Source organism: Triticum aestivum, chromosome 3B (assembly GCF_018294505.1).
Source record: "Triticum aestivum cultivar Chinese Spring chromosome 3B, IWGSC CS RefSeq v2.1, whole genome shotgun sequence".
Lineage (NCBI taxonomy): Eukaryota > Viridiplantae > Streptophyta > Magnoliopsida > Poales > Poaceae > Triticum > Triticum aestivum.
The window spans coordinates 703,747,892-703,819,980 of NC_057801.1; positions in this window are offsets into that span (position 1 = coordinate 703,747,892).

Here is a 72,089-nt window from a genome sequence, read left to right on the forward strand (position 1 = left end):
GGGGCCGCTGCCCATTTAGGGTCACGCGGCTCGGTGATGTAGAACCACCCCGATTGCCACCCCTTTATGGTCTCCACGAAGGAGCCCTCGAGCCATAGGACGTTGGCCATCTTGCCCACCATGGCACCTCCGCACTCCGCCTGGCGGCCGCCCACTACCTTCGGCTTGACATTGAAGGTCTTCAGCCATAAGCCGAAGTGGGGCTGGATGCAGAGGAAGGCCTCGCACACGACGATGAACGCCGAGATGTTGAGGATGAAATTCGGGGCCAGATCGTGGAAATCCAGGCCGTAGTAGAACATGAGCCCCCGGACAAATGGATGAAGTGGAAAACCTAGTCCGCGGAGGAAGTGGGTGAGGAACACCACCCTCTCATGGGGCCTGGGGGTGGGGATAAGCTGCCCCTTGTCGGGGAGCCGATGCGCGATGTCGCTGGACAAGTATCCGGCCTTCCGCAGCCTTTTGATGTGCCCCTCCGTGACGGAGGAGACCATCCACTTGCCTCCCGCTCCGGACATGGCTGGGGAAGGTTGAGGCGAGATGTGCGGACTTGGGCGCTGGAGCTCGAGTGCGCGGAAATGGATGAGCAAAGGAGGAAGAAGGCGTAGGTAAAAAGGTGGATCCTTATCCCCTTATATGGACGGACGAAGCTATGCGTCCCACCAGCCTGGTAAAACTCGCTTATCTCCCAAGCGCCGTAATCAATGGCGCGGTTGGGTTACCCACGCCCGTATTGATGAGAATCCCGAAATAAGGGGACACGATCTCTGCTTTGACAAGACGTGCCAAGGAAACCACCTCGCTAAACGCGCTGAGGTGGGACAGTAAAAATGATTCGAATAAAGGCTTGGGCGTGGTGTGATGTCACGCCACGGAATACGTCAGCAGATTGAATTTGTGTAAATATTATTCTCTCTACGGTGGTATGTGGAACTTATTTTGCAGAGCCGGACACTATCCTTGTGTTCAAAATCTTCTATGAAGTATTCGGAGGAGGAACCCGCCTTGCAATGCCGAAGACAATATGCGCGCCGGACTCGTCGTCATTGAAGCCTGGTTCAGGGGCTACTGAGGGAGTCCTGGATTAGGGGGTGTCTGGATGGCCGGACTATAGACCTTTGGCCGGACTCCTGGACTATGAAGATACAAGATTGAAGACTTCGTCCCGTGTCCGGATGGGACTTTCCTTGGCGTGGAAGGCAAGCTTGGCGATACGGATATGTTGATCTCCTACCATTGTAACTGACTCTGTGTAACCCTAACCCTCTTCGGTGCCTATATAAACCGGAGGGTTTTAGTCCGTGGGACGAACAACAATCATACCATAGGCTAGCTTCTAGGGTTTAGCCTCTCTGATCTCGTGGTAGATCTACTCTTGTACTACCCATATCATCAATATTAATCAAGCAAGAGTAGGGTTTTACCTCCATCGAGAGGGCCCGAACCTGGGTAAAAATATCGTGTCCCTTGTCTCCTGTTACCATCCGCCTAGACGCATAGTTCGGGACCCCCTACCCGAGATCCGCCGGTTTTGACACCGACAATCTAGTTTGCATAAACATAGTTATCTGCATGTGTTACCTGACTTGGTATTTGTTATATCCTGTTGGTTGAATGGATGGTGGTGCCACTACAGTGGTAACAATGGTAGTTTATTCAGGTTGCTGTGAGGTTAATCCCTTTGGCAACATTCATTGAGAACTTTGTAATGCCTCCTTTGGGGTGTTGATACACTATTACACAAGTTCTATGGTATGTGAGTTGCTGTTGTTGCTGCAAGCATTGATACAATATGTCATGTGCAGGAAGTTCGGCATCTGAGTCTCGGCCATCCTCCACAGCAAGGAGCTGGCCCAAGGGAGCTAGCAAAGCTATTGGTTTCTTGAGGCCGGATCGTGTAAGATGGTGCACCACGGCGTGCGGCGGCCTATTCTGTCGTAGTGGTTTTGTGTATAGTCTCATCCAGCACTGAGTCTCAATATGTTGTTTTAATCCCGATGATGTTGTAGCATAAAGTGGTTACTTGTCTGATGCACATTGTTCTTTGCAGGGTTATGATGATATTTCCAAGGAAATATACTGAGCCTGATGTAGCTAAGGTGCCCATTTGCCCTTTCTGAAACAATTTTACTTTGTTTTGTGTTCTTCCTGTATGTCCAGTTTCACATTGCTGGTGTTTCATGCCATATTCATCAATCCTGCTCACATTCCTATTGTTTTTTTAGTAGCAAATAAATAAATAAAGTAAATGTACTATATCTTGGTATTCTAGAACTTCAGTGCCTCAGAGAAGTTGCTTTATGTCCTGCTTAAGCTTGCAAACCTGATTATTTGTTGTATGTTCTCATTTCTTAAGTTTGAAATGTTTCAAACTCTCATGTGCCCCCATCCTCAACTAGACCCGTATGCACCTTAGTAGTAATAAATACATTGGTCATGTAAATATCATTGGGAACTATATCTGCGTGCTACCTCTCGAGCAAAGTAAAAACAAAGCAAGTAAATAAAGTGATAGAGATTGATATGATGAGAATAGACCCGGGGGCCATAGGTTTCACTAGTGGCTTCTCTCAAGAGCATAAGTATTCTACGGTGGGTGAACAAATTACTGTTGAGCAATTGACAGAATTGAGCATAGTTATGAGTATATCTAGGCAATGATCATGTATATAGGCATCACATCCAAAACAAGTAGATCGAAACGATTCTGCATCTACTACTATTACTCCACTCATCGACCGCTATCCAGCATGCATCTAGAGTATTAAGTTAAAAATAGAGTAACGCTTTAAGCAAGATGACATGATGTAGAGGGATAAATTCATGCAATATGATAAAAAACCCATCTTGTTATCCTCGATGGCAACAATACAATATGTGCCTTGCAACCCTTTCTGTCACTGGGTAAGGACACCGCAAGATCGAACCCAAAGCTAAGCACTTCTCCCATTGAAAGAACTACCAATCTAGTTGGCCAAACCAAACGGACAATTCGTAGAGACTTGCAAAGATAACTCAATCATACATAAAAGAATTCAGAGAAGAATCAAATATTTTCCATAGATAATCTGAATCATAAACCCACAATTCATCGGTCTCAACAAACACACCGCAAAAAGAAGATTACATCGAGTAGTTCTCCACAAGAGAGGGGGAGAACATTGTATTGAGATCCAAAAAGAGAGAAGAAGCCATCTAGCTACTAGCTATGGACCCGAAGGTCTGAAGTAAACTACTCACACTTCATCGGAGGGGCTATGGTGATGATGTAGAAGCCCTCCGTGGTGGATTACCCCTCCGGCGGAGCTCCAGAACAGGCCCCAAGATGGGATCTCGTGGATACTGAAAGTTGCGGCGGTGGAATTAGGTTTTTGGCTCATGTTTTGATCGTTCGGGGATACATAGGTATATATAGGAGGAAGGAGTACGTCGGTGGAGCAACGACGGGTCCACGAGGTAGGGGGCGCGCCCTCCACCCTCGTGACCGCCTCTGGCACTGCTTGGAGTAGGGTCCAAGTCTCCTGGATCACGTTCGGTTGGAAAATCACGATCCCGAAGGTTTCATTCCGTTTGGACTCCGTTTGATATTATGTTTCTTCGAAATACTGAAAAAGGCAAAAAATAGCAATTCTGGGCTGGGCCTCCGGTTAATAGGTTAGTCCCAAAAGTAATATAAAAGTGTAAAATAAAGCCCAATATAGTCCAAAATAGTAGATAAAGTAGCATGGAGCAATCAAAAATTATAGATACGTTGGAGACGTATCAGGCATCCCCAAACTTAATTCCTGCTCGTCCTCGAGTAGGTAAATGATAAAAAAGAATTTTTGATGCGGAGTGATACTTTGGCATAATTTCAATGTAAAACTTCTTAATTGTGATATGAATATTCAGATCCAAAAGATTCAAGACAAAAGTTCATATTGAGACAAAAATAATAATACTTCAAGCGTACTAATCAAAGCAATCATGTCTTCTCAAAATAACATGGCAAAAGAAAGTTCATCCCTACAAAATCATATAGTTAGGCTATGCTTCATTTTCGTCACACAAAGATGTTCCCAACTTCTATACCCCCGATGACAAGCCAAGCAATTGTTTCATACTTAAATAATCTCAAACTTTTTCAACCTTCACGCAATACATGAGCGTGAGCCATGGATATAGCACTATGGGTGGAATAGAATATGATGATGGGGATTGTGTGGAGAAGACAAAAAAGGAGAAAGTCTCACGTTAACGAGGCTAATCAACGGGCTATGGAGATGCCCATCAATTGGTGTCAACATGAGGAGTAGGGATTGTCATGCAATGGATGCACTAGAGCTATGAATGCTCAACAAAAGAAAACTAGTGGGTGTGCATCCAACTTGCTTGCTCATGAAGACCTAGGGCATTTGAGTAAGTCCATCGTAGGAATATACAAGCCAAGTTCTATAATGAAAATTTCCCACTAGTATAAAAAAGACAACTTATGAGACTCACTACATGAAGAACAAGGTGCTACATTGAAGCACAATATATGAGACTCAATACATGAAGAACAAGGTGCTACTTTGAAGAACAAGTGTGGAAAAAGAGATAGTAGCATTGCCCTTTTCTTTTTTTGGGGGGCCTTTCTCTTTTTTTTATTTGGGCAATGCTCTAATAATGATGATCATCACACTTCTATTGATTACAACATAATGATTACAACTCGAAACTTAGAACAAGATATGACTCTATATGAATGCCTCTGGCGGTGTACCGGGATGGTGCAATGAATCAAGAGTGACATGTACGAAAAATAATGCATGGTGGCTTTGCCACAAATACGATGTCAACTACATGATCATTCAATGGCAATATGACAAAAGTAATGTATGTCATGATGATGATGATGATGATGATGGAAGTTGCATGGCAATATATCTCAGAATGGCTATGGAAATGCCATAATAGGTAGGTATGGTGGCTGTTTTGAGGAAGATATATGGAGGTTTATGTGTGATAGAGCGTATCGTATCACGGGGTTTGGATGCACCGGCGAAGTTTGCACCAACTCTCAAGGTGAGAAAGGGCAATGCACGGTACCGAAGAGGCTAGCAAAGGCGGAAAGGTAAAAGTGCGTATAATCCATGGACTCAACATTAGTCAAAAGAACTCATATACTTATTGCAAAAATTTAGAAGTCATCAAAAATCAAGTACTACGCGCATGCTCCTAGGGGGATAGATTGGTAGGAAAAGACCATCGCTCGTCCCCGACCGCCACTCATAAGGATGCACAAGCCAGGTACACTTCATGTTTCAAATTTGTTACATAACTTTAACCATACGTGCATGCTACGGGACTTGCAAACTTCAACACAAGTATTTCTCAAATTCGTAATCACCCAACTAGCACGACTTTGATATTATCACCTCCATATCTCAAAACAATTATCAAGCATCAAACTTATCTTAGTATTCAATTCACTCAAAAGAAAGGTTCACATATCTTGAACACCAAGTATATTAACATTAAGCAAATTACCATGCTATTAATGATTCTCAAAATAATCTAAGTGAAGCATGAGAGATCAATAGTTTCTTTAAAACAAATCCACCACCGTGCTCTAAAAGATATAAGTGAAGCACTAGAGCAAAAATTATCACGCTCAAAGATATAAGTGAAGTACTATGAGCAAAACTATCAAGCTCAAAAGATATAAGTGAAGCACATAGAGTATTCTAACAAATTCCAAATCATGTATGGCTCTTTCAAAAGGTGTGTACAGCAAGGATGATTGTGGTAAACTAACAAGCAAATACACAAATAATACAAGACGCTCCAAGCAAAACACATAACATGTGGTGAATAAAAATATAGCTCCAAGTAAATTACCAATGGAAGTGGACGAAAGAGGGGATGCCTTCCGGGGCATCCCCAAGCTTTGAATTTTTGGTGTCCTTGGATTATCTTGGGGGTGCCATGGGTATCCCCAATCTTAGGCTCTTGCCACTCCTTGTTCCATAATCCATCAAAAGAATTGACCCAAAACTTGAAAACTTCACAACACAAAACTCAACAGAAATCTCGTGAGCTCCGTTAGAGAAAGAAAACAAAAGACTACTTCAAGGTACTGTAATTAACTCATTCTTTATTTATATTGGTGCTAAATCTACTGTATTCCAACTTCTCTATGGTTTATAAACTATTTTACTAGCCATAGATTCATCAAAATAAGCAAACAACACACGTAAAACAGAATCTGTCAAAAACAGAACAGCCTGTAGCAATCTGTAACTAACGCAAACTTCTGGAACTCTAAAAATTCTACCAAAATAGGAAGTCCAGGAAAATTTGTTTATTGAACAGCAGCAAAAAGAATCAACGCAAAAGCACGTTCCTGTGATTTAAGAAAATTATATTCGTGTGTGCAAAGTTTCTGTTTTTCAGCAGAATCAAATCAACTATCATCGTAGGTTATCCTATAGGTTCTACTTGGCACAAAGACTAATTAAAAGGCAAAACCACATCTAAACAGAGTCTAGATGGATTATTTATTCCTAAACAGAAGCAAAAACAAAAAACACAAAATAAAATTGGGTTGCCTCCCAACAAGCGCTATCGTTTAACGTCCCTAGCTAGGCATAAAAGCAAGGATAGATCTAGGTATTGCCATCTTTGGTAGGCAATTCTTCAATGAGGCATCTACCTCCTTTATAATTTTCTTTCTTCCTAGTAATTTTCAAATTTTCATGCAAAAGATCGAAAAATTCATCTATAGCAAATGGTTCCTTAATGATGGTAAAAAGATTGGGATGAACACTTATAGATTTAAGATCCGCGGTTTCCATACTAGATGATTCACCCCTATTCTTAGGAACATACATAAGCTTATTATTTTTAGTAGAAGAACTTGGAGTTTTTTGAACGGAAGAAAAAGCGGTTCCCAAGTTGGTGATGATACCCTCAAGTTTATCGATTCTTGTAGAGTCTAGATTTATTTTTTTATTAACTATGGGTTCTTTTTCTTTAATATTTTTCAAAGTCATTCCTACCTTAGATCCATATTGGGTAATTTAATTGTGGATCCTTTTATCAAGATTTTCAATTGATTCAATGGTAGCAACTTTATTTTCAATAGCTTCAAGCCTTTGCATAACATGCTCCAAAGTTAACATAGTTCCATTAATCAAAAGGGGTGGTGAGCCAAATATATCTATTAAAGCATTATAAGAATCAAAAGTATGGCTACCCAAAAAATTCCCTCCGGTAATGGTATCAAGAATATATGTATACCAAGGATTAGCACCTACGTAAAAATTGCGAAGAAGAATTGAAGTAGATTGCTTCCTGGTAGATCTATTTTGAGCATTGCAAATTCTATACCAAGCATCTTTTAGATTTTCTCCCTCCCTTTGCTTAAAATTTAGAACTTCATTCTCGGGAGATAACGGAGAAGATAAGAGACTAGTCATGATGACAAGCAAGCAAACTAGCACACGAGCAAACAGAAAGGCAACGGAAAAAAGGCAAACGGAAAAAAGGCAAACGGAAAAGAGAGGAGGAGATTGGGAAAGAGAGGGTGAATAAAACGGCAAGGGTGAAGTGGGGGAGAGGAAAACGAGAGGCAAATAATGTAATGCGAGAGATAGGGATTGCGATGGGTACTTGGTATTGTTGACTTGCTTGCGTGAGCCTCCCTCGCAACGGCGCTAGAAATTCTTCTTGCTACCTCTTGAGCACTGCGTTGGATTTCCCCGAAGAGGAGAGGATGATGCTATAAAGTAGCATAAGTATTTCCCTCAGTTTTTGAGAACCAAGGTATCAATCCAGTAGGAGACCACGCACAAGTCCCTCGTACCTACACAAAACGATAGCAACTCGCAACCAACGCTTAGGGGTTGTCAATCCCTTCACGATCACTTACGAGAGTGAGATCTGATAGATAATATTTTTGGTATTTTTGATAGATAGATGCAAAGTAAAAAGGTAAAAGGCAAAGTAAAAACAAAGCAAGTAAATAAAGTGATAGAGATTGATATGATGAGAATAGACCCGGGGGCCATAGGTTTCACTAGTGGCTTCTCTCAAGAGCATAAGTATTCTACGGTGGCTGAACAAATTACTGTTGAGCAATTGACAGAATTGAGCATAGTTATGAGTATATCTAGCCAATGATCATGTATATAGGCGTCACGTCCAAAACAAGTAGATCAAAACGATTCTGCATCTACTACTATTACTCCACTCATCGACCGCTATCCAGCATGCATCTAGTGTATTAAGTTAAAAATAGAGTAACACTTTAAGCAAGATGACATGATGTAGAGGGATAAATTCATGCAATATGATAAAAAAACCATCTTGTTATCCTCGATGGCAACAATACAATACGTGCCTTGCAACCCTTTCTATCACTGGGTAAGGACACCGCAAGATCGAACCCAAAGCTAAGCACTTCTCCCATTGCAAGAACTACCAATCTAGTTGACCAAACCAAACGGATAATTCGAAGAGACTTGCAAAGATAACTCAATCATACATAAAAGAATTCAGAGAAGAATCAAATATTTTCCATAGATAATCTGAATCATAAACCCACAATTCATCGATCTCAACAAACACACCGCAAAAAGAAGATTACATCGAATAGTTCTCCACAAGAGAGGGGGAGAACATTGTATTGAGATCCAAAAAGAGAGAAGAAGCCATCTAGCTACTAGCTATGGACCCGAAGGTCTGAAGTAAAGTACTCACACTTCATCGGAGGGGCTATGGTGATGATGTAGAAGCCCTCCGTGGTGGATGCCCCCTCCGGCGGAGCTCCGGAACAGGCCCCAAGATGGGATCTCGTGGATACTGAAAGTTGCGGCGCTGGAATTAGGTTTTTGGCTCCTGTTTTGATCGTTCGGGGATACATAGGTATATATAGGAGGAAGGAGTACGTCGATGGAGCGTCGAGGGGCCCACAAGGTAGGGGCGCGCCCTCCACCCTCGTGACCGCCTCTGGCACTGCTTGGAGTAGGGTCCAAGTCTCCTGGATCACGTTCGGTTGGAAAATCACGATCCCGAAGGTTTCATTCCATTTGGACTCCGTTTGATATTTTGTTTCTTCGGAATACTGAAAAAGGCAAAAAACAACAATTCTGGGCTGGGCCTCCGGTTAATAGGTTAGTCCCAAAAGTAATATAAAAGTGGAAAATAAAGCCCAATATAGTCCAAAACAGTAGATAAAGTAGCATGGAGCAATCAAAAATTATAGATACGTTGGAGACGTATCACTGCGTCCATATGTTTTTTCCATCATTAAATGTTGTAAGTAGAGGTTAGAAATGCAGAACTATGATGTTGTGCTGGGAGCACCCTTGCTACAATCATGGGTTAGGTTTCAGCTTCACATCTTCTCAGGTTTAACTGTTGGTTTACATTGAAACTGTAGCAAGTGTCAAATGAGTGCATAGTGTGCAATTTGTCTAGTAATCTAGGCGCGCATAAGTATCAGGCCGTATGTTTTCTTATAAGCAAACTATAGTGATGGTTGTAAGATGAGTTAAACTATACTAGTGCTATCATGATTTTCATACTAAATGCCATTCATTTATTAGTTTGATGTTCTATATGCTTCTAATGAGTGATCCTTTCAATGCTAGGTGATTTGATTTTCATAAGTTGGAAGAGGAAGACGATGAAGCATGGTGTTTTTTTATCAATCTGCCTCTTGTTCTGGTTGTACTCTGTAGCTAGTTATATTCTAATCGGTAGTGGTCAGCACATCTATTTCTATGAATACCATGTAAAGACTGTAATAGGCTGATTTTGCATATCATTTCAAGAATTTAGTTTTGTTCCATTTGAAATATTTGTCGTTGTACTGTGAAAACGTGAGAAATAGAAAGTTGGCAAGTTGGACCAACTTAATGAAAAAGGCGAAGTCCCCAAAAGTAAATGGACTGTAAAATGGCCGAGGCCCAAATAAGAATTGGGCGAATTGGGCTAGAATTGGACACTAAAAGCTTGAGGCCACAAATGGATTGCAAAAAAACCCGACTTTTAAAGGCTATATCCTGGAAAATAAAAGGCTGAATTGTTGGACTAGGCCCATGTAGCTAATCAGAACATAGAAAAAAATTACAATAAATGCGCTGATTTAATGGGCTCGGCCCATATAGACACTGAATCGTACCAGGCTGAATCTTGTCAATGACCTTTTGAATTGGTCGTAATTTTTCCACGTCAGATTACCACGTCGGATCCGACGTGGCCTGGACAGATAACCGGTGACCAAAACAAAAGGTCATGGGTTCAACGACTTTCTGTTTTGGTTGTAAACGTCTACGACCTTCTCACAGAGAAGGCCGTTAATTTTAGTTTATGACCGCCAGCTTTTGACCTTCTGTTTTTGGTCACAAAAAGGTCGCAAATGAAAAACAATGACCTTTCAGTGACCAATAGTCAAGGTCACAAGTAGACATATTTCTTGTAGTGGGTTGCTAAAGTGTACGGGTTCAGTGACCGCCCCCAAGGGTTGCCATTTGTATGGGTTTGGTGACCGCCCTCAAGGGTCCCTTAGTGGAATCACGACATCTTGCATTGTGCAAGAGCGTGAGGAGATTACGGTGGCCCTAGTGGCTTATTGGGGAGCATTGTGCCTCCACACCGCTCCAAATAGAGATTAGCATCTGCAAGGGTGTGAACTTCGGGATACATCATCGTCTCCGCGTGCCTCGATTATCTCTTACCCGAGCCCTTTACTTATGCACTTTACTTTGTGATAGCCATATTGTTTCTTGTCATATAGCTTGCTATCGCTTAGTTGTTTATCTTGCTTAGCATATTTTGTTGGTGCACATAGGTGAGCCTAGTTGTTGTAGGTTTTGTGCTTGACAAATTAACCATTAGGTTTATTCCGCATTGGTTCAAGCCTAAACCGTAATTATTTTAAAGCGCCTATTCACCCCCCCCCCTCTAGGCGACATCCACGATCTTTCAATTGGTACCAAAGCCTCGTCTCTCTTTATAGAGCTTAACGGCCTAGAGAGTAAGGATGTCGACTAGGGTTTAGGATTGTCTAACAGTCTTAGTTTTGATGACACAAATTTTGATGTTTGGGTAATTAGCATGCTTAATCTCTTTAGGGTCATGGACCCAAATTTAGAGCGAGTTGTAGATATGGGTTTTTCTCCTCCAAAGGATCCTCAAAGATTATCTTTAGAGGATGAGAAAAACTCTTATCTCAATACTCAAGCTTCTAATGTGCTTTTTTGATGCTTTGAGCAATGTAGTTATATTTCAACTCATGCCGTTCCGGGATGCTCATGAGTTGTGGACAAAGCTTCAAGATAAATGGTGCGTCCAAGATTTTGGGGATGATTGTTCTCCCTCCACCTCCGGCCGTGTTGCCTTCTCAAGTTCCTCTACTTCACCTACATGTGTATTGCCACAAGGCAATGCTAGCGTGAGTAATATTGGTCATTGCAATGATGATAGTGTTCTTGTTCTTGGTGATCCTTCATTACTATCACTACAAAAAATACACTTCTGTGATGACACGTGTTTGTCACAGTAGGTCACATTTTTTGTCATGCATGTACATCCATGACGATTTTATGACAGAATCAAGATAGTCATACATGTGATGTCGTAGAAGTGTTCCATGACATTACCAAAATTATCATCACGGAAGTGTCCACTTCCATGACGATAAATCGCGCGTCACAGAAGTACTTTCGTCAAGGGTGATCGACACGTGGCATCCACCATAACGGAACGTCGTTAAGCTATCGGGCCCGGTTTTGGATCCGATAACCCGTTAACAACCTGGACCAATGGGGATTTTCCACATGTAAAATCATCATTGGCCGGAGGAAACACGTGTTGCCTCACCGTTGGGACAGATGTCATCCACTCATTGGACAAGAGGTGCCTATGATAGGTCAACACATGGCTCCGCCCAACAGTGGCCCATTCCGGTGAAAAAGGTCGGCCCAGTAAATATTAGCAGGCCGACCCATATAAGGCCTACTTGTGTCAGGTGCATTTAAGCCCACAGCCCATACGAGATGTGCCAATTCGGCCCGTTAACGGCTCGTTAAATATTTGAAACCATTGCTGCCCATTGTCAGTTCGAGCCCGTTAACAGCCCGCTATATATTTGGGCTCAATATCGGCCCGATGAGATTTCGGCCTGTTAATGGGCCATTCAATGGATGGGCCAATTTTCAGGATGTACATATTTCGTCCTTTTAGCGACCCATTTAAATGTTGGGCTAATTTCCGGCCCGGTGTGTCTTTCAGCCTGTTGACGGCCCATAAATCAGTTGGGCTATTTGTAGTCGGACCTGAGTTTCGGGCTTTTAGCGACCCATTTAAGTGTTGGGCCAATTTCTGGCCCGGTGTCTCTTTCAGCCTATTGACGACCCGTAAATCAGTTGGGCCATTTGTAGTCGGACCTCAGTTTTGGCCTTTTAGCAACCCATTTAAGTGTTAGGCCAATTCTCGGCCCTGTGTGCCTTTCGGCATGTTAACGGACCACAAATGAGTTGGGCCATTTGTAGTCAGACCTGAGTTTTGGCCTTTTAACGGCCAATGCCCTTCATGGTCCAATACCAGCCCGGTTTCTCTTTCGGCCTGCTAAAGGCCCACAACACAGTTGGGCCATTTACAATACGACCTGACTTTCGGCCTCTTAGCGGGCCATGCTCTTCATGGTCCTGTACAAGCCCGCTGTCTCTTTCGGCCTGCTAAAGACCCACACTATAGTTGGGCCATATGTAGCCCGAACTTAGTAACGGCCTGTTAACGGCCCATGAAATCAATTGGGCCCACCTGTTGCCCACTTCGATGTCGGCCTGTTAACGACCCGGGAGGTAAGAGGGCCGACCATTAACCTTCGGCCTAGTAACGGCCCATTAACTTAATGGTCCCACTAAAGTTCGTACATGTATTTAGGCCAAATTAGATAATTTGAGCCCATTATGACGAGCAATTATGCACAAGACCAAAACCGATCAAGCAAAGGTACGGCATACAGGGAAAAATGTTGCACATCCCGCATATATTACAGGAAATTACATCCACTGGGCAATCAAAGATTGATGCCAGTGAAAATAAATGAACAGAACCTAACGATCTACAACATCACAATCTGCTACCTCAGCACGGATGACGCCCATAAGCATGTGGGCAAGTTCTTGCTGCTTTGCTACACTTTCTCTGAAAAAATTGATCAGTTGTTGTGTCGCATGACTCTGCACCTCTGATTCCTCCACTATTTCTATCATTGCTTCACCCATTAATTGGTTCACAAACATACATTTTTTCCGTTGCATTCGAGATAGAGGATACTCAACAGATTCAGATAGCGATTTGGCAGTCTTGTATTATTGATAGTGGAGATTGTCTCGACCACTACATCATAACATAAATTAGGAGGGGAACTAAATAGATTAATCATGAGTTATTGGCATATTACCTGGCCTAGATTAATTGGAAAGAAACAATGGGGTTGCCTTGCTGTTTTCAGAGTTTGTCTTCTTATCTTCAGCAGCCTGCACCAAATTAACACACTAGCATTGCTATCATTGGCCAAGTCAGATAATAGGAAAGCAACATTGACACAACGAACGTTTGGGCAACTATCCTACACCAAATTAACACAATATGTCAAAACTATCATCAGCCAGGTAAGGTAATACGAAAGCAACATTGACACAATAAATGAATGGGCAACTAGAGCAGCACTACAATTTAGTAATGTGCATGATCTGAGATAGTACACTCATGTAGCTCAGTATGCAAAACTACCAGGCAGTTTTCTTTACAAAATCAACATTGGCGCCTTTAACATTTTGCTACAACTAATTTTAGATCAGATAAAGGTTGGATTCACGCCGATCAACAAATACATGCTGATGCAAAAATATAGTGATATACAACAGGTACTTACGTCAGCATTGCATTACAGAGAATTCCCGCAAGATATTTTCTCGAATAGAATCCCAATGAAGGAAGTCTTCTATCATTTAACCTTATTTCCTAAAAGAGAGATGGGTAAGAAACCTGTAGAAAATATGATCAGAATGCTATAAAATTTCATGATGCGAGGATACACACACGCTTCTTAGAATGGAGTTGACATTCTTTTGCTGGACTGGAGCGGACTAGTTCTTTAGCCACTGGAATCTGCTTATTATCAGTGGGAGTTGGGTTTCTCTGTGCTGGAGCAGTATCTATGAAAAATGGAGTTGGTTTATTATCTCCTGGCGTTTGGATCTTTTGCAAAGACCTGGTTTGTAACCCTTCAGATTCTAACACTTCCATATTCCCCTTGCATGCCTTATATAGAAGAATGGTGCTTTAGTTATAAAACATGCTACAACAGAGATGTAATAGGTACTGAAGAATAGAAAGGCATGACATATTGACATGTATTCCCTCCATCCGGGAATAAATGGATGGGTCTAGGCGTATTTCAGTTCTAGATACATCCAGTTTTATCCATTTCTGCGACATGTTATCCGGACGGAGGGAGTATGATGTAAGAGCTAGGGATACGACAGGAAAACACAGTAAAAAAACACTAAAAACCCACTGCAGAACCAAAGTATTCAAACCCACTGATATGAGATAGTACACTCATGCAGCTCAGGAAGCAAAACTACTAGGAAGTTTTCCTTACAAAAATCAAGATTGTGGCCTTTAATAATACATTTTGCTACCACTAAATTTAGATCAGATAAAGGTTGGAATCACGCCGATTAACAAAATACATGCTGATGTAAAAATATAGTGATATACAATAGGTACTTACATCTGCATTGGAGCACAGAGAATTCCTGCAAGAATCTTTCCTCACAAACAATACCAGTGCAGAAAATCTTCTATCTGTTAAGCTTATTTTCTAAAAGAGAGATGGGTAAGAAACATGTAGAAAATATGATCAGCATGCTATAAAATTTCATGATGCAAGGATACGCACACGCTTCTTAGAATGGAGTTGACATATTTTTGGTGGACTGGAGCGGACTACTTCTTTGGCCACCGGAATCTGCTTATTATCAGTAGGAGTTGGGTTTCTCTGTGCTGGAGCAGTATCTATAAAAACTAGAGTTGGTTTATTATCTCCTGGTGTTTGGATCTTTTGCAAAGGCCTTGTTTGTAACCCTTCATATTCTAACATAGTCGTCTTCCCCTTGCATGCCTTGTATAGAAGGATGGTGCTTTAATTATAAAACATGCTACAACAGAGAGATTGAATAGGTACTGAAGAATAGAAAGGCATGACATATTGACATGTATTCTCTCCATCCAAAAAAATGGATGGGTCTAGGCGTATTTCAGTTCTAGATACATCCTTTTTTATCCATTTCGGCAACATGTAATCCGGACGGAGGGAGTATGGTGTAAGAGCTTGGGATACGACAGGAGAACATAGTAAAAAACACTAGTTGAATGTAAAAATGTATGCTAGCGGAATACGTACAGAAAAAACTAAGGCAACATACACGTGTATGATTGGGAAACTAAGATGGCATTGCAACAGAGCACTAGAACAACACTTCAATGTAAAAAAACATGGTATGGTAGATAGATGAAGTACATATTGATGAATAAGAATGCATAAGATATTCAGAAGCATGATGTCCAAATTAAGCAGATGGCATGGCGATAGAGTAGAATGATAGTACTTGAATTTGAAAACATGTTATCATGAATGGAATAGGTACTGAAAAACAGGAAGACATGACATATTTACATACATGATCAGCATGCTAAGCACATGGCATTGCAACAGAGTAGATACACTCCAGGACATTATATGCATGTTGTACCCATATCACAGGCCAAGTTAGAGCAAGGACCTTGTGGGGTGAAGAGGATTCATCATCTTTCTGCAAGTCTTCTGAAGAACTGCCTTTACATGTTCCATCATATTGGGTATCACTGAAATCAAGTTTATTGGCCTTTACATTGCTCCGTGAGGTCCTTGTGGATATATCAGTGTGTGCAATTATATCTGACATGCATGGAAGACAACTAGTAGTTAGATTTATGTAATGAGTGCCTGTAGGAGACAACATAAATAGTAGGACTGGGGTTAACTAGCAGCAACAGGTCTCAAAAACTAAAGGGGGAACACATATGAAAGCTACAGAATATGTATCGTTTGTACTCGAGATTAACTAGATGGCACACAAAAGTATTAAAGAACAACATAGGAAATACTAGAAGTGGTATAATACTATAATCACCAGCCTGTGGGATAGCATTGGCTGATGGATGATAACTATGGAACAACGTTACCTAAAGAACAAGTATCTTAGCTGAACTATGGAACAACGTTAACTCCTGAACAAGACCCGTAAGAGATCAGCATGAATATACGGTGAAATGTGATAATATATTTTCCATGCCTAGATGAATAACAAAGCCATAAATGTTGCACCCAAGTAAGATGAGGGTACAACCTATCTGGCCGCCATCCATAGGAGTGAGCATCATGTGCTGACTTGTCGATGGCCCTGCAGTTGTTGTGGATGTCCATGTCGGGCACGCGCATTCGATGCGGGGAACTATTGAGTGGGGACTATAGCTCCCTTCTGGTGTATGCTTCCCTTGTTGGAGCAGCTGCGGTGAGTCGGAAGGCGGTGTGGCTGAAGATGCAGATAAAGAATAATGTTAAGAACGACATATCTCTTTGATCTGAAGAAATACACTAAGAGATCAACAGCAAGGTACGAGAATGGTCACACGTCTGTTGATTGAAGACTAAATTGGGGTCACACGATTTTATTTTATTTTGGTACTGTCCGATCTACGCTGGATGGCTTGATTGCCATCTTGTGCCTCCTGGCTGACACTATTCGGAATCTTCCCTGAAGAGCCAGTGACCAACAGCAGAGCAGCCTGCCTCCGCCGTTCGTGGCCCCGGCCAAAACCCCACTCCCTGCCCCACCGCACTGCCGTGGTTGCGCCACCCCCGGCCAATCCACAAAGACTCCCCGTCATCCAGATCCGGCGGCGGCAGTACCTTCAACCCACGCAACTCTAAGATAGCCATCTAAGCGCTGCTTCCGCGGCGAACTTGTGGCCCCGCAACATTATGTTAAACACCAGCCAACCGGCAGCCTAGGAGCTCCGCCACCTCAAAGGGTGCTGCTTCCCATTGGGAATCGATTGGCCCAGAATAAAAATTCAGACAACTGATGCCTAAATAAAGTGATTTGAGATGAGGGTGCGACCTATCTGGCGGCATGGTGAAGTAGGTAGTTCCGGATGCTGAGTCGGTGAGGCCGGCGTGGTTGCGGTGGCGACCGGTGGCAGGGAAACAACGATGTCGCAACGGTCGACGGCTATGGGGAAGCATCGCCGAGACTCTGGACGGATCCGAAGTTGGAGCCGCTCCGGCGCCGTGAACAATGGCAGGGCTGAATCGGCTCTGGTACGGTTTACGCGGCCGTCGTCGAGGCAACTCCAGCAGCACGGAGTAAGAGGCACACGGCGTAGTGCACGACGGCAAATGGACAACGTCTCTGGCATTAGGGAGGAGGGTGGCTGTGAAATTGGTGCGGTGGGGGCGCCATGCATGGAGGAGGGGCTGAGGTTTCGCGGCTCGGGAGAAGGGAGCTTTTGGAGAGAAGGTGATTTGGTGCCCACGAGGTATGAATGGGTGGGGAATTGGGAGAGGAGTGGAACCATGTCTTACGGACGCATTTGTCTGAAATGTGAGGGGGAGTTACAGTTCTACCCCTGCCTTTAGGCTTCTTGGCTTGGGTCTATGTACTGAGGGTCGAGGATAGTAGAGTAACTTTGCTTCTCCCCAAATAGTGGGCGGGAGCGATTTCGGGCGAGGAGGGCGTGTTTTGAAATATAGTGGGCGCGAGCGATTTCGGGCGAGGAGAGCGTGTTTTGAAATAGTGGGCGCGAGCTATTTCGGGCGAGGAGAGCGTGTTTTGCCGACCATGGTTTATGAATTATTTGGCACATGTCATTTCGGCCGAGGAGAAGGCACGCTTGGATGAAGCTATGAACCTACCCTCGATGTATAATGGGCCAATTGATGTGTGTCCCACATAGGATGGTAATTTCGCGTCTCCCATTTATTTGCTCGGGCGAATTCCACCGAGCAGAGGATATTTAACAGTTCATTCAAATTTTGGGAGAACGAGCATCCACATCTACCTTACCAAGTCGATTAGAATCAAATTTGAAATATTAGCTTGCCACTTCTTTTTTAGATGGAGAGATGATGCTCGGCAGTAATGTGTTTTTACATGCTCGTTGCTAGCGATTTACTATGTGACAAATAGTTGACCCACTCAAAAACGCGAATCAAACCCAAAATGAAATATCTCGATTCAATGAAATAGCTCGTTCACTAGGTCAAAATAGTGAACTAAATCCAAGATTGAACACCTCAATCGAGTAGCATGTTTTACAGTATTATAGTACTCCATGAACATGTTGAAAGTCAAATTAATGAACTTGTTTGATATACGCATATATCCGTTCATGTGTGGATTGCAGACAACATGTTCTCCAATTTAAATATTTGAATGCAAGTTTATATTGGAACATGGTTTATATCAGTCTTTGATGCATAAAACACGAACTCCCCCTCTCCCGGACTCCTGCTCTCTCTCTCTCTCTCTCTCTCTCTCTCTCTCTCTCCCTCTCTCTCTCTGACGATCTTCAATTCGGTCGCACGCATCCGACACACAAACCTTGTTGGTCCCTCTTGTCGGTGTCAAAACCGGCGGATCTCGGGTAGGGGGTCCCAAACTGTGCGTCTAAGGCTAATGGTAACAGGAGGCAGGCGACACGATGTTTTACCCATGTTTGGACCCTCTCGATGGAGGTAATACCCTACTTCCTGCTTGATTGATCTTGATGATATGAGTATTACAAGAGTTGATCTACCACAAGATCGTAGAGGCTAAACCCTAGAAGCTAGCCTATGATTATGGTTGTTCTTGTCCTACGGACTAAACCCTCCGGTTTATATAGACACCGGAGGGGGCTAGGGTTACACAGAGTCGGTTACAGAAAAGGAAATCTACATATCCGAATTTCCAAGCTTGCCTTCCATGCAAAGGAAAGTCCCATCCAGACATGGGACGAAGTCTTCAATCTTGTATCTTCATAGTCCAACAGTCCGGCCAAAATATATAGTCCGGCTGTCCGAGGACCCCTTAATCCAGGACTCCCTCAGTAGCCCCTGAACTAGGCTTCAATGATGATGAGTCCCGCACGCAAATTGTCTTCGGCATTGCAAGGCGGGTTCTTCTCTGAATACTCCATAGAAGATTACAAACACAAGGATCGTGTCCGGCTCTGCAAAAAAAATTCCACATACCACCGTAGAGAGTATAATTTTCCAAAAATCTAATCCGCTGGCAGCTTTTCATAGCGTGACGTCCCACCATGGCCCAGTCTTTATTCGAACCGTTTTTCATAACCAGCTACTGCACGTAATGCGAGGCGGTTTCCTTGACACGTCTTGTCGAAACAGAGATCGTGTCCCCTTATCACGGGATTCTCATCAATACGGGTATGGGTAACCCAACCACGCCATCAATCGTGGCGCTTGGGAGATAAGCGATTTTAATGGGCAAGTGGGGAGGCGCATAGTTTCTACCGCCTTTATAAAGAGATAAGGATTCTCCTCTTTCACCCATGCTTTCTTCCTTCTTCGCTCATCCATTCTCGCACGCTCGAGCCCCAGCGCCCCAGTTCTCACCTTCTCTGTATAGCCAAACATGTTTGGAGCGGGAGGCAAGTGGATGGCCTCCTCCGTCACAGAGGAGGACATTATGAAGCTCTGGGCGGCCGGATACTTGGCCGCAGACATCGCGCACCGGCTCCCGAACGCGGGGCAGATTATTCCAACTCCGGGACCCCATGAGAGGGTTGTGTTCTTCGCCCACTTCGTCCACGGACTGGGATTCCCCCTCCACCCATTTGTCCGCGGGCTCATGTTCTATTACAGGCTAGATTTTCATGATCTGGCCCCTAATTTCATCCTCAACATCTTGGCGTTTATCGTCGTGTGCGAGGCCTTTCTCCGCATCAGGCCCCACTTCGGCCTGTGGCTTAAGATCTTCAACGTGAAGCCGAAGATAGTGGTCGGCCAGTAGGAGGAGTACGGAGGCGCCATGGTGGGCAAGATGCCCAGAGTCACCTAGCTCGAAGGCTCCTTTGTGGAGACAGTGAAGGGGTGGCAATCGGGGTGGTTCTACATCACCGAGTCGCGCGACGCCAACTGGGTGGCGGCCCCCGAATTTCGATCCGGCATCCCCATGCGGCTCACCTCCTAGAAGAAGAAGGGCCTAGCCTGGGGCGCGTCCGCAGAGCTGACCGGACTCCAAAACTGCATCAAAAATATGATAAGCAAGAAGATCAAGCTGGTGAACATGGTCCAGGTCATGCTATTTCGCCGGATTCTCCTGTGTCAAAGACGAGCATTCAACCTGTGGGAGTTCGACACGGCCCAACACAAAACACTGTAAGAGCTCTTCGACACGACGCACAAAGACGTCTGGAAGGTGTTGTTCAAGGCCGGCGAAGTTCCTCCTCCCACCACCGAGGACCGCAGACTCAGCGCCAAGCGCCACGCCAACTCGGTAAGCATTCTACATTTCGCAAGATGTGCCTTTCCTCAGTATATTCATGGGAGGAACTTAAGCCACCATACTGATTTAACAGGATTATGTGGCAACGGCGAAGCAGATCAATTTTCCGGCTCCGTTGCCAGAAGATCTAGCAACGACTCTCCTGACGGAGATGTTGGTTCCGGCGCCCTATGAGGGGCCAGAGAAGAAGGCCAAGAAGAAGGCCACTGGGACCAGGAAAAGTATCCGGCGCAAGGTGGTGTCGGACTCATCGTCCGAAGACACCGAGGCGCACTCCTCCAACGACAATGAGGAGGAGGAGGAAAACCCTCTCCCCCAAACCGAGGGAGAGAAGAAAAGGAAGGCCGCCCCTTCCATGGAGGCATAAGGGTCCAATAAGGGAAGGACCCTCCCTCCGGACCACTCCACGACCGCCGCCTACAGCGAGGAGGAGTGGCTACCCAGGGCCAAGCCCCTGGCGAAGTCGTAAGTATTCGTATGCCAGAATACTTCTTGCATGTTTTAGCTTTATGGCTTCTTATTATGTCAAGATTTTCTTGTGCAGTCCGTCCAAAGCCCACATCGACTTATCCTCCTTGGATGGGTCCTTAAGCTCGTTGGAGATGAACAGCTATTCACACCCGACGGCTTCCACTCACCGACCCGCGGATGACACCGAGGTGTTATCTCAAAGGATACTGGGCCAGGAGGACATAGTCCTGGAGACGCCTCAAGGTGAGACACCCAATGCCGGGCTCATGGGGGGGAAGATCCCGATGGATTCGGATGAGGGGGGCCGCAACAGGCTTGGCCCCCAGCCGGATACTGCACCGGAACCTCCAGTGGTTCCGGATACAGGCAGGTAGCCCCCCGCAAAGGGGGGCGAACCGCCTGTGCCGATGACCTCTGTCCATCCAGAGGCATCGGATAACTTGGTGGAAGCGTTTCAGGGCGCTTCCCTTGATGAAGGACACCATACTCTTATGTGTACAGTGATTGCGAAGGTTCAGTCTGCCAAAAGCAGATTGACCGAAGCCTGCGCCAGCCTCCTGACAGGCTTTGAGGTAAGTAATTTAAATTATGAGAAAGTATCACTGTATAGACAGTAGCCCCTGATGCTCTGTTTGGTGTTCAGGAAGAAAAGTCGAACAGAGGATCAATTATTATTCCCAGGAGTCTAATCATATTATGTCTATGTGAATAAGCAGGCGTCGCTACTGGCCGCCGCCGCTGCCACTGCGGAGGTTTCCGGACTGAGGCAGAACCTAGGATGGGCCGAAGAAGAGCTCGTCCTTGTGAAGAGGCAGCTCGAGGAGAACAAAGGTAAGTAATACCCCGTCTGAATGTTACATAAAGGAAAAAATCGTTGATGCTAATAGAAGCACGATGAATTTTACTAGGGGCCATGACCGAAGTGGCATCCCTTAAGAAGGCGATGTCCTAGGCCAAAAACAAGGTGGCCAAGGAGTGCACCGAGTGCGAAAAACAAGAGGCGTGAGTTGATGAGGTCCATCAAGAGCTTCAGGACTTCGTCAAAAAATTCGAGTCCTTGGAGCGTGACTCCAAGACGCAAGAGTCGGAGATTGCGAAGGCCCGTCAGAGCGCACTAGACGCCAAGGCCGAAGCCAGAAGGCCCTCCAGGAAATTGAGGCGGCCAAGAAGATAGCTGCGGGTAAGGCTTTCATTATGCAAAGCAAGCATGCGAAGGAGACTTTCCTTTAACTTACCCGAGTTCGGAGCTCTCCAGGAGCATTCGCAGATCTTCCATGCAGCATCTTTGATGCCGCAGATTTCTACCGGGCTGAGGAGCCGAACTCGACGGATAAGCTGTTTTGGTCCCAGTATATTGGGGCCGAACATCCGATGCTCTTCAGCGACCAGCTAAAGCAACTGGTCGAACTTCACAAGGCAGCCGAACTGGCCATGAAGGACTTCATAGTCCGGCTGTGGCCTGGTGAGCCCCTGCCCAGCAGCTACTTCGGCCTTGTCAAGCGGATGGTGAATGCATGTCCATGGCTTGAAGCCGTTAAGCGGTCCGTCTGCATTGAGGGTGCACGCCGGGCCTTGGCCCGTGCGAAGGTGCACTGGGGGGAAGATGGACACCGAGAAGCTGTTGACAAAGGGGCCGCCGAAGGGCAAGGAGCATCGACACCCCGAATAGTATTATGAAAATGTCATTAAGGGTTCCCGCCTTGTAGCGGATGAATGTACTAAGGATGTGATGTTCAAATGAATGTACTCATGTCATCCTGTAATATGAAAACCAGTACATGTGCTCTATATGGCGCTTGTTAATTTAAAATATTACCTTCTTTGAGGCCGTTTATAAAATCTTGAGAGTTGGCCGGTCGTCGGCTTCTGCCCCCATGCAACTAGTACTGGGGTGTTTGGGATAAGTATAAACACTCTTTATCCAAATTTTTGGTCCTTTTAAGGAGGTGTTTAGCGCCGTGAACGAGGCAATCGGACTATACGGCTTTATCGCTCTCACTTAGCCATAGAAGTCTATAATTTTAAATTTTGGCGAAGCCCCTAGTATCTGGAAGGCCGGACTCGGGGCGCTATACACGCCTAAATCGGACAAGGCCGATTCCTCGCCTGAAGCGGTAAAAATCTTTAAGGATTTGAGACCTCTCGAACAGCGATCGGCTCTCGCCTTATCATGACAGCCAGTTTTTGGCTTTCTCTACTGAGGTGTTCGTCCGGAAGAACTGGGACACAATCGCAGTAGTTGTCCCTACGCTACCTTAGCTGATATAGCGGAACGTAAGGTACCAAAACATAGGAGCCGGGCAAACCCAACTATTGACCCATGACATGATTCGGAGCCAATGCATATAGTGTTATAAGTTCGGGGTGCCGCACTGTCGAAAGTTTTCGGACTTGTCTTGCCAGGTTATGGGGTGCTAAAGCCCCTGGCAAACTGGTCGTGCCAAAATGCACGGGTATAATAAATAAGCAGTAAAGGAAAGGGGTAAATAAACATAATAGCAAGCTGACGCTGTATACTATTTTCCCTTGTTATTCAAATGATACGTCAAAGCATACATATACAAGTAGTGCGATAAGCAGAATAGGGCTGTTTGACACATCCTGACCAGGAGCGGGCGGTATGCGGGTATGTAAAACAGGTATAACGATCGTTATCAGAGACCACATGAGGATTCCCTTGTACGCCAAAGCTTCATGTCTTCCTGGTGTGTCCGTCCCGCTATGTGTCTGATAGCCGGTCTTTCGGAATAGCCTCCTGAAGATAGGCACCTGAAAGAAAAAAAGGGGTGCAAAGATGCATCTGTCCCGGGGTGGTTGAACCTCATTGTGGACCGTGTCATGGCCGTGCCTCCGCCTATGCCCAGGGTATTTTAAGTGCATAGTTGTGTACACGCGGCACAAATTTCGCGGCCTGACTGGGACTAGGGCGGAGGCCGGATTGCTAGTCGAGCTCTGGACGTGCCGGATGATCCTGTTGCGGAGTACTCCGGACCCGCTTGACGGTATCAGGGTTCTTTATCGCCGATTTGTCTGTTTGCCTAAGAAGGCTGTTTTGTACTTCCGCCGCGAGGGCTGCAGTGTGCTCCTCCATGCGGAGCGGGCGCTCTGTGTTTCCATTAATTGTAATAACCCCACGAGGTCCTGGCATTTTGATCTTGAGGTATGCATAATGCAGTACCGCATTGAATTTGGCGAATGCGGTTCATCCGAGCAGTGCATGATAGCCACTACGGAAGGGGACGATGTTGAAGATTAACTCCTCGCTTCAAAAATTGTCCAGAGATCCGAAGACCACTTCAAGTGTGATTGAGCCCATATAACAGGCCTCCACACCGGGTATGACACCCTTGATGGTGGTTTTTGTGGGCTTGATCCTTGAGGGGTCGATGCCCATTTTGCGCACTGTATCCTGATACAGCAGGTTCAGGCTACTGCCACCATCCATGAAGACTCGTATGAGATGGAATCCGTCGATGATGGGGTCAAGGACCAATGCGGCCGAACCGCCATGACGGATACTGGTAGGACGGTCCCTGCGATCGAAGGTGATCGGACAAGAGGACCATGGGTTGAACTTTGGTGTGACTGGCTCCATCGCATAGACGTCCCTTAGTGCGCGCTTCCGTTCCCGCTTGGGAATATGGGTTGCGTATATCATATTTACTGTTTTCACCTGGGGAGGGAATTTCTTCTGTCCTCCTGTGTTCGGAGGTCAGGGCTCCTTGTCGTTGTTGCTATGCAGCCCCTTTTCCTTGTTTTCGGCATTCAACTTGCCGGCTTGTTTAAACACCCAGCATTCCCTGTGGGTGTGGTTCGCTGGTTTATCGGGGGTGCCGTGAATTTGACATGAGCGATCGAGTATAAGTTCCAAACTGGACGAGCCCGGACTGTTTCTTTTGAATGGCTTTTTTTGCTGTCCAGATTTAAAGCCTCTGAATCCGGCATTGACTGTCGTGTCTTCGGTGTTGTTGCCATTGTTGCGACGTTTGTGTCTATTTCATCGTGGCTTGCCGTTGCTGTCCCTGACATCTGAATCGCCTGAGTTTTTGGGTGTGGTGTTGCTACGAGCCAGCCAGCTGTCCTCGCCCGCGCAAAAGCGGGTCATGAGTGTCATGAGGTCTGCCATGGATTTTGGCTTCTCTTGGCCGAGGTGTCGGGCGAGCCATTTGTCATGGATGTTATGCTTAAAGCTGCTAAGGCTTTGGCATCCGGATAGTCGACAATTTGGTTCTTTTTGGTTAGGAACCGAGTCCAGAATTTCATGGCTGACTCTCCGGGCTGTTGGGTTATGTGAGTTAAGTCATTAGCATCCGGTGGTCGCACGTAAGTGCCCTGGAAGTTATCAAGGAACGCGTCTTCCAGGTCCTCCCAACTGCCAATGGAGCTTGCTGGCAGGCTATTCAGCCAATGCCGAGCCGGTCCTTTGAGCTTAAGTGGTAGGTACTTTATGGCATGTAAGTCATCACCGCGGGCCATGTGAATGTGGAGAAGAAAATCTTCGATCCATACCGCGGGGTCTGTTGTGCCATCATATGATTCAATGTTTACGGGTTTAAACCCTTCTGGGAATTCGTGATCCATAACTTCATCAGTGAAGCATAGGGGGTGTGCGGCGCCTCTATGCCGGGCTACATCCCGGCGTAGTTCAAATGAATCCGGTCTATTGTATTCGACCCGGCCGGACTTTGGTTTATTGTATCCGGTGTGATGGTCATCGTCACGTCTTGTGGCACGCCCCCGTGATCCGTAGATTGATCTTGACTGTCCTGCTTTGATTTCCAATACATCTCGTAGGTCCTTCATGTAACCTCGGGCCTTAGTATTATCGTTTGATTGGCGACGGGGTGCGGTTTGGACTTTGGGCTGGTACGCCGCTTTGTCACGGCCATGAGGTGGTCGGTCAGCCACATCATGCGTAGCTAGCGTGGGCTTTAAAGCCTCCTCCTCAAGTTGAGGTAGTAGCCTGCGCTTTGGGTAGCTTTTGCTAGGGAGCTCGTGTCCGTATTCCTCGGCAGCCTGGACCTCAGTCCATCTGTCAGTTAGCAGATCTTGATCAGCTTGAAGCTGTTGCTGCTTTTTCTTCAGGCTTTTTGCGGTTGCTATAAGCCAGCGTTTGAAGCGCTCCTGCTCCATGGGATCCTCAGGCATGATGAATTCTTCATCGCCAAGGCTCACTTCGTCTTCGGAGAGAGGCATGTAATTATCGTCCTTTGATTCTCCATCTGTAGCCTGTTCTTTAGGGCCATCTTGCCCGTCCTCTTGCTCGGCATGCTCGAAGCTTGGCTAGGCAAGATTGTTTTCATCTCCGGCACCGTCCGGATTGTTATCTCTTGTGCCGGTATCGCTATTTTGCTATGGCGGGGCTTGGAGTGGCGCCTATGATGCCGGTGCCTAGATTGCTTCTCCATGGGGTTATCCTCCTTTGCCTCATCGCCCTGGCTTTGTTTGGGGGTGTCCACCATACATATATCGTATGATGAGGTGGCTGTCTAGCGCCCTATAGGCGATGGTTCTTGTTCTTCTCCTGCATCGTCGTCCGTACCGTCGATGTCTTTGGAGTTGAAGTCAAGCACGTCGGTTAAGTCATCGACAGTGCCTATTAAGTGGGTGGTGGGTGGGGAACGAATTTCTTCATCATCCGCTTCCCACTCGAGCCGGACATAGCTCGGCCAAGAATCTCCCAACAAGGAAAGAGACCTTAATGAGTTTAGCACGTCACCCAAGGGGGAGTGCTGAAAAATGTCCACGGTGGTTAACTCCATGACCGGCGCCCAATCAGATTCGATAGGCATGGACACATGCGGATCGGATCTTGTAGCCGGAGACGAGTCCGCGGGTCCGATGACACCATCCTCGCAGGAGGTAGGATCATTGTTCGGCTCCAGCGTCGATGAGTGCGCGGCCTCTGTGGCGCGGTCCATCCACCCGTCCTCGGAGGGCACGATCTGCTCCGGTTTGATTCCCGGCGCCGCCGCAGGCGCGATCACCCAAATAGTATCCGATGACAGATCAAAGTCATGCCCGTCGTGACCTTCTGGCTCGCCTGACATGGGCTCGAATCCTTCGAAGATCAAGTTTCCGTGGATGTCGACGGTATAGTTCAAGCTTCCAAATCTGACTTGATGGCCAGGGGCGTAGCTATTGATCTGCTCCAGATGGCCAAGCGAGTTGGCCCGCAGTACGAAGCCGCCGAATATGAAGATCTGTCCGGGAAGGAAAACCTCCCCCTGGACCGCATCGTTGAAGATGATTGAGGGAGCCATCAAGCCTTACCGCGATGACATAGTGGAACTCTCAATGAAAGCACCAATGTCGGTGTCAAAACCGGCGGATCTCGGGTAGGGTGTCCTGAACTATGCGTCTAAGGCTAATGGTAACAGAAGGCAGGGGACATGATGTTTTAGCCAGGTTCGGGCCCTCTCGATGGAGGTAATACCCTACTTCCTGCTTGATTGATCTTGATGATATGAGTATTAGAAGAGTTGATCTACCACGAGATCGTAGAGGCTAAACCCTAGAAGCTAGCCTATGATTATGATTGTTCTTGTCCTACGGACCAAACCCTCCGGTTTATATAGACACCAGAGGGGGATAGGGTTACACAGAGTCGGTTACAGAGAAGGAAATCTACATATCCGAATTTCCAGTCTTGCCTTCCACGCAAAGGAGAGTCCCATCCGGACACGGGACGAAGTCTTCAATCTTGTATCTTCATAGTCCAACAGTCCGGCCAAAGTATATAGTCCGGCTGTCCGAGGACCCCTTAATCTAGGACTCCGTCACCTCTCCCTTTCTCTCCATCTCTCTCTCTCTCTCTCTCTCTCTCTCTCTCTCTCTCTCTCTCTCTCTCTCTCTTTGTCTCTGTGTGTGGGGGGGGGGTCTTTCTAGTTCGCATGCATATATACTCCATCTATAGGTATCTCTCGCACACTATGTATGATACTCTAGTCCAAGCTAGATATCTTGGGTCCACTCATCGTACGCACACAAATTCCTTGGCTCGTTGCCCGTAACTCTCTCACGCACCACTCTGTCGTCTCGGAGCTCTTCCCCCTCTCTCTCAAACTCTCCATCTACCTGGGTCACACATACACATGCATATCTCACTCGCACTCGATAGGCCAATCTAAAACTCTATCTCTCTCCCTGGTTCTCTCTCCATCTCACACGCACACACACACAATCTCATGCCTAGCTAGCCAAGTATGATGGTCTCTCACTCAATTGTAGGCACACGCAGTCCCCCCTATATGTCTGTGACTAGCTAATCTTAGTCTCCATCACAAACATATGCATTGTCTATCTCGATTTCTCTCGGGGCATCTTTCTATCGTGCACGCACCTCCCTCGATCTCCCACCCATATAGTCCCCTCACGATCTCGAGGGGATCTCTCTATCACAAACACACCCACTCTCCATCCCCATGCGTCCATGTTCTCCATGTGTCCCTCTTGACCTTTGGTCCTTGTTGGCCAGACCTCTATTGGACAGGTGCTACAGGGGTGTCTCTCTCCGTTGCAAACAATCACACACTAGCTATCTTCGTGTATCTCCTCGCCTCGCTTTTCTATCTCAGAGATGCATGCGTGATATGTTCGCATAAGAAACAAAAAAACACACACTCTCTCTCTAATTTATCATTTATTGTCACTTTCTCTTTCACACACATACTCTTTTTGCACACTTACTCATTCTCCTTCACACGCACTTGATCTGTCTCGACTTAGCCACTCTCCTCGGTCCATAGCATATAGATTTATTAAAAAGTCAAACATCACAAAGTTTGACCATGTACGTGGAGAAAAACAATTACATCTAGAACGGCAAACATATAACATTAGACACCATGAGATGTAGTTTTGTATGATGTATCTTTGGTATTGTAGATATAAATAACATTTGCGTAAACCTGATCAAAGTTTCCAAAGTTTGACTTCTAAAAAATTTACATGCACTGTATTATCGAGCGGATGGAATATCTCTTTCCCCCTCTGAGCTATCTGACGCACCACTCAGCCTTATCGGGGCTCCTCAATCTCTCTCAAACTTTATATCTCCCTGGTTCACACATACACATGTCTCGCTTGCGCTATACATATAGACCCATCCAACACTCTCCGCCGTTGTTCTCTCTCCATGTGACACGCACCCCCCTAAGTACCATAATCCCTCACTCCATCATAGGCGCAAGCACTCCCCCCTAAGTATGATTATCTCTCACTAGCCATCAGGAACACACGTATTGTCTCCTTCCATCCATACGTCTATCTCGATATCTCTCGGGGCATCTTCTATCGTGCACACACCTTGTCACTCGACTCCCACCCATGTAGTCCCATCACGATCTCTAGGGGATCTCTCTATGACAAACATACACTCTCTCCTCCCCATGTCTGGATTTTCTCCGTACATCTCTCTCGACCTCTCTCCCTTGTTTGTCTGACCCCTCTTGGCCACGTTCTAGGGGTCTTGCTCTCTCGGTTGCAAACAACCACACACTATCTCCTCACCTTGCTTCTGTTGTCGAAGATGCATGTGTGATATGTTTGCATAAGACACACACGCTTTTTCTCTACTTTTATCGTGTGTTGTCCATGTCTCTTTCACACACGCACACACACTTTTTTCACTCACTCTTTCTATTTTTCTCTCTCTCTCTAGTTAGGGACTCTGTCACGTCCATAAGCATATGGATGTTTTGAAAAGTCAAACCTCAGAAAATTTTGACCAGGTATATGTGGAGAAAAACATTTACATCTGGAACGATCATTAAATTCATTACAACATGTACTTACTTCATACTATCATTTTTCTTTGGTATTGTAGATATAAGTAATTTATTTATAAACTTGGTCAAAGTTTCAAAAGTTTGACTTTAAAAAAATGTTGGAACTACATTATCGAATGGAGGGAGTAGCTCTTTCTCTCTCTCTCTGCTATCTCTCACGGGCCTCCCCTCTCACTCGAACTCTCTATACTGACGGATTATACACTCACTGTGTCAGCGTATAGCTCCTTATATTGTTTAGTTGGCCGGTCAACCAGTCCACATGCTGCCTTGTCAGCTCGTGTTCTGTATCTTCTTGTGCTGGCCCATGTGGCAGTGGGTGAAAATAAGTAAACTAGAGGCCCATCTGACACGCGGTGAAGTAAACAAAGTTGAAACCACTCGGGGTAGCATCCCGCACGCTAGTAATTGAGGGCGCATTGAGGACACACTTCTTGCGCATGAAGGACGCACTCGCGCACAATTCACCACTACGCGGCGGCATGCACAGAAGGACACACTCGCGTACACCCAGCACACAACACACACCAGCACACGTGTACACCGGTGTCGCCGCCGGTTGAGGTGGATGGCGAGGCAGCCAATAAGTGGAGGCGCCTCGAGCCAAAACCGCATCCGGCGAGCCTGGACTTCATCAGCAGCCTCCCTGACGACATGCTGCTCGTCATCATCGGCCTCCTTCCCACCAAATCTGTTGTGTGGACTGCCCTGCTCTCCCGGCGGTGGCGCCCCCTCTAGCGCCGCGTCCCCCTCAACCTCACCATCGACAGCTGCCTCTGCAACGGGGATTGCAAATACATGGCCGCAGCCTCCAAGATCCTTTCATTGCACCTTGGGCCAGCCAGACGCCTTGACATTCGCATGTTTAGCACCAACTGCAAGGTCCAACCCAAGTTCGACGAGTGGTTCTTATCCCCCGCCCTATATCATCTCGAGGAGCTCAGCTTTGAAGTGGACGATGTTGCTCTCTGCCGCCGTCCGCGCTCCGCCTCACGCCAACGCTGCGCCACGCCAGCTTCAGCTCCTGCTATCTTCCCCAGATTAATGTCGCGCCCGCCCTTCTTCTCCCTCAACTCAAGCAGCTCGACCTCTTCGATGTTGTCATCTTGAAGAAGGCTATGGAGCACCTGCTCCGCAGCTGTACTGCGCTCGAGTACCTTCATCTTGAGCAGATCCACGGGTTCATTAGCCTCCACATTGCCTCGACGAATTTCCGATGGATTTATGTGTCTTGCTGGCCCCACAACAAGACATCAATTGGGAAGAGATCACTCCAGCTGTTCCACGTTATGGTCATTGGGAATGCGTCTTTCCTTGAGAGATTGCTTGTATCGGATCTAGAAGGTCCAACAAAAATTAGGGTCATTGACGCGCCGAAATTGACAGCGTTGGTGTACTTGTCTGCCAAATTCTCCGAACTCTTTATTGGATCCGTAATCGTTCGAGTACAGACTCATCTTCTTCTCCGTCTTCTTGAAATTCACATTTTTAAATTTCTTCTTGATGTATTTACGACCGTCTTCCAAAAAATGATTCCCACAAGCTTGACCCAGTCCATGCGCACAGTGAAGATCTTAGCACTAAAATCTATCGGCCCTAATCTGGATCAAGTTGTTGGATTCCTTACATGCATTCCGTGCACGGAGAAGCTACTCATCAAGGTGAAACTTCTTTCCTATAAGTAAATGGTAATCACAACGTAGCTCAATTTTTTCGTAATTTTCCTAAATTACAATGACAAGTGTAGTGTTCAAAACTGCATCTACGCACTGCACCGAAAGAAATGTTTTTAGTATTTTTTTTCTCATGTGATCACCTCCATCGTTTTTATGTTGTACTACTATAGTAGACTAGGCTAGTCATAGTGGAAAGTAACTTAGACTACTCCAGTAACTCTATGGTTACCCTAAGAGCAAGTACTACCTCTGTCCTGGTTTACTCTTCCTATTTTGTAGTATCAAAATTTGACCATAGGTTTAACTGACAAAATGTTAATGCATGTCACTAAGAACTATATCGTTGGATTCATATTTGAACATAATTTCAAATGGTGTAATTTTTAGTGACATGCATTGGCATTTTCTTAGGTAAATCTATGGTCAAAATTTTATACTAAATACGAGGTAGTACTCCCTCCGTCCCAAAATTCTTGTCTTACATTCGTTTAGATACGATCTAACACTAAAATGTAACTAGATACATCCGTATTTAGACAAATTTAATACAAGATTTTTGGGACGGAGGGAGTACAGAAGTGGGCTATGTAGGCCAAAACACGTGCCAAATTCACTTGTGATGCATTTGGCATCAAAACGCCTCCATTGCTCACCTGGTGCCCCAATCTGGATCACCTACTTTGCTCCGGTGCCAAATTAACTCACGCAATGAAAACACACTTGCGTGGGAGAGAGAGAGAGGACCGAGGCAATAAAAAAACACTTGTTTGGGAGAGTGAGAGGCTGGTGTAGTTGGTTTGATTGATTTGTTTATACATGTGGGTCTGTGTGCACAGCGGTGCCAACTCTCTCACATTGCGAGAGCGGTGCCAAAATCTTTTGATTTGACATTGATGCGTATTATGTGGCATACTTTTGCGAAATATGGCATCGGCCACATAGTGGAAGGCAACAAATGCCCAAGCTCTTCACGTGCTCCTAGCTAAATGAGAGGAAACAGAAAGAGAGAGAGAGTGAAAAAATATCACTAGCCAGCCAACCCTATCGTATGAGCGAATGATATTGGTACCTCTTGATGACACGACAATCTTATACAGCCAGCTACTCTAATATGTTCTATTCTTTTGCGATAAAAAAGACCCGAAAGTGAAAAATGTGCTGCACTATAACAATCTCATCGAATGCCTTGATCTCCATCTTACAGAAATTGATTTGATCGACTACCGAGGCAGCACATCTGAGATTAAATTGGCCAGTTTCTTTGTTCTGGAGGCAAGTGTGATCAAGGTAATGAGGTTTGGCGTTCTCTAGCGCAACAATGAATGGCGTGCTGATCACCACAAGCGTCTAAGCCTAAATGACAAAGTCTCCGCAGAAGCTGAATTTGTTTTTCAAACATCAAGTGGCCAGAGACTCGAAAGCTTATTTGCCCATTAGTGACTTGTCAGGGTGGTGGATTTTAGTTTGTATGATAATGCTGCATCCACCTAAAGTAACAAAGTTCTTGCGTAAACTTCCCAGTAATTCCCTCTTCGTAGGTGCAGCATTACTCCTAACATTTGTAATATCAGTTTGAAACTTGTAATATTGCCATGTCCTATCCTGCATTTTCAAAATCCTGTGAATCAAACAGGTCCTGAGTTGGTGATGATGTTGTGCCTCCCATCTTTCACCAATAGCCGTGGGATCTAGATCTGACGCATACAATCCAAAATTCTCCATTTTTGCAAAAAGATGCCCACACTTGTTCCCTATTTACAAACAACTCCTTGTCTCTCACAATCAGCCTTATCTCCTCCCCACCACATCTAGAAGGCCATGGAAAAATTGGCGCGATGGCTGTCGGTGTCAAAACTGGCGGATCTCGGGTAGGGGGTCCCGAACTGTGCGTCTAAGGCTAATGGTAACAGGAGGCAGGGGACACGATGTTTTACCCATGTTCGGGCCCTCTCAATGGAGGTAATACCCTACTTCCTTCTTAATTGATCTTGATGATATGAGTATTACAAGAGTTGATCTACCACGATATCGTAGAGGCTAAACCCTGGAAGCTAGCCTATGATTATGATTGTTTTTGTCCTACGGACTAAACCCTCCGGTTTATATAGACACCAAAGGGGGCTAGGGTTACACAGAGTCGGTTACAGAGAAGGAAATCTACACATCCAAATATCCAAGCTTGCCTTCCACGCAAAGGAGAGTCCCATACGGACACGGGACGAAGTCGTCAATCTTGTATCTCCATAGTCCAACAATCCTGACAAGGTATATAGTTCGGTTGTCCGAGGACCCCCTAATCCAGGACTCCCTCAGTAGCCCCTGAACCAGGCTTCCATGACGATGAGTCCAGCGTGTGATATGTCTCCAATATATCTATAATTTTTTATTGTTCCATGCTATTATATTACCCCTTTTGGATGTTCATGGGCTTTATTTTACACATTTATATTATTTTTGGGACTAACCTACTAACCGGAGGCCCAGCCCATATTGCTGTTTTTTGCCTCTTTCAGTATTTCCAAGAAAAGGAATATCAAATGGAGTCCAAACGGAATGAAACCTTCGGGAGTGTGATTTTTGGAACAAACGTGATCCAAAGGACTTGGAGTGCAAGCCAAGAAGCTGTCGAGGCTCCCACGAGATAGGATGGTGCGCCCCCTGTCTCGTGGTCCCCTCGGGCGGCCACCGACGTACTTCTTCTTCCTATATATACCTACGTACCCCGAAAACATCCAGGGGGCAGACGAAACACAATTTCCACCATCGTAGCCTTCGGTATCCGCGAGACCTCATCTTGGAGCCTTCGCCGGCACTCTGCCGGAGGGGGAATCGACCATGGAGGGCTTCTACATCAACATCCTTGTCCCTCCGATGAGTTGTGAGTAGTTTACCACAGACCTACGGGTCCATAGTTATTAGCTAGATGTCTTCTTCTCTCTTTTTGGATCTCAATACAATGTTCTCCCCCTCTCTTGTGGAGATCTATTCGATGTAAACTCTTTTTGCGGTGTGTTTGTCGAGATCCGATGAATTGTGGGTTTATCGTCAAGTTTATCTATGAATAATATTTGAATCTTCTCTGAATTCTTTTATGTATGATTGAGTTATCTTTGCAAGTCTCTTCGAATTATCAGTTTGGTTTGGCCTACTAGATTGATCTTTCTTGCCATGGGAGAAGTGCTTAGCTTTGGGTTCAATCTTGCAAGGCACGTATTGTATTGTTGCCATCGAGGATAACAAGATGGGGTTTATATCATATTGCTTGAGTTTATCCCTTAACATCATGTCATCTTGCTTAATGCGTTACTCTGTTCTTATGAACTTAATACTCTAGATGCATGCAGGAGTCGGTCGATGTGTGGAGTAATAGTAGTAGATGCAGGCAGGAGTCGGTCTACTTGTTATGGACGTGATGCCTATATAAATGATCATGCCTAGATAATCTCATAACTATGCGCTTTTCTATCAATTGCTCGGCAGTAATTTGTTCACTCACCGTAATACTTATGCTATCTTGAGAGAAGCCACTAGTGAAACCTATGGCCCCCGGGTCTATCTCTTATCATATTTGCTTTCAATCTACTTTTATTTGCATCTTTACTTTTTTCATCTATGTTGTAAAATACCAAAAATATATTTATCTTATCATACTATCTTTATTAGATCTCACTTTCGCAAGTGGCCGTGAAGGGATTGACAACCCCTTTATTGCGTTGGTTGCGAGTTCTCAGTTTGTTTGTGTAGGTGTGTGGGACTTTTGAGGAGCCTCCTACTGGATTGATACCTTGGTTCTCAAAAACTGAGGGAAATACAAACACTACTATCGCTGCATCACCCTCTCCTCTTCGAGGAAAACCAACGCAAGCTCAAGACATAGCAAGAAGGATTTCTGGTGCCATTGTCGGGGAGGTCTTTGCTCAAGTCAAGAGATACCAAGTACCCATCACAAACCCATCTCCCTCGCATTTACATTATTTGCCATTTGCCTCTCGTTTTCCTCTCCCCCACTTCACCCTTGCCGTTTTATTCGCCCTCTCTTTCCCAATCTCCTCCTCTCTTTTGCTTGCCCTTTCGTTTGCTTGTTTGGTTGAAATAGATGCTTATTTATTGCTAAACAGAGAACCTAAGATCTATGGATCCTCATCCGCTTGCTAATCTTTTTAAGAGATCCAATTATGATGAACCAATTGCTATTGAGTTTTGTGCACTAGATTATCTTTATGAAGCTTTGCTTAAAATTCGTGAATCTGAAAATTATGATGAAGAAATTTATGAAGAGATTCATGATAACTCCTTGAATAAAAGCATGATTGCAATGATTTTCCTATAAATTCTCTTGATGTCAATTGTGCTAATAACATGCAAAACCCTAAGCTTGGGGATGCTAGTTTTGCTATGTCTACTACTTGTTTCAATGATCATGATTGGGGTGATTCTTCTTATAACCTTGAAATTTTATTTAACCCCAATTATGAATATGAGATTGATAATAGTGTTTGCAATATTATTGAAAGTGGGTTTGGAAGAGTGTCAACTTTAGATCCCACAAATTTGGATTTTGATCAATCTTATGAAATTTTAGATAAAAGTGGGTTTGGAGAGTTCATGACTTTAGTTAATGTTAATCCCACTTTCTTGGAAGAGTGTCAACTTTGCATGCATGTGGATCGTGTTGAGATTATATTATGTGGTAGCTATTTTGTTGAAGTTTCCTATGATCCTACATGTAATTATTACGAGAGAGGAAAATATGGTTGTAGAAATTTTTATCTTACTAAATTACCTCTCGTCATGTTGAGATTACTATCGTCTCTTTCTTCTTCCTTCCATATGCTAGTTTTTGCTTGCCTTGAAAATTTGTTTGCTTATAATATGGCTATGCATAGGAAGTATGTTAGACTTAGATGTGTTTGTCACCTGTTTTATGATGCTCCCTTTATGCTTCAATTCTTGTCTTTCATGTGAGCATCATTGAAATCTCAATGCCTAGCTAAAAGGCTTTAAAGAAAAGCGCTTGTTGGGAGACAACCCAATATTTTTCCTTCCTGTTATTTAATAAATCTTGCATCTACCTTCTGTTTAGATGTGTTTTTATCTTTTAATTAGTGTTTGTGCCAAGTAGAACCTATAGGATAACCTACGATGATAGTTGATTTGATTCTGCTGAAAAACAGAAACTTTACGCGCACGAATATAATTTTGTTAAATCACAGGAACGTGCTTTTGCGTTGATTCTTTTTGCTGATGTTCAATAAACAAATTTTCCAGGACTTCCTATTTTTTTAGGATTGTTAGAGTTCCATAAATTTGCGCTAGTTACAGATTTCTACACACAGTTCTGTTTTTGACAGATTCTGTTTTTCGTGTGTTTTTTGCTTATTTTGATGCATCTATGGCTAGTAAATTAGTTTATAAACCATAGAGAAGTTGGAATAAAGTAGGTTTAACACTAAAATAAATAAAGAATGAGTTCATTGAAGTACCTTATGTGGTGGTTTTGTTTTCTTTCACTAACGGAGCTTATAAGAATTCCTGTTGAGTTTTGTGTTGTGATGTTTTCAAGTTTTGGGTAAAGCTTTTATGGACTATGGAATAAAGGGTGGCAAGAGCCTAAGCTTGGGGATGCCCAAGGCACCCCAAGATATTCAAGAATAGCCAAAAGCCTAAGCTTGGGGATGCCCCGGGAAGGCATCCCCTCTTTCGTCTTTGTTCATTGGTAACTTTACTTGGAACTATATTTTTATTTGCCACATGATATGTGTTTTGCTTAGAGCGTCGTGTATTATATTAGTATTTGCTTTTTAGTTTACCACAATCATCCTTGCTGTACCCAGTGACAGAAAGGGTTGCAAGGCACGTATTGTATTGTTGCCATCAAGGATAACAAGATGGGGTTTATATCATATTGCTTGAGTTTATCCCTCTACATCATGTCATCTTGCTTAATGCGTTACTCTGTTCTTATGAACTTAATACTCTAGATGCAGGCAGGAGTCGGTCGATGTGTGGAGTAATAGTAGTAGATGCAGGCAGGAGTAGGTCTACTTGTTATGGACGTGATGCCTATATACATGATCATGCCGAGATAATCTCATAACTATGCGCTTTTCTATCAATTGCTCGGCAGTAATTTGTTCACCCACCGAAATACTTATGCTATCTTGAGAGAAGCCACTAGTGAAACCTATGGCCCCTAGGTCTATCTGATACGTCTCCGTTGTATATATAATTTTTTAATATTATTCAAATTTTATATACTTTTGGCAACTTTTTATACTATTTTTTGGGACTAACATATTGATCCAGTGCCCAGTGCCAGTTCCTGTCTGTTGCATGTTTTCTGTTTCGCAGAAACCCAATATCAAACGGAGTCCAAACGGGATAAAAATGGACGGAGATTTTTTTGGAATATTTATGATTTTTGGGAAGTAAAATCAACGCGAAACGGTGTCCAGGGTGGCCACGAGACAGGGGGGCGCGCCCTCCCCCTGGGCGCGCCCTGGACTCTTGTGGGCCACCCGTAAGGCGGTTGACACTCTTCTTTTGGTGCAAGATAGCTAATTTTATGAGAAATATCTGGGCGAAAGATTCACCCCAATCGGAGTTACGGATCTCCGGATATTTAAGAAACGGTGAAGGGGTAGAATCTGAGAACGCAGAAACAGAGAGATAGATCCAATCTCGGTGGGGCTCTCGCCCCTCCCAAGCCATGGGAGCCAAGGACTAGAGGGAACACCCTTCTCCCATCTAGGGAGAAGGTCAAGGAAGAAGAATAAGAAGGGGGGCTCTCTCCCCCTTGCTTCCGGTGGCGCCGGAACGCCGCCGGGGGCCATCATCATCACCGCGATCTTCACCAACACCTCCATCATCTTCACCAACATCTCCATCACCTTCCCCCATCTATATTCAGCGGTCCACTCTCCCTCAACCCGCTGTACCCTCTACTTGAACATGGTGCTTTATGCTTCATATTATTTTCCAATGATGTGTTGCCATCCTATGATGTCTGAGTAGATTTTCGTTGTCCTATCGGTGATTGATGAATTGCTATGATTGGTTTGAGTTGCATGTTTTATTATTGGTGCTGTCCTATGGTGCCCTCCGTGTTGCTCAAGCGTGAGGGATTCCCGCTGTAGGGTTTGCAATATGTTTATGATTTGCTTATGGTGGGTGGCGTGAGTGACAGAAGCACAGACCCGAGTAAGTAGGTTGTTTGCGTACGGGATAAAGGGGACTTGATACTTTAATGCTATGGTTGGGTTTTACCTTAATGAATCTTTAGTATTTGCGGATGCTTGCTAGATTTCCAATCATAAGTACATATGATCCACGTAGAGAAACTATGTTAGCTTATGCCTCTCCCTCAAATAGAATTGCAATAGTGATTACCGGTCTAGTAACATAGTCAATTGCTTAGGGACAATTCCACAACTCCTACCACCACTTTTCCACACTCGCTATATTTACTTTATTGCATCTTTATCTAAACAGCCCCTAGTTTATATTTACGTGTTCTTTATTATCTTGCAAACCTATCCTATCACACCTACAAAGTACTTCTAGTTTCATACTTGTTCTAGGTAAAGCAAATGTCAAGCGTGCGTAGAGTCGTATCAGTGGCCGATAGGACTTGAGAGAGTATTTGTTCTACCTTTAGCTCCTCGTTGGGTTCGACACTCTTACTTATCGAAAGAGGCTACAACTATCTCGTATACTTGCGAGTTATCAAGACCTTTTTCTGGCGCCGTTGCCGGGGTGTCCTAGCGTGGGGTGAATATTCTCGTGTGTGCTTGTTTGCTTTATCACTAAGTAATTTTTATTGCTGTTCTAAGTTGTTCTCTATCTTTAGTTATGGATATGGAACACGAAATACCAAAAAAATTAGGTGTACTTGCTACTCATGGAGATGGGGAACCTCCTAAAACCCTCGATACTCATTATGTTCAAGATATTATGTACTACTTTGATAATCCTGAGAAACCCAACTCAATTATGTTATGGAAGTAACGTTGGATCAACGTGAATACTTTAGGGATTATCGCTTGACACAAAAAGGGAAACTATTATGGGATCAAATTCAATTGTTGAAGTGGTATGCTAGGCAACTATGCTTGATGCATGATTATACTTGTTGCTCTAGGATGAAGTCTCCACACCTTCCGATCCTTTTCATGCAAATTCAATGATAATGAAACCTTAGCTTCTTATGCTAATGGTATCTTTGATTACTATGATGTGGAACAAATAGAAGAATTTGTTGCTTTTATGGGTGCTTATGAGGTTGAATCTATGTTTAAAGCGTTTGATGATTTTGATGATTCAGTTTATAGACCAGAAAATCTTGCTATACTTAGATATTGCTATGAAAATTATGAATACAATTACAGTATTAATGCATTTATTGAGAAAGTCTCCGCTATCCAAGAAGAGACTAATATTTTGCAGGAAGCTATGGAAGAAGAAATTGATGAAACACTGAGCTCATTGGATGAAAAAGATGATGAAGAGAGCGAAGAACAAAAGGAGGAAGAGCGGATTAGCTACCCGTGCCCACCTTCTAATGAGAGTAACCCTCCAACTCATACATTATTTAATTCTCCTTCGTGCTTACCGAAGGATGATTGCTATGATCCCTTGAATTTGTTTGAAATATCCCTTTTTGATGATGCTTGCTATACTTGTGGCCAAGATGCCAATATGAATTATGCTTATGGAGATGAACTTGCTATAGTTCCTTATGTTAAACATGAGATTGTTGCTATTGCACCCACGTATGATAGTCCTATTATCTTTTTGAATTCTCCCTACCACACTTTATCGGAGAAGTTTGTGCTTATTAAGGATTATATTGATGGGTTGCCTTTTACCATTGCATATGATGATTTTGATGAATGTAATATGCATGTGCTTGCTGCTCCTACTTGCAATTATTATGAGAGAGGAACTATGTCTCCATCTCTCTATGTTTCCAACACGATAGAATTGCAAGAAACTGCTTATACTATGCATTGGCTTTCACTATGTGTGCATGAATTGTTCTTTTATGACATGCCGATGCATAGGAAGAGAGTTAGACTTCGTTGTTGCATGATATATGTTAATTTGTGCTCAATACTAAATTACAAATCATTTTTAATTAAAATTGGCTTTGATATACCTTGGGATCCGGGTGGATTCATTACTTGAGCACTATATGCCTAGCTTAATGGATTTAAAGAAAGTGTTGCCATGGAGACAACCCGGAAGTTTTAGAGAGTCATTTATTTCTGTTGAGTGCTTTCATATAGTTTAAAAACAAAAAAAATAAAGAGGGGAACCTAAAACTTTTCAAAAAGGAAAGTGAAAGTGAGAAAGACAAGCATTGTTGAAGTGGGAGAGCTGCTTGAACTTTGTTGATGGTCACGGAAACTTTGTGAATCTTGATTACAGAAACTTTTCATCAAAAATAATTATCCCCTTGTACAATTCCATTGTATTATAAAAATAATGTGCTAAGGTTTGCCTTTAGGATGTTTACAATGCTTGTTGGTTTGTACGGTGCAGGACAGAAACTTTGGCTGTAGTGTGCGATTTTACATTTTTAACTGGAACGTCAATTGGTTCTGATTCCTTTTGCTCTGTGTTTCTATACAACTTTTTTATTTTTCCTCATTTTGGTAGAATTTTTGGGGTAACATAAGTATTGTGATTGTTCAGATTGCTACAGACTGTTCTGTTTTTGACAGATTCTGTTTTTGATGCATAGTTTGCTTGTTTTGATGAAACTATCAATTTATATTAGTGGATTAAGCCATGGAAAAGCTATATTACAGTATACACAATGCAAAAAAATATGAATTGGTTTGCAATAGTACTTAGAGTGGTGATTTGCTTTATTATACTAACGGATCTTACCGAGTTTTCTATTGAAGTTTTGTGTGGATGAAGTGTCTAATCGAGGATGTCTCGATATGAGAAAAAGGAAGAGAGGCAAGACCTCAAGCTTGGGGATGCCCGAGGGACCCCAAGTAAATATTCAAGGAGACTCAAGCGTCTAAGCTTGGGATGCCCCGGAAGGCATCCCCTCTTTCTTCAACAAGTATCGGTATGTTTTCGAATTCGTTTCGTTCATGCATTATGTGCAAGTCTTGGAGCGTCTTTTGCATTTAGTTTTCATTTTTCTTTTATGCACCATGCTGGTATGAGATATTCCTTGGTTGGTTTATAGAATGCTCATTGCACATCACTTAAATCTTTTGAGTATGGCTTTATAGAATGCTTCATGTGCTTCACTTATATCAATTGAAGTTGGATTGCCTGTTTCTCTTTACATAGAAACCGCCATTTGTAGAATGCTCTTTTGCTTCACTTGTATTTGTTAGAGCGTGGGCATATCTTTTGTAGAAAGAATTAAACTCTCTTGCTTCACTTATATCTATTTAGAGAGATGATAGGAATTGGTCATTCACATGGTGAGTCATAAAATCCTACATAAACTTGTAGATCGCTGAATATGATATGTTTGATTCCTTGCAATAGTTTTGCGATATAAAGATGGTGATATTAGAGTCATGCTAGTGGGTGGTTGTGGATTGTAGAGACACTTGTGCTGAGGTTTGTGATTCCCGTAGCATGCACGTATGGTGAACCGCTTTGTGATGAAGTTGGAGCACAATTTTATTTATTGATTGTCTTCCTTATGAGTGGCGGTCGGGGACGAGCGATGGTCTTTCCCTACCAATATATCCCCCTAGGAGCATGCACGTAGTACTTTGTTTTCTATGGCTTGTAGATTTTTGCAATAAGTATATGAGTTCTTTATGACTAATGTTGAGTCCATGGATTATACGCACTCTCACTCCTCCATCATTGCTAGCCTCTTCGGTACCGTGCATTGCCCTTTCTCACCTCGAGAGTTGGTGCAAACTTCGCCGGTGCATCCAAACCCCGTGATATGATACGCTCTGTCACACATAAGCCTCCTTATATCTTCCTCAAAACAGCCACCATACCTACCTATCATGGCATTTCCATAGCCATTCCGAGATATATTGCCATGCAACTTCCATCATCATCATATACATGACTTCAGCATTCATTGTCATATTGCTTTGCATGATTGTAAGATAGCTAGCATGATGTGTTCCTGGCTTGTCCGTTTTTTTATGTCATTGCTATGCTAGATCATTGCACATCCCGGTACACCGCCGGAAGCATTCATATAGAGTCATATCTTTGTTCTAGATATTGAGTTGTAAGTAAATAAAAGTGTGATGATCATCATTATTAGAGCATTGCCCCAGTGAGGAAAGGATGATGGAGACTATGATTCTCCCACAAGTCAGGATGAGACTCTGGACTTTATGAAAAATAAAAGAGGCCAAAGAAGCCCAAATAATAAAAAAAGAGGCCAAAGAAGCCCAAATAATAAAAAAAGGAGGCCAAAGAAGCCCACCAAAAAGAAAAAATATAATAAAAAAAGAAAAAAAGAAGAAAAAGAAGAAAAAGAAGAAAAAAAGAGAAAATAAAAAAATGAGAGAAAAAGAGAGAAGGGGCAATGTTACTATCCTTTTACAACACTTGTGCTTCAAAGTAGTACCATGTTCTTCGTAGAGAGAGTCTCCTATGCTTTCACTTTCATATACTAGTGCGAATTTTCATTATAGAACTTGGCTTGTATATTCCGATGATGGGCTTCCTCAAATGCCCGAGGTCTTCATGAGCAAGCAAGTTGGATGCACACCCACTTAGTTTCAGTTTGAGCTTTCATACACTTATAGCTCTAGTGCATCTGTTGCATGGCAGTCCCTACTCACTCACATTGATATCTATTGATGGGCATCTCCATAGCCCGTTGATACGCCTAGTTGATGTGAGACTTTCTCCTTTTTTGTCTTCTCCACATAACCCCCACCATCATATTCTATTCCACCTATAGTGCTATGTCCATGGCTCACGCTCATGTATTGCGTGAAAGTTGAAAAAGTTTGAGATTATTAAAGTATGAAACAATTGCTTGGCTTGTCATCGGGGTTGTGCATGATTAAATACTTTGTGTGATGAAGATAGAGCAACAGCCAGACTATATGATTTTGTAGGGATAACTTTCTTTAGCCATGTTGTTTTAAAAAGACATGATTGCTTTATTGGTACGCTCGAAGTATTATTGTTTTTATGTCAAATGATAGACTATTGCTTTGAATCACTCGTGTCTTAATATTCATGCCATGATTAGACATATGATCAAGATTATGCTAGATAGCATTCCACAACAAAAATTATCTGTTTTATCATTTACCTACTCGAGGACGAGCAGGAATTAAGCTTGGGGATGCTGATACGTCTCCGTCGTATCTATAATTTTTTATTGTTCCATGCCAATATTATTCAACTTTTATATACTTTTGGCAACTTTTTATACTATTTTTTGGGACTAACATATTGATCCAGTGCCCAATGCCAGTTCCTGTATGTTGCATGTTTTTTGTTTCGCAGAAACCCAATATCAAATGGAGTCCAAATGGGATAAAAATGGACGGATATTTTTTTTGAATATTTATGATTTTTGGGAAGTAAAATCAACGCGAAATGGTGTCCAGGGTGGCCACGAGACAGGGGGGTGCGCCCTCCCCCATGGGCGCGCCCTGGACTCTCGTGGGCCACCTGTAAGGCGGTTGACCCCAATCGGAGTTACGGATCTTCGGATATTTAAGAAACGGTGAAGGGGTAGAATCTGAGAACGCAGAAATAGAGAGATAAATCCAATCTCGGAGGGGCTCTCGCCCCTTCCAAGCCATGGGAGCCAAGGACCAGAGGGGAAACCCTTCTCCCATCTAGGGAGAAGGTCAAGGAAGAAGAATAAGAAAGGGCTCTCTCTCCCCCTTGCTTCCAGTGGCGCCGGAACACCGCCGGGGGCCATCATCATCACCGCGATCTTCACCAACACCTCCATCATCTTCACCAACATCTCCATCACCTTCCCCCATCTATATTCAGCGGTCCACTCTCCCTCAACCCGCTGTACCCTCTACTTGAACATGGTGCTTTATGCTTCATATTATTTTCCAATGATGTGTTGCCATCCTAAGATGTCTGAGTAGATTTTCGTTGTCCTATCGGTGATTGATGAATTGCTATGATTGGTTTGAGTTGCATGTTTTATTATTGGTGCTATCCTATGGTGCCCTCCGTGTCGCGCAAGCGTGAGGGATTCTTGCTGTAGGGTTTGCAATATGTTTATGATTTTCTTATGGTGGGTGGCGTGAGTGACAAAAGCACAGACCTGAGTAAGTAGGTTGTTTGCGTATGGGATAAAGGGGACTTGATACTTTAATGCTATGGTTGGGTTTTACCTTAATGAATCTTTAGTATTTGCGGATGCTTGCTAGAGTTCCAATCATAAGTGCATATGATCCAAGTAGAGAAAGTATGTTAGCTTATGCCTATCCCTCAAATAGAATTGCAATAGTGATTACTGGTCTAGTAACATAGTCAATTGCTTAGGGACAATTCCACAACTCCTACCACCACTTTTCCACACTCACTATATTTACTTATTGCATCTTTATCTAAACAGCCTCTAGTTTATATTTATGTGTTCTTTATTATCTTGCAAACCTATCCTATCACACCTACAAAGTACTTCTAGTTTCATACTTGTTCTAGGTAAAGCGAACGTCAAGCGTGCGTAGAGTTGTATCAGTGGCCGATAGGACTTGAGAGAGTATTTGTTCTACCTTTAGCTCCTCGTTGGGTTCGACACTCTTATTTATCGAAAGAGGCTACAATTATCCCGTATACTTGCGGGTTATCACTATCTCTTATCATATTTGCTTTCAATCTACTTTTATTTGCATCTTTACTTTTTTGCATCTATGTTATAAAATACCAAAAATATATTTATCTTATCATACTATCTTTATTAGATCTCACTTTCGCAAGTGGCCGTGAAGGGATTGACAACCCCTTTATTGCGTTGGTTGCGAGTTCTCATTTTTTTGTGTAGGTGCGTGGGACTTTTGAGGAGCCTCCTACTGGATTGATACCTTGGTTCTCAAAAACTGAGGGAAATACTTACGCTACTATCGCTGCATCACCCTCTCCTCTTCGAGGAAAACCAACGCAAGCTCAAGGCGTAGCAGCGCGCAGATTGTCTTCGGCATTGCAAGGCAGGTTCTTCTCCAAATCCTCCAGAGCATTGTTGTAATGACCAGTGTCTGGCTTCTTATCAATGCCGCTCCTCGGCTTCTGTGCTTTAATGATGGCTGTTTCCACGTGTCGAGCGAATGCGAGAAGTCGAGGCATTTTTACATTTGCCACCCCAACCATGCAAATAAATCTTCTATAAAAGAGGCGAGGATTGTCAGATCCAAATCACACCACTTCCTCCCAGTGAGCTTTCATTAGATCGCGCCTGAAAAAATCCACACCATCATGGCCGGTCGTCGCGGTTCCTCCTCTCGCTCCCGTAGCACTAGGCTAGGCGACTGGGAGAGATGTTCTGTTCCCCACAGCCGAATAGTAGAGTTGCAGACCAAGGGGTTTCTCCCACCTGCATACATGATCCCTGTCCGAGCTGGACTAGCCACCTATAATAGTGGGGAGCAAGCAGAGAGCTCTCCAAACCAATCCAAGGGAGAGCGGGTGTGCTTCGTCCCCTACTTGTTGAGGGGGCTCGGATTTCCAATCCATCCTTTCCTCCGCGGGCTTCCGGAGTTCTACGGCCTCCAGCTGCACAATTTTACCCCGGCCTCCATACTCCACATCGCAGGCTATGTTGCCTTCTATGAGCTTTTTCTTGGATGCGAAGCTCATTTCGAGTTGTGGAAGAGGCTATTCTGCCTCGTACCCCGTACTCAGGAGGGGTCGGTGTATCAAGTGGGCGGAGCCGAAATATGGCACATCGCCGGGACCGGATATCTATCCGGCACCCCAAAGAAGACATCCGAGGATTAGCCCTCGGAATGGTTCTACGTGGAGGACGTCCCTCTTCCAGACCCTATCTGAAAGGGCCTTCCGGAGTTCGTAAATGCCCCACTGAAGAAACGCCACAGCTGCCGCCCTAGGAGCCCACAGGAGGAAGATCACAGAGAGATCCTTTTCCTGATTGACAGGATAAATACATTGGCCAAATCTGGACTGAAAATTATTGAAGTCATGTCCATATGTATAATGCAGGGAGTGCAACCACTTCAATATCGGGGGAAACCCATGTGGCACTTCAATGGAGAAGATGATGCCACCTGTTGCGGTCGTAAAGGACCAGGCTCTCCCACTGCTCTAGCGAAGATACTGTCAGATTTGTTCAAAGGAGAAGAGGAGGAGTTCATCCATATCAAGCCACGGGATGGATTCTCCATGTACAACCCCCCAAGCTGGGTGAGTCGCTATCTTTTATTCCAATCATTCCCACATTTTTAGCACAGATGTTTAGTTCGTCAATTCATAGCAGGAACTGCGAAGGGCTATGAAGGATGTTCACAGTCCGTCTCCACAGCTAGAGGACCCTAACCGGGCTCTCGACCCCAGACTCAAAGAAGATCCGGATACGTTTGTGGAGCTTGTTGACAGGACATTTTACTAGCTGAGGTGCGATGGTGTGATGGTGGCCATCATAGCCGATTATCCTGGTCTACTCCCTGTATCCCAGGTAAGTAAAGCCATAGTCCTGACTTCCAAAAAGGATTCGCTCTTTACACTTCACCCACTGCACATGTGTTGCGTCTTACAGGGAAGGCCATCGGGGCACCAAGCTGAACCTGCGGTGACTCGCCAACAAGGGGCACCGAAGCTGGGTAGGCTTAAAAGAAAGGCGGTCAGGACCGAGACGCCGTTGCAAAGGTATGTTTAAAAACCTGCCACAAAGTTTTCATTGTCAAAATATAACGATGTCCTCTGCCTTCTGACAGAAAGAGCGCTCACTGGACTGTATCCGGAGAGCCTATCGGTCACGCTTCCACTAGCCGGACTCCGAGGCCGGACTCAAGGGAGGAGGTCAATGCGGGCGATCCTCCTACAAAGGATGCGAATAGATTTTCTACTACGAACTCCTAAGTGGAGAGCGCCATAAATCATAGGCGTCGACAGGCCGCACTATGCGACCCTAATTTCTCTAAAGAGGCGTTCGACGCCTTCAACTCAGGGGACGCGTACATCTGGGCTGCTCAAGGTGGCCTAGCCAGGGCCACGGACCAGTACGTGAAGGATATACGGGTAAGAAAATTTGATAAGTGTATATATCAGTAGCCCCTGAGACTTGAAACAGTTGGCACAACTGATTTAAGGATCCTTGTGTGCATAGGTTCTGACAGAGAAGAATACTCAGCTATCCAAAGAGCTGGAGGAGTGCAAGGCCCAACTACGGGCCGCAACCGCCGTGATGGAGGAGTCTACGAAGGCCCCATCAGGTAATGTTTGCATTTAAATGAGAGTAATGTCATGGCATATACCAGTTAAGTATTTGGCAGGAATGCGATTCTAACAAGACAACTTGCAAACAATCCCGGAGGCAATCCGGAGATCATACCCGAGGATGAGCAACATGTTCGGCGACAGCTGAAGGCTGGCAGCATGTGCTTACCAAGGTTATAAAGGAGAAAAATACTCTCCAGGACGCGAACATCCGGCTGGACGTCGAATTAAAGGATGTTCGAGCCCAGCTTGCTGACTCTGTTAAGGAGAATAGGAGGCTTCGACGCGGCATATTCAGTAAGTGTTCTGACGAATTACTATAAAGTTCGGCGAAGAAGCGCGCTAACAGAATTACGTCTGTAGGCGTGCTGACAGGTCGTCCTGAAGAGGAAATGCCCGGATCTGCAGGCGATCTTCTGTCGGAGCTCTCACAACTGCACGAACAAGTTCGACAAGTGATGTGGGACATTGGCCAAGCCTTATGGCCATCCGCCTCCCTTCCAGGAGGCATGAGGGAGCTTATGGAGATGCTCAAGGGAGCGCGGCAGCGCTTCCGATTATGGAAGATGTCGGCCTGCCGACAAGGCGCAAGGGACGCCTGGGCCATGGTGAAGACGCGGTACACCAAGGCTGACCCGAACCATATGGCCGAGGTGGGACCTGTAGGGTCAGATGGGAAGGAGATCCCTGTACATCTAGTGTATGACCAAGTAGCATTAGCCGCTAAGTATTCCCAACAGGACTGTAGACTAGACAGCCTATTGGATCGTATAGAAGAAGAATTTAGTCAATCTAAGTGACATTGTACTTTGAAGGACATATTTTGTCCCTAGCCGGATTGTAAATCATTTGTCTTGGCCGACCTTTTCGCTTCAACCTCTGGACCCGACAGTCCGGAGTGTATCCGAATACCCGCTCGGTTATGTGAAAACCGGGGCACGTGTGGAAACCAGGCGTAGGGGTCATAAGTGCTTGAACAGAAAAGTACCCAACTAGTTATGTTATATACATGGGTAGTAAGAAACATCTTCCAGGGTGAATAGTTCCGTTAAGGGCTCATTTCCCTAGGTGTGCATGCATTGATGTGCATGTCCGAACTGCGAAAATTTACGCAGGATATAAGCATCTGGGGGCATGTTTTGTAATAGGTAAAATACATCTTTTGTTCACCGACCAAATATTCTCTTAAGAATGCTAGCTTTCGTATTCACCCAGTATGAGGTGCACATCCGGCTGACCCGGCAGTAACAATCGCAGAGGTGCTCCCCTTATGCCCTAGCCGAATTAATGGGAACGTAGGGCATAAACACAAGAGCTAGGCAAGCCAGCTTGGCCAAAAATTAAGTCACATTGATGCATATATTGGTGAAAAAAGGCACATACGTAGAAGTGACGCATATATAGTGGGCATGAAGCCCAGAAGACAAATACGCTTCTGTAGAAGAAGCCCCCAGGTATGATGAGCGTGCATAGCATGGCCAGAGTGTGCGGTCAAAGAATACTTAGGTCTAAAAGGCTATAAATGCAAAAGGAGAGAGAGAGGATATAATTTAAAAGGGAAGATGGAGGTAAGGATACAAACACAGAGTTCGGCTCTAGGCATAGAATCTTCAGAGTCTAGCCGCGTTCCATGGGTTCGGCTCGAGTCGATTGCCTGATGCATCACGCAGACGGTACGCGCCTCCAGTGAGAACTTTTTCAATGATGAAGGGGGCCTCCCACTTGGGCTTGAGCTTGTCCTTTTTTTCTCTGGTAGGCGTAGGACGAGTTTGCCAATATTATAAGTTTTGGCCCGCACCTCTCTGCTTTGATACCTTCGAGCTTGTTGTTGATAGAATGCGGAACGGGCCTTCGTGACATCGCGCTCCTCCTCCAGGGCATCTAAGTTGTCCTGCCTATCCAGCTCGGCCTCTCTCTCTCTTCGTACATGCGCACTCTAGGTGAATCATGGATGATATCGCGGGGTAGCATTGCCTCTGCGTCGTACAACATAAAAAATCGTGTGTGTCCAGTTGTGCGATTTGGCGTGGTCCGCAGCCCCCATAATACGGAGTCAAGCTCCCCGACCTAGTGCGTATCTGATTCCTTCAAGGATCACACTAGTCTGGGTTTGATGCCGCTCATAATAAGAATGTTCGCTCGTTTGACTTGACCGTTTGCCTGGGGGTGATAGACAGAAGCGTAATAAAGTTTTATGCCCATTTTGCTGCACCAGGTTTTCACCTCATCGGCTGTAAAGTTAGAGCCGTTATCAGTGATGATGTTGTGGGGACACCGTATTAGTGTACGACACCGGATATAAAGTCTATCACTGGTCCGGATTTGGCCATTTTAACTGGTTTAGCTTCTATCCATTTGGTGAATTTATCGACCATGACCAACAAGTATTTCTTCTTATGGCTTCCTCCTTTAAGGGGTCAAACCATATCGAGCCCCCAAACTGCAAAGGGCCAAGTTCTGGGGATTGTTTGGAGGTCGGTGGGTGGCATATGGCTTTGATTTGCAAAAAGCTGGCAACCGACGCAGTGTTGGACAAGGTCTTGTGCATCTGCCTGGGCTGTCGGCCAGTAGAAACCTGTACGGAAGGCCTTGCTTACGAGCGCCCGAGCTGCGGCATGGTGGCCGCCGAGTTCGGCATGAATTTCAGCCAAGAGCTGCCGCCCTTCCTCTTCGGAGATGCACCTTTGGAGTACTCCGGTTGTGCTTTTCTTATAATGTTGTCCCTCGTGGACTTTGTAGGCTTTAGAGCGCCGCACAATGCAGCGTGCCTCATTTTGGTCCTCCGGGAGTTCCTGCCTATTTAAGTAAGCTAGGAAGGGTTCTGTCCACGAGGCGATGACCGCCATGATCACGTGGGCCGAAGGTTTGATTCGGTGGTGGAGCCTCCTATTACGTCAGATTGTTCAGGATATGGGGTTGTATGTGGATCCGGATTAGTATTGTCGGACTCCCCTTCCCATACCACAGATGGCTTGAACAACCTTTCCAAAAAGATATTTGGTGGGACGGGGTCACGTTTAGCGCCGATGCGGGCAAGGATATCCGCCGCTTGATTGTTTTCTCGAACCACATGGTGGAATTCGAGCCCCTCGAATTGAGCTGACATTTTGAGAATGGCGTTACGGTAAGCCGCCATTTTCGGGTCCTTGGTGTCAAATTCTCCATTTATTTGAGATATTGCGAGATTTGAATCCCCATGTACTTCAAGATGTTGAATGCCCATGGAGACTGCCATTCGAAGACCATGCAACAGAGCCTCCTACTCTGCTGCATTGTTGGAATCTGTGTAAAGTATTTTGAGTACGTATTAGACTATATCTCCGGTGGGGGACGTCAGGATGACACCAGGCCCTAGACCAGCTAGCATCTTAGAGCCGTCAAAGTGCATGATCCAATTGGAGTACGCGCCGTACGTACTCTTTAGGGAGTTCGGCTTCTGTCCATTCGGCGACGAAGTCAGCCAATACTTGCAACTTAATGGCCCGCCGTGGTTTATATGCTATGTTGAACGGGAGGAGCTCGATAGCCCATTTTGCAATCCGGCCTGTGGCATCGCGGTTATTTATTATGTCATTGAGTGGTACTTCAGAGGCCACCGTGATTGAACACTCTTGGAAGTAGTCTCGTAGTTTTCGGGATGCCATGAAGACCGCGTATGCTATCTTTTGATAATGTGGGTACCGTGACTTGCATGGAGTGAGGACGGTGGATACGTAGTATACCGGCTTTTGTAATGGGAATTTATGTCCATCTGTCTCTCGTTTGACTACGAGCACAGCGCTTACAACCTGGTGTGTTGCAGCTATGTATAGCAACATGGGTTCTCCGACATTTGGCGCTGCCAAAATTGGATTGGTGGCCAAGAGGGCTTTTATGGATTGGTGGCCAAGAGGGCTTTTATTTCTTCCAGCCCTGCTGTAGCCGCATCCGTCCACTCGAAGTGTTCGGTGCGTCGAAGAAGGCGATAAAGAGGTAGCGCCTTTTCTCCTAATCGGGAGATAAAGCGGCTCACGGCGGCCACACATCCAGTTAATTTCTGAATTTGCTTGAGGTCTGTTGGGGTAGCCAACTATGACAGAGCTCGGATTTTAGCCAGATTTGCCTCGATTCCTCTATTAAAGACAATAAAGCCCAAGAGTTTTCCGGCTAGTACGCCGAAAACGCATTTCTCCGGGTTGAGCTTGATGTCGTATGTTCGGAGATTGTCGAACGTAAGCCTCGTCTATTAATGATTCAACGTGTCTGGTTTTAATGAACACATCGTCTACGTAAGCCTCTACTGTTTTGCCGATTTGTGTTTCCAGGCATGTCTAAATCATGCGTTGATAGGTTGCACCAGCATTTTTGAGACCGAAGGGCATGGTGTTAAAACAGAAGGGAATGTATGGAGTGATAAATGCCGTTGCGGCTTGATCGGACTCCGCCATCTTGATTTGATGGTATCCGGAGTATGCATCGAGGAAACACAATGAATCGTGTCCTGCGGTAGCGTCGATAATTTGATCGATGCGGGGGAGGGGGAAGGGATCCTTAGGGCAAGCCTTATTAAGGTCTTTGAAATCGACGCATAGGCGCTAGGATTTGTCCTTCTTTGGTACCATCACCAGGTTTGCTAGCCAGTCCGGATGTTTTATTTCTCTAATGAAACCGGCCTCAAGTAGCTTGGCTAGCTCCTCTCCCATGGCTTGTCGCTTGGGTTCTGAAAAGCGCCGAAGAGTCTGTATGACCGACTTGTATCCCTTCAGTATGTTTAGGCTATGTTCGGCCAGCCTGCATGGGATACCTAGCATGTCTGAAGGATGCCAGGCGAAAATGTCCCAATTCTCGCATAGAAACTCTCGTAGTGCAGCGTCTATGGTGGGGTTCAGATGTGCCCCAATTGATGTTGTTTTTGTAGGGTCCGTTGGGCGGACCTGGAATTTGACTATTTCGGCTGCTGGTTTGAAAGAGGTGGACTTGGGTCATTTGTCGAGTATCACGTCGTCCCTGTCCACTGCGGAACACAACACAGTTAACTCTTCGGTCGCGAGGGCTTCGGATAGTGCCTCCAGGGCTAGTGCGGCAGTTTTATTTTCGGCACGGAGTGCTATGTCCGGATCACTAGCTAGAGTGATGATCCCATTGGGCCCCGACATCTTGAGTTTCATGTACCCGTAATGGGGTATAGCTTGGAAGCTTGTGAATGCATCTTGCCCCAAAAAAGGTGTGGTATCCACTGCTAAATGGGGCCACTTGGAATGTGATTTCTTCGGACCTATAATTCTCCGGTGTGCCGAATACCACATCCAATGTGATTTTCCCTGCGCATTGTGCCTCCTGACTAGCGATGATTCCCCTGATGGTCGTGCTGCTTTGCTCAATGCGGCTCTTATCTATTTCCATCTTGTTAAGAGTTTCCTCATAGATGAGGTTTAATCCGCTGCCGCCATCCATCAGCACTTTAGTAAGCCAAAATCCGTCCACTATTGGACTAAGGACCAAAGCGGCTGGTGCTCGGACTGTTCAGAATTGAGGTTCGTCGCTGGCATTGAAGGTTATGGTCGTATCGTTCCACAGGTTTATTGCTGCGACGTGGCAGACTTCGGTGAGGCTGCGGAGTGCTCGCTTGCGCCTATTGTGTGAGGCGAAAGTCTCAAAGACGGTCAATACTGTATTGTTATTTTCGACGGGATGGTGCTCTACGCTATTGTCGATGAGAAGGTCCTCGCTGCTCTTGGCCACCTGCCGGAGTATCCAACAAGCTCTAAGGCTGTGTGTTGGTATGGTGTCCGGTGTGCTGTGAATTTTGCATGGCCTATTGAGCCATCCCTCCAGTACGGTTCCATGCCCTGTAGAGGGCTTTGACTTCTTTGTAATTGGGTTGGGTGACTTGTGAGAGCGCACCCTTTTAGTTCGGACGAGGGGTTTAGCTAGGGTCGGGGGATCCCAGAATTTTGTTTGGGTCTTCCAGGCGTTTTCCATCGCGCAGTACTTCTATACTATGGCCGCCAGGTCGGCGAAGCATGCTATGTCACGGCGACTTATGGCGTTAAGAATTCCATTGTCCGTGCAGTTTTTGCAAAAGAATGAGATTGCGTCTTCCTCGCGACAGTCCTTAACCTTGCTCATTACAAGGAGGAATCTGGCCTAGAAGTGGTGTACTATCTCTTGGGGCTCTTGTCTGATGTGGGAAAGATCGCTTGCGTCTGGGTGGGTGGGTGAAATTAAGTCCACGTCTTGACCCAATCTGGAACCCAGGGGCGGAGGAGCTCCTGAGTTGGGCAGTTCGTGCTCCAGGATATTGCCCAATATTTGCGGCCTGCAGCCTGATTCTAAGTTCGGAGCCTGGGCCACGTCCTCCCATAGAAGGGTATCCGGCTCTGAGAGCTCGGTAGTCCGGACATAGTTCGTCCTCAAAATAGAGGAAGAATTGCCATTTTGCTCTTCCACCACCGCTATCTGATGGGTGACCGGCGGAGAGTTACTCTCCCTTAGGTCGGGTTTAAGCCTGATCCGATCATAATCCTAAATGATTCCCAGGGCGGCGATGCGATCCAAGAGCTCGTTCAAGGAGGAGAGCTCCATTGGATCCATCTGCTCGCTGAATTCTGGGTTGACGCGGAGGTTGTTTTTGATGACCTGCAATTTCATCGTCACCGCGACGGCCGAACGGGCGGCTATGATGAAACCGCCCAGCCGAAGAGTTTGGCCTACAGCCAGGGATCCTCCAGAGGTGATGTTATCATTGACAATGAGGCGAGCCATCAAGCCTTATCGGGACGGCACAGTGGAACTCTCAATGAAAGCACCAATGTCGATGTCAAAACCGGCGGATCTCGGGTAGGGGGTCCTGAACTGTGCGTCTAAGGCTAATGGTAACAAGAGGCAGGGGACACGATGTTTTACCCAGGTTCGGGCCGTCTCGATGGAGGTAATACCCTACTTCCTGCTTGATTGATCTTGATGATATGAGTATTACAAGAGTTGATATACCATGAGATCGTAGAGTCTAAACCCTAGAAGCTAGCCTATGATTATGATTGTTGTTGTCCTACGGACTAAACCCTCCGCTTTATATAGACATCGGAAAGGCTAGGGTTACACAGAGTCGGTTACAGAGAAGGAAATCGACACGTGGCTCGGCCCAACAGTGGCCCATTCCGGTGAAAAAGGTCGCCCCAGTAATAATTAGCAGGCCGACCCATATAAGGCCTACTTGTGTCAGGTCCATTTAAGCCCATGACCCATACGAGATGTGCCAATTCGGCCCATCAACGGCTCGTTAATATTTGAAACCATTGCAGCCCATCGTCAGTTCGAGCCCGTTAACAACCCGCTATATATTTGGGCTCAATATCTGCCCGATGAGATTTCGGCCTGTTAATGGGCCATTCAATGGATGGGCCAATTTTCAGGATGTACATCTTTCGGCCTTTTAGTGACCCATTTAAATGTTGGGCTAATTTCCGGCCCGGTGTGTCTTTCAGCCTGTTGACGGCCCATAAATCAGTTGGGCTATTTGTAGTCGGACCTGAGTTTCGGCCTTTTAGCGACCCATTTAAGTGTTGGGCCAATTTCCGGCCCGGTGTCTCTTTCAGCCTATTGACGACCCATAAATCAGTTGGGCCATTTATAGTCGGACCTGAGTTTTGGCCTTTTAGCAAGCCATTTAAGTGTTAGGCCAATTCTCGGTCATGTGTGCCTTTCGGCCTGTTAACGGACCATAAATGAGTTGGGCCATTTGTAGTCGGACCTGAGTTTTGGCCTTTTAACGGCCCATGCCCTTCATGGTCCAATACCAGCCCGGTTTCTCTTTTGGCCTGCTAAAGGCCCACAACACAGTTGGGCTATGTACAATACGACCTGACTTTCGGCCTCTTAGCGGGCCATGCTCTTCATGGTCGAGTACAAGCCCGCTGTCTCTTTCGGCCTGCTAAAGACCCACAGTATAGTTGGGCCATATGTAGCCCGAACTTAGTAACGGCCTGTTGACGGACCGTGAAATCAATTGGGCCCACCTGTTGCCCGCTTTGATGTTGGCCTGTTAACGACCCGGGAGGTAAGAGGGCCGACCATTAACCTTCGGCCTAGTAACACCCCATTAACTTAATGGGCCCACTAAAGTTCGTACATGTATTTAGGCCAAATTAGATAATTTGAGCCCATTAGGACGAGCAATTATGCACAAGACCAAAACCGATCAAGCAAAGGTACGGCATACAGGGAAAAACGTTACACAACCCGCATATATTACAGGAAATTACATCCACTGGGCAATCAAAGATTGATGCTAGTGCAAATAAATGAACAGAACCTAATGATCTACAACATCACAATCTGCAACCTCAGCACGGATGACGCCCATAAGCATGTGGGCAAGTTCTTGCTGCTTTGCTACATTGTCTCTGAAAACATTGATCAGTTGTTGTGTCGCACGACTCTGCACCTCTGATTCCTCCACCATTTCTATCATTGCTTCATCCATTAATTTGGTTCACAAACATATATTTTTTCTGTTGCATTCGGGACAGAGGATACTCAACAGATTCAGATAGCGATTTGGCAGGCTTGTATTATTGATAGTGGAGAGTGTCTCGACCACTACATCATAACATAAATTAGGAGGGGAACCAAACAGATTAATCATGAGTTATTGGCATATTACCTGGCCTAGATTTATTGGAAAGAAATAATGGGGTTGCCTTGCTATTTTAAGAGTTTGTCTTCTTATCTTCAGCAGCCTGCACCAAATTAACACACTAGCATTGCTATCATTGGCCAAGTCAGATAATAGGAAAGCAACATTGACACAACGAACGTTTGGGCAACTATCCTACACCAAATTAACAGAATATGTCACAACTATCATCATCCAGGTAAGTTAATACGAAAGCAACATTGACACAATGAATGAATGGGCAACTAGAGCAGCACTACAATTCAGTAACGTGCATGATATGAGATAGTACACTCATGCAGCTCTGTATGCAAAACTACCAGGCAGTTTTCTTTACAAAAATCAACATTGGCGCCTTTAACATTTTGCAACAACTAATTTTAGATCAGATAAAGGTTGGATTCACGCCGATCAACAAATACATGCTGATGCAAAAATATAGTGATATACAACAGGTACTTACATCAGCATTGGAGAACAGAGAATTCCCGCAAGATATTTTCTTGAATAGAATCCCAATGAAGGAAGTCTTCTATCATTTAACCTTATTTCCTAAAAGAGAGATGGGTAAGAAACATGTAGAAAATATGATCAAAATGCTATAAAATTTCATGATGCGAGATACACACATGCTTCTTAGAATGGAGTTGACATTCTTTTGCTAGACTGGAGCAGACTAGTTCTTTAGCCACTGGAATCTGCTTATTATCAGTGGGAGTTGGGTTTCCCTGTGCTGGAGCAATATCTATGAAAAATGGAGTTGGTTTATTATCTCCTGGCATTTGGATCTTTTGCAAAGACCTGGTTTGTAACCCTTCAGATTCTAACACTGCCGTCTTCCCCTTGCATGCCTTATATAGAAGAATGGTGCTTTAATTATAAAACATGCTACAATAGAGATGGAATAGGTACTGAAGAATAGAAAGGCATGACATATTGACATGTATTCCCTCCATCTAGAAATAAATGGATGGGTCTAGGCGTATTTCAGTTCTAGATACATCCAGTTTTATCCATTTCTGCGACATGTAATCTAGACGGAGGGAGTATGATGTAAGAGCTAGGGATACGACAGGAAAACACAGTAAAAAAACACTGAAAACTCACTGCAGAACCAAAGTATTCAAACCCACTGATATGAGATAGTGCACTCATGCAGCTCAGGATGCAAAACTATCAGGCAGTTTTCCTTACAAAAATCAACATTGTGGCCTTTAATAATACATTTTGCTACAACTAAATTTAGATCAGATAAAGGTTGGATTCACGCCGATTAACAAAATACATGCTGATGTAAAAATATAGTGATATACAATAGGTACTTACATCTGCATTGGAGCACAGAGAATTCCTGCAAGAATCTTTCCTCACAGATGATACAAATGCAGAAAATCTTCTATCTGTTAAGCTTATTTTCTAAAAGAGAGATGGGTAAGAAACATGTAGAAAATATGATCAGCATGCTATAAAATTTCATGATGCAAGGATACGCACACGCTTCTTATAATGGAGTTGACATATCTTTGCTGGACTGGAGCGGACTAGTTCTTTGGCCACCGGAATCTACTTATTATCAGTAGGAGTTGGGTTTCTCTATGCTGGAGCAATATCTATAAAAACTGGAGTTGGTTTATTATCTCCTGTGTTTGGATCGTTTGCAAAGGCCTTGTTTGTAACCCTTCAGATTCTAACATAGTCGTCTTCCCCTTGCATGCCTTGTATAGAAGGATGGTGCTTTAATTATAAAACATGCTACAACAGAGAGATGGAATAGGTACTGAAGAATAGAAAGGCATGACATATTGACATGTATTCTCTCCATCCGGAAAAAAATTGATGGGTCTAGGCGTATTTCAGTTCTAGATACATCCTTTTTTATCCATTTCGGCAACACGTAATCCGGACGGAGGGAGTATGGTGTAAGAGCTTGGCATACGACAGGACAACATAGTAAAAAAACACTAGTTGAATGTAAAACTGTATGCTAGCGGAATACGTACAGAAAAAACTAAGGCAACATACATGTGTATGATTGGGAAACTAAGATGGCATTGCAACAGAGCACTAGAACAACACTTCAATGCAAAAAAACATGGTATGGTAGATAGATGAACTACATATTGATGAATAAGAATGCATAAGATATTCAGAAGCATGATGTCCAAATTAAGTAGATGGCATTGTGATAGAGTAGAATGACAGTACTTGAATTTGAAAACATGTTATCATGAATGGAATAGGTACTAAAAACCAGGAAGGCATGACATATTTACATACATGATCAGCATGCTAAGCACATGGCATTGCAACAGAGTAGATACACTCCAGGACATTATATGCATGTTGTACCCATATGACAGGCCAAGTTAGAGCAAGGACCTTGTGGGGTGAAGACAATTCATCATCTTTCTACAAGTCTTCTGAAGATCTGCCTTTACATGTTCCATCATATTGGGTATCACTGACATCAAGTTTATTGGCCTTTACATTGCTCCGTGAGGTCCTTGTGGATATATCAGTGTGTGCAATTATATCTGACATGCATGGAAGACAACTAGTAGTTAGATTTATGTAATGAGTGCCTATAGGAGACGACATAAATAGTAGGACTGGGGTTAACTAGCAGCAACAGGTCTCATAAACTAAAGGGAGAACACAGATGAAAGCTACAGAATATGTATTGTTTGTACTCGAGATTAACTAGATGGCACACGAAAGTCTTAAAGAACAACATAGGTAATACTAGAAGTGGTATAATACTATAATCACCAGCCTGTGGGATAGCATTGGCTGATGGATGATAACTATGGAACAACGTTACCTAAAGAACAAGTATCTCAGCTGAACTATGGAACAGCGTTAACTCCTAAACAAGACCCGTAAGAGATCAGCATGAATATATAGTGAAATGTGATAATCTATTTTCCATGCTTAGATGAATAACAAAGCCATAAATGTTGCACACAAGTAAGATGAGGGTACAACCTATCTGGCCGCCATCCATAGGAGTGAGCATCATGTGCTGACTTGTCATTGGCCCTGCAGTTGTTGTGGATGTCCATGTCGGGCACGCGCATTCGATGCAGGGAACTGTTGAGTGGGGACTATAGCTCCCTTCTGGTGTATGCTTCCCTTGTTGGAGTAGCTGCGGTGAGTTAGAAGACGGTGTGGCTGAAGATGGAGATAACGCATAATGTTAAGAACGACATATCTCTTTGATCTAAAGAAATACACTAAGAGATCAACAGCAAGGTACGAGAGTGGTCACACGTCTGTTGACTGAAGACTAAATTGGGGTCACACGATTTTATTTTATTTTGGTACTGTCCGATCTATGCTAGATGGCTTGATTGCCATCTTGTGCCTCCCGGCTGACACTGTTCGGAATCTTCCCTGAAGAGCCAGTGACCAACGGCAGAGCAGCCTGCCTCCGCCGTTCATGGCCCCGGCCAAAAACCCCGCTCCCGCCCCACCGCACTGCCGTGGTTGCGCCGCCCCCGGGCCAATCTAGAAAGACTCCCCGTCATCCAGATCCGGTGGCGGCAGTACCTTCAACCCACGCAACTCTAAGATAGCCATCTAAGCGCTGCTACTGCAGTGAACTTGGCCCCGCACCCTTGCGTTAGACACCATCCAACCGGCAGCCTAGGAGCTCCGCCACCTCGAGGGGTGCTGCTTCCCATTGGGAATCGATTGGCCCAAAATAAAAATTCAGACAACTGATGCCTAAATAAAGTGATTTGAGATGAGGGTGCGACCTATCTGGCGGCATGGTGAAGTAGGCAGGTCCAGATGCTGAGTCGGTGAGGCCGGCACGGTTGCAGTGGCGACCGGCGGCAGGGAAACAGCGATGTCGCGACGGTCGACGGCTACGGGGAAGTAGCGCCGAGACTCTGGACGGATCCGAAGTTGGAGCCGCTCTGGCGCCGTGAACAACGGCGGGGCTGAATCGGCTCTGGTATGGTTTACGTGGCCGTCGTCGAGGCAACTCCAGCAGCATGGAGTAAGAGGCACACGGCCCAGTGCATGACGGCAAATGGACAACGTCTCCGGCATTAGGGAGGAGGGCGGCTTTGAAATTGGTGCGGTGGGGGGCGCCATGCATGGAGGAGGGGCTGAGGTTTTGCGGCTCGGGAGAAGGGAGCTTTCGGCGAGAAGGTGATTTGGCGCCCACGAGGTATGAATGGGGGGAATTGGGAGGGGAGTGGAACCATGTCTTACGGACGCATTTGTCTGAAATGTGAGGGGGGGTTACAGTTCTACCCCTGCCTTTAGGCTTCTTGGCTTGGGTCTGTGTACTGAGGGTCGAGGATAGTAGAGTAACTTTGCTCTCCCCAAATAGTGGGCAGGAGCGATTTCGGGCGAGGAGGGCGTGTTTTGAAATAAAGTGGGCGCGAGCGATTTCGGGCGAGGAGAGCGTGTTTTGAAATAGTGGGCGATAGCTATTTCGGGCGAGGAGAGCGTGTTTTGCCGACCATGGTTTATGAATTATTTAGCACATGTCATTTTGGCCGAGGAGAAGGCGCGCTTGGATGAAGTTATGAACCTACCCTCGATGTACAATGGGCCAATTGATGTGTGTCCCACATAGGACGGTAATTTCGCGTCTCCCATTTATTTGCTCGGGCGAATTCCACCGAGCAGAGGATGTTTACCGGTTCATTCAAATTTTGGGAGAACGAGCATCCACATCTACCTTACCAAGTCGATTCGAATCAAATTTGAAATATTAGCTTGCCACTTCTTTTTTAGATGGAGAGATCATGCTCGGGAGTAATGTGTTTTTACATGCTCGTTGCTAGCGATTTACTATATGACAAACAGTTGACCCACTCAAAAACGCGAATCAAACCCAAAATGAAATATCTCGATTCAATGAAATATCTCGTTCACTAGGTCAAAATAGTGAACTAAATCCAAGATTGAACACCTCAATCGAGTAGCATGTTTTATAGTATTATAGTACTCCATGAACATGTTGAAAGTCAAATTAATGAACTTGTTTCATATACGCATATATCCGTTCATGTGTGGATTGCAAACAACATGTTCTCCAATCTAAATATTTGAATGCAAGTTTATATTGGAACATGGTTTATATTAGTCTTTGATGCATAAAACACGACCTCCCCCTCTCCCAGACTCCTGCTCTCTCTCTCTCTCTCTCTCTCTCTCTCTCTCTCTCTCTCCGAGGATCTTCAATTATGTCGCACGCATCCGACACACAAACCTTGTTGGTCCCTCTTGTCGGTGTCAAAACCGGCGGATCTCGGGTAGGGTGTCCCGAACTGTGCGTCCAAGGCTAATGGTAACAGGAGGCAGGGGACATGATGTTTTACCCATGTTCGGACCCTCTCGATGGAGGTAATACCCTACTTCCTGCATGATTGATCTTGATGATATGAGTATTACAAGAGTTGATCTACCATGAGATCGTAGAGGCTAAACCCTAGAAGCTAGCCTATGATTATGGTTGTTCTTGTCCTACGGACTAAACCCTCCGATTTATATAGACACTGGAGGGGGCTAGGGTTACACAGAGTCGGTTACAGAAAAGGAAATCTACATATCCGAATTTCCAAGCTTGCCTTCCATGCAAAGGAAAGTCCCATCCGGACACGGGACGAAGTCTTCAATCTTGTATCTTCATAGTCCAACAGTCCGGCCAAAGTATATAGTCCAGCTGTCCGAGGACCCCTTAATCCAGGACTCCCTCAGTAGCCCCTGAACCAGGCTTCAATGACGATGAGTCTGGCGCGTAGATTGTCTTCGGCATTGCAAGGCGGGTTCTTCTCTGAATACTCCATAGAAGATTACAAACACAAGGATCGTGTCCGGCTCTGCAAAAGAAATTCCACATACCACCGTAGAGAGTATAATTTTCCACAAATCTAATCCGCTGACAGCTTTTCATAGCGTGACGTCCCACCATGGCCCAGTCTTTATTCGAGCCGTTTTTCATAACCAGCTACTGCACGTAATGCGAGGCGGTTTCCTTGACACATCTTGTCGAAGCAGAGATCGTGTCCCCTTATCACGGGATTCTTATCAATACGGGTATGGGTAACCCAGCCGCGCCATCAATCGTGGCGCTTGGGAAATAAGCGATTTTAATGGGCAAGTGGGGAAGCGCACAGTTTCTACCGCCTTTATAAAGAGATAAGGATTCTCCTCTTTCACCCACGCCTTCTTCCTTCTTCGCTCATCCATTCTCGCACGCTCGAGCCCCAGCGCCCCAGTTCTCACCTTCTCTGTATAGCCAAACATGTCCAAAGCGGGAGGCAAGTGGATGGCCTCCTCCGTCACGGAGGAGGACATTACGAAGCTCCGGGCGGCCGAATACTTGGCTGCAGACATCGCGCACCGGCTCCCGGACGCGGGGCAGATTATTCCGACTCCGGGACCCCACGAGAGGGTTGTGTTCCTCGCCCACTTCGTCCGCGGACTGGGATTCCCCCTCCACCCATTTGTCTGCGGGCTCATGTTCTATTACAGGCTAGATTTTCATGATCTGGCCCCTAATTTCATCTTCAACATCTCGGCCTTTATCATCGTGTGCGAGGCCTTTCTCCGCATCAGGCCCCACTTCGGCCTGTGGCTAAAGATCTTCAACGTGAAGCCGAAGATAGTGGTCGGCCAGCAGGAGGAGTGCGGAGGCGCCATGGTGGGCAAGATGCCCAGAGTCACCTAGCTCGAAGGCTCCTTTGTGGAGACCGTGAAGGGGTGGCAATCAGGGTGGTTCTACATCACCGAGCCGCGCGACGCCAACTAGGTGGCGGCCCCCAAATTCCAATCCGGCATCCCCATGCAGCTCACCTCCTGGAAGAAGAAGGGCCTAGCCTGGGGCGCGTCCGAGAGCTGACCGGACTCCAAAACTGCATCAAAAATATGATAACCAAGAAGATCAAGCTGGTCAACGTGGTCCAGGTCATGCTATTTTGCCGGATTCTCCCGTGTCAAAGACGGGCATTCAACCTGTGGGATTTCGACGCGGCCCAACACCAGACACTACAAGAGCTCTTCGACACGATGCACAAAGACGTCTGGAAGGTGTTGTTCAAGGCCGGCGAAGTTCCTCCTCCCACCACCGAGGACCGCAGACTCAGCGCCAAGTGCCACGCCAACTCGGTAAGCATTCTACATTTCGCAAGATGTGCCTTTCCTCAGTATATTCATGGGAGGAACTTAAGCCACCATACTGATTTAATAGGATTATGTGGCGATGGCGGAGCGGATCAACTGTCCAGCTCTGTTGCCAGAAGATCCAGCAACTGCTCTCTTGACGGAGATGTTGGTTCCGGCGCCCTATGAGGTGCCGGAGAAGAAGGCCAAGAAGAAGGCCACTGGGACCAAGAAAAGTCTCCGGCGCAAGGTGGTGTCGTACTCATCGTCCGAAGACACCGAGGCGCACTCCTCCAACGACAATGAGGAGGAGGAGGAAAACCCTCTCCCCAAACCAAGGGGGAGAAGAAAAGGAAGGTCGCCCCTTCCGTGGAGGCTGAAGGGTCCAAGAAGGGAAGGACCCTCCCTCCGTACCACTCACGACCGCCGCCTACAGCGAGGAGGAGTGGCTACCCAGGGCCAAGCCCCTGGCGAAGTCGTAAGTATTCGTATGCCAGAATACTTCTTGCATGTTTTAGCTTTATGGCTTCTTATTATGTGAAGATTTGCTTGTGCAGTCTGTCCAAAGCCCACATCGAATTATCCTCCTCGGATGGGTCCTTAAGCTCGTCGGAGATGAACAGTTATTCGCTCCCGACGGCTTCCACTCACCGACCCGTGGATGACACCGAGGTGTTATCTCAAAGGATACCGGGCCAGGAGGACGTAGTCCTGGAGACGCCTAAAGGCGAGACTCCCAATGTCAGGCTCGTGGGGGGGAAGATCCCCATGGATTCGGATGAGGGGAGCCGCAGCAGGCTTGGCCCCCAGCTGGATACTGCGCCGGAACCTCCAGTGGTTCCGGATACAGGCAGGCAGCCCCCCTCCAAGGGGGGCGAGCCGCCTATGCCGATGACCTCTGTCCATCCAGAGGCATCGAATAACTTGGTGGAAGCGCTTCAGGGCGCTTCCCTTGATGAAGGACACCGTACTCTTATGAGTACGGTGATTGCGAAGGTTCAGTCTGCTAAAAGCAGATTGACCGAAGCCTGCGCCAGCCTCCTGACAGGCTTTGAGGTAAGTAATTTAAATTATGAGAAAGTATCATAGTATAGACAGTAGCCCATGATGCTCTGTTCGGTGTTCAGGAAGAAAAGCCGAACAGAGGATCAAATATTATTCCCAGGAGTCTAATCATATTATGTCTGTGTGAATAAGCAAGCGTCGCTACTGGCCGCCGCTGCTGCCACTGCGTAGGTTTCCGGACTGAGGCAGAACCTGGGGCGGGCCGAAGAAGAGCTCGGCCTCGTGAAGAGGAAGCTCGAGGAGAACAAAGGTAAGTAATACCCCGTCTGAATGTTATATAAAGGAAAAAAATTGTTGATTCTAATAGAAGCACGATGAATTTTACTAGGGGCCATGATCGAAGTGGCGGCCCTTAAGAAGGCGCTGTCCGAGGCCGAAAACAAGGCGGCCAAGGAGCGCACCGAGCGTGAAAAACAAGAGGCGTGAGTTGATGAGGTCCAGCAAGAGCTTCAGGACTTTGTCAAAAAATTTGAGTCCTTGGAGCGTGACTCCAAGACGCAAGAGTCGGAGATTGTGAAGGCCCGTCAGAGCACACTAGACGCCAAGGCCGAAGCCCAGAAGGCCCTCAGGGACCAGGAGCATTCATAGATCTGCCACGCAGCATCTCTGATGCCGCAGATTTCTACCGGGCTGAGGAGGGGAGCTCTACGGATAAGCTATTTTGGTCCCAGTATATTGGGGCCAAACATCCGATGCCCTTGAGCGACCAGCTAAAGCAACTGGTCGAACTTCACAAGGCGGCCGAACTGGCCATGAAGGACTTCATAGTTCGGCTGTGGCCTGGTGAGCCCCTGCCCAGCAGCTACTTCAGCCTTGTCAAGCAGATGGTGAATGCCTATCCGCGGCTTGAAGTCGTTAAGCGGTCCGTCTGCATTGAGGGTGCACGTCGGGCCTTGGCCCGTGCGAAGGTGCACTGGGGGAAGATGGACGCCGAGAAGCTGGTGACAGAGGGGCCGCCGAAGGGCAAGGAGCATCGGCACCCCGAACAGTATTATGAAATGTCATTAAGGGTGCCCGCCTTGTAGCGGATGAATGTACTAAGGATGTGACGTTCAAATGAATGTACTCATGTCATCCTGTAATATGAAAACCAGTTCATGTGTGCTATATGGAGCTTGTTAATTTAAAATATTACCTTCTGTGAGGCCATTTATAAAATCTTGAGAGTTGGCCAATCGTCGGCTTTTGCCCCCATGCAACTAGTACTGGGGTGTTCGGGATAACTATAAACACTCTTTATCCAAATTGTTGGTCCTTTTAAGGAGGTGTTTAGCGCCGTGAACGAGGCAATCGGACTATACGGCTTTATCGCTCTCACTTAGCCATAGAAGTCTATAATTTTAAATTTTGGCGAAGCCCCTAGTATCCGGAAGGCTGGACTCGGGGCGCTATACACGCCTAAAATGGACAAGGCCGATTCCTCGCCTGAAGCGGTAAAAATCTTTAAGGATTTGAGACCTCTCGAACAGCGACCGGCTCTCGCCTTATCATGATAGTCAGTTTTTGGCTTTCTCTACTAACGTGTTGGTCCGGAAGAACCGGGACACAATCGCAGTAGTTGTCCCTACGCTACCTTAGCCGATATAGCGGAACGTAAGGTACCAAAACATAGGAGCCGGGCAAACCCAACTATTGACCCATGACATGATTCGGAGCCGATGCATATTGTGTTATAAGTTCGGGGTGCCGCACTGTCGAAAGTGTTCGGACTTGTCTTGCCAGGTTATGGGGTGCTAAAGCCCTTGGCAAACTGGCCGTGCCAAAATGCACGGGTATAATAAATAAGCAGTAAAGGAAAGGGGTAAATAAACGTAATAGCAAGCTGACGATGTATACTATTTTCCCTTGTTATTCAAATGATACGTCAAAGCGTACATATACAAGTAGTGCGATAAGCAGAATAGGACTGTTTGACACATCCTGACCAGGAGCGGGCAGTATGCGGGTATGTAAAACAGGTATAACGATCGTTATCAGAGACCACCTGAGGATTCCCTTGTCCACCAAAGCTTCTTGTCTTCCTGGTGTGTCCGTCCCGCTATGTGTCTGATAGCCGGTCTTTCGGAATAGCCTCCTGAAGATAGGCACCTGAAAGAAAAAAAAGGGGTGCAAAGATGCGTCTGTCCCGGGGCGGTTGAACCGCATTGTGGACCGTGTCATGGCCGTGCCTCCGCCTATGCCCAGGGTATTTTAAGTGTGCAGTTGTGTATGCGCGGCACAAATTTCGCCACCTGACTGGGACTAGGGAGGAGGCCGGATTGCTAGTCGAGCTCTGGACGTGCCGGATGATCCTGTTGCGGAGTACTCCAGACTCACTTGATGGTATCGGGGTTCTTTATCGCCGATTTGGCTGTTTGCTAAGAAGGCTGTTTTGTACTTCCGCCGCGAGGGCTGCAGTGTGCTCCTCCATGCGGAGCGAGCACTCTGTGTTTCCATTAACTGTAATAACCCCACGAGGTCCTGGCATTTTGATCTTGAGGTATGCATAATGCAGTACCGCATTTAATTTGGTCAATGCGGTTCGTCCGAGCAGTGCATGATAGACACTGCAGAAGGGGATGATGTCGAAGATTAACTCCTCGCTTCGAAAATTGTCCGGAGATCCGAAGACCACTTCCAGTGTGATTGAGCCCATACAACAAGCGTCCACACCGGGTATGACACCCTTGAAGGTGGTTTTTGTGGGCTTGATCCTTGAGGGGTCGATGCCCATTTTACGCACTGTATCCTGATAGAGCAGGTTCAGGCTGCTGCCACCGTCCATGAGGACTCGTGTGAGATGGAATCCGTTGATGATGGGGTCAAGGACCAATGCGGCCGAACCACCATGACGGATACTGGTAGGATGGTCCCTGCGATCGAAAGTGATCGGACAAGAGGACCATGGGTTGAACTTTGGGGCGACTGGCTCCATCGCATAGACGTCCCTTAGTGCGCGCTTCCGTTCCCGCTTGGGAATATGGGTTGCGTATATCATATTTACTGTTTTCACCTGGGGAGGGAATTTCTTCTGTCCTCCTGTGTTCGGCAGTTGGGGCTCCTCGTCGTCGTTGCTATGCAGCCCCTTTTCCTTGTTTTCTGCATTCAACTTGCCAGCTTGTTTAAACACCCAGCATTCCCTGTTGGTGTGGTTGGCTGGTTTATCAGGGCTGCCGTGAATTTGACATGAGCGATCGAGTATACATTCCAAACTGGATGAGCCCGGACTATTTCTTTTGAATGGCTTTTTCCGTTGTCCAGATTTAAAGCCTCTGAATCCGACATTGACTGCCGTGTCTTCCGCGTTGTCGCCATTGTTGTGACGCTTGTATCTATTTCGTCATGGCTTGTCGTTGCTGTCCCTGGCATTTGAATTGCTTGAGTTTTTGGGTGTGATGTTGCTACGAGCCAGCCAGCTGTCCTCGCCCGTGCAAAAGCGGGTCATGAGTGTCATGAGGGCTGCCATGGATTTTGGCTTCTCTTGGCCGAGGTGTCGGGCGAGCCATTCGTCACGGATGTTATGCTTGAAGGCTGCTAAGGCTTCGGCATCCGGACAGTCGACAATTTGGTTCTTTTTGGTTAGGAACCGACTCCAGAATTTCCTGGCTGACTCTCCGGGCTGTTGGGTTATGTGACTTAAGTCATTAGCATCCGGTGGTCGCATGTAAGTGCCCTGGAAGTTATAAAGGAACGTGTCTTCCAGGTCCTCCCAACTGCCAATGGAGCTTGCTGGCAGGCTATTCATCCAATGCCGAGCCGGTCCTTTGAGCTTAAGTGGTAGGTACTTTATGGCATGTAAGTCATCGCCGCAGGCCATGTGAATGTGGAGAAGAAAATCTTCGATCCATACCGCGGGGTCTGTTGTGCCATCATATGATTCAATGTTTACGGGTTTAAACCCTTCTGGGAATTCGTGATCCATAAGTTCATCAGTGAAGCATAGGGGGTGTGCGGCGCCTCTATGCTGGGCTACATCCCGACGTAGTTCAAATGAATCCGGTCCATTGTATTCGGCCCGGCGGACTTTGGTTTATCGTATCCGGTGTGACGGTCATCGTCACGTCTTGTGGCGCGCCCCCGTGATCCGTAGATTGATCTTGACTGTCCTGCTTTGTTTTCCAATACATCTCGCGGGTCCTTCGTGTAGCCTCAAGCCTTAGTATTATCGTTTGATTGGCGACGGGGTGCGGTCTGGACTTCGGGCTGGTACGCCGCTTTGTCGCGGCCACGAGGTGGCCGGTCAGCCGCATCATGCGCAGGTAGCGTGGGCTTTAAAGCCTCCTCCTCAAGTTGAGGTAGCAGCCTGCGCTTTGGGTAGCTTTTGCTAGGGCGCTTGAGTCCGTATTCCTCGGCAGCCAGGACCTCGGTCCATCTGTCAGTTAGCAGATCTTGATCAGCTTGAAGCTGTTGCTGCTTTTTCTTCAGGCTTTTTGCGGTGGCTATAAGCCGGCGTTTGAAGCGTTCCTACTCCACAGGATCCTCAGGCACAATGAATTCTTCGTCACCAAGGCTCACTTCGTCTTCGGAGAGAGGCATGTAATTATCGTCCTCTGATTTTGCATTTGTTGCCTGTTCTTTAGGGCCATCTTGCCCGTCCTCTTGCTTGGCCTGCTCGTAGCTTGGCTGGGCAAGATTGTTTTCGTCTTCGGCGCCGTCCGGATTGTTCTCTCTTGTGCCGGTATCGCTATTTTTGCTATGGCGGGGCTTGGAGTGGCACCTATGACGTTGGTGCCTAGATTTCTTCTCCATGGGGTTATCCTCCTTTGCCTCATCGCCATGGCTTTCTTTGGGGGTGTCCACCATATATATATCATATGATGAGGTGGTTGTCCAGCGCCCTATAAGCGGTGGTTCTTGTTCTTCTCCTGCATCGTCGTCCGTACCGTCGATGTCTTCGGAGTTGAAGTCAAGCACGTCGGTTAACTCATCGACAGTGCCTATTCAGTGGGTGGTGGGTGGGGAACGAATTTCTTCACTGTCCGCTTCCCACTCGAGCCGGACATAGCTCGGCCAAGAATCTCCCAACAAGGAAAGAGACCTTAATGAGTTTAGCACGTCACCCAAGGGGGAGTGCTGAAAAATGTCCGCGGTGGTTAACTCCATGACCGGCGCCCAATCAGATTCGATAGGCATGGACGCATGCGGATCGGATCCTGTAGCCGGAGACGAGTCCGCGGGTCCGATGACACCATCCCCGCAGGAGGTGGGATCAGTGTTCGGCTCCAGCGTCGATGAGTGCGTGGCTTCTGTGGCGGGGTCCATCCACCCGTCCTCGGAGGGCACGATCTGCTCTGGTTTGATTCCTAGCGCCGCCGCAGGCGCGATCTCCCGAATAGTGTCTGATGACAGATCAAAGTCATGCCCGTCGTGACCGTCTGGCGCGCCTGACATGGGCTCGAATCCGTCGAAGATCAAGTCTCCGTGGATGTCGGCGGTATAGTTCAAGCTTCCAAATCTGACCTGATGGCCAAGGGCGTAGCTATCGATCTGCTCCAGATGGCCAAGCGAGTTGGCCCGCAGTACGAAGCCGCCGAATACGAAGATCGGCCCAGGAAGGAAAACCTCCCCCTCGATCACATCGTTGAAGATAATTGAGGGAGCCATCAAGCCTTAACGCGATGACACAGTGGAACTCTCAATGAAAGCACCAATGTTGGTGTCAAAACCGGCGGATCTCGGCTATGGTGTCCCGAACTGTGCGTCTAAGGCTAATGGTAACAGGAGGCAGGGGACACGATGTTTTACCCAGGTTCGGGCCCTCTCGATGGAGGTAATAGCCTGCTTCCTGCTTGATTTATCTTGATGATATGAGTATTACAAGAGTTGATCTACCATGAGATCGTAGAGGCTAAACCCTAGAAGCTAGCCTATGATTATGATTGTTCTTGTCCTACAGACTAAACCCTCCGGTTTATATAGACACCGGAGGGGGCTAGGGTTACACATAGTTGGTTACAGAGAAGGAAATCTACATATCCGAATTGCCAAGCTTGCCTTCCACGCAAAGGAGAGTCCCATCCGGGCACGGGACGAAGTCTTCAATCTTGTATCTTCATAGTCCAACAGTCCGGCCAAAGTATATAGTCCGGCTGTCCGAGGACCCCTTAATCTAGGACTCCCTCACCTCTCCCTTTCTCTCCATCTCTCTCTATCTCTCTCTCTCTCTCTTTGTCTGTGTGTGTGGGGGTCTTTCTAGTTCGCATGCATATATACTCCATCTATAGGTCTCTCTTGCACACTATGTATGATACTCTAGTCCAAGCTAGATATCTTGGGTCCACTCATCGTACGCACACAAATTCCTTGGCTCGTTGCCCGTAACTCTCTCACGCAGCACTCTGTCGTCTCGGAGCTCTTCCCCCTCTCTCTCAAACTCTCCATCTACCTGGGTCACACATACACATGCATATCTCACTCGCACTCGACAGGCCAATCTAAAAATCTATCTCTCTCCCTCATTCTCTCTCCATCTCACATGCACACACACACACAATCTCATGCCTAGCTAGCCAAGTATGATGGTCTCTCACTCAATTGTAGGCACACGCAGTCCCCCCTATATGTCTATGACTAGCTAATCTTAGTCTCCATCACAAACATATGCATTGTCTATCTCGATTTCTCTCGGGGCATCTTTCTATCGTGCACGTACCTCCCTCGATCTCCCACCCATATAGTCCCCTCACGATCTCGAGGGGATCTCTCTATCACAAACACACCCTCTCTCCATCCCCATGCGTCCATGTTCTCCATGTGTCCCTCTCGACCTTTGTTCCTTGTTGGCCAGACCTTTATTGGACATGTGCTACAGGGGTGTCTCTCTCCATTGCAAACAATCAAACACTAGCTATCTTCGTGTATCTCCTCGCCTCGCTTTTCTATCTCAGAGATGCATGCGTGATATGTTCGCATAAGAAACAAAAAAACACACACTCTCTCTCTAATTTATCATTTATTGTCACTTTCTCTTTCACACACATACTCTTTTTGCACACTTACTCATTCTCCTTCACACGCACTTGATCTGTCTCGACTTAGCCACTCTCCTCGGTCCATAGCATATAGATTTATTAAAAAGTCAAACATCACAAAGTTTGACCATGTACGTGGAGAAAAACAATTACATCTACAACGGCAAACATATACCATTAGATTCACCATGAGATGCAATTTTGTATGATGTATCTTTGGTATTGTAGATATAAATAACATTTGCGTAAACCTGATCAAAGTTTCCAAAGTTTGACTTCTAAAAAATTTACATGCATTGCATTATCGAGCGGATGGAATATCTCTTTCCCCCTCTCAGCTATCTGACGCACCACTCAGCCTTATCGGGGCTCCT